At 36.4% G+C, this 72,089-nt stretch overlaps 2 protein-coding genes and 1 non-coding gene across 4 annotated transcripts; 1 reads left to right on the top strand and 2 right to left on the bottom strand.

The window, feature by feature from the left end:
* Positions 1-22,233: 22,233 nt before the first annotated feature.
* Positions 22,234-22,337, bottom strand: LOC112786961 (small nucleolar RNA R71). Its single transcript, XR_003194402.1, has one exon. It is a non-coding gene; the product is annotated as a small nucleolar RNA R71 (small nucleolar RNA).
* Positions 22,338-46,362: 24,025 nt separating this feature from the next.
* On the bottom strand, positions 46,363-49,341 carry LOC112784640 (jasmonate-induced oxygenase 2). The gene is made up of 3 exons (XM_025827926.3): positions 48,521-49,341; positions 47,494-47,827; positions 46,363-46,812 (listed from the first exon to the last, which is right to left on the bottom strand). The coding sequence occupies exons 1-3, from the start codon at positions 48,988-48,990 to the stop codon at positions 46,555-46,557; spliced, it is 1,062 nt and encodes a 353-aa protein (XP_025683711.1). The 5' UTR covers positions 48,991-49,341; the 3' UTR covers positions 46,363-46,554.
* Positions 49,342-51,312: 1,971 nt separating this feature from the next.
* On the top strand, positions 51,313-64,719 carry LOC112782247 (uncharacterized). Of its 2 annotated transcripts, none has more exons than XR_011878474.1 (4): positions 51,313-51,505; positions 51,597-51,658; positions 51,736-51,890; positions 58,943-59,620. XR_011878474.1 is itself a non-coding variant. In XM_072229697.1 (4 exons), exon 4 carries the CDS (start codon positions 62,930-62,932, stop codon positions 64,064-64,066), a length of 1,137 nt encoding a protein of 378 aa, XP_072085798.1. In that variant the 5' UTR covers positions 51,313-51,505; positions 51,597-51,658; positions 51,736-51,890; position 62,929; the 3' UTR covers positions 64,067-64,719. The 2 variants fall into 2 exon arrangements, 1 of the variants encoding a protein (XP_072085798.1); XM_072229697.1 differs by lacking the exon at positions 58,943-59,620 and adding an exon at positions 62,929-64,719.
* Positions 64,720-72,089: the final 7,370 nt, after the last annotated feature.

Here is a 72,089-nt window from a genome sequence, read left to right as displayed (position 1 = left end):
TTGGTATATGAAATGAGAACTGATGAACTGTTGAGTTCGGAACTGAAATGTGAATTGACAGTAGTTGAGATGAGTCAAAGACTCGGAATGGAAATGTTGATTGACAGTGGTTGAGATGAGTCGAGGAATCGAATGTGCAATGATGAATCACTAATGTATTGAAAATGTTTTCTGAAAAACCACTGAACTACTATTTTATATTGAGATTATGAGACGCTATGCACCCGGCAGGAACGGTAGTTAATCCCGCCTGTCGAGGTAGCGACGGCGACGTAAGGACAGTGGTTAATCCTGCTTACGTTGAGATGTGAGGTCTGTGGCAAGAGTTTTCCGCTCGCATCCCTTCGGATCAATAGAGTGTTGAGGCACAAAATCCTGGACAGTGATCCGAGCACCATATCTCAGGGGTTCCCAGTAATGGTTCCGAAGGGCGACATCTCCATGGAGATATGTTGGGTTGGCAGTTGAACTGACAATGTGATATCACAGCCAGTAGAACAGGCATTCATTATGTGCATCTTCTATCTGTTTGCTTGCTTTGCCTATTTGTAATTGTTTGCCTAACTGTATAACATACCTATTTACTTACTTGAATTACTTGCCTTATATGCTTCTACTTGTGTTTTACTTGCATTACTATTAATTGTGATTTCTACTGGGATTGAGGAGGTTCAGAAGGCGATGGCGATGGGATCGCATGGAGGATAGGTTGGTGAAGGCTGTGGGACAGCGGAGAGTTGTTAGTTAGAGAATCCACTAAGATAGATTACCCTTTTATTGTATTATGGTTTAAGCTATGCTTTACTATTTTAGTATGCTTTAAGATAAATCTTGTGATGGATATGAAGTCTAGGATTGCCTTTGGAATCCCGGGGTCTTATATCCTACATCACTGGGCACTGTTACCATACTGAGAACCTCCGGTTCTCATACCATATTTTTGTTATGTTTTTCAGATGCAGGTCACAACCCACCTCGGTGAGTTGCTTTGGATGGTGACAGTAGCGGAGGATCTGTTACTCTTGGAGTCTTTTTGATTTATTTTGTATATATATATATCTCACTTTTGTATTTTGTTTTTGGCCTAGAGGCTTGTATTTGAGAGAGAAAAACTTGTATAAGCTGATTTTACTGTCTGGTTATGTATATCTGTATATAGCTAGCCGGCTTAAACTCCGCGAGCTGTGGCTAGATTATCATGATGTTATACTATTATCTTTTGTTATATCCTATCTATTTCTTGTGCTTTAAGTTAGAAGCTTCGATAGTACATTTTGCGCTTTTTAAAAACCTGTTTTTGAGCTATACCTTTCATCAGGCTTCTAGATAATATTAATTCTTTCTATATATTATATGTATGAGCTTAGAATTATCGTAACCTTTGATTAACCTTTGCTTTACGGCGCGAGGTAAAGCTTAGGCTAATTAGGGTGTTACAAATGACATAATCCCTCGATAAAAATTTTGAACTTGTTTTGATATGATAAATCATTTCTAGTACTTTTTTCCGGAAGTTCTTATTTTGGAATCTTCTTTGAAGAGAGTTTTGCTTTGATTCTTTTTCTATCTGATTCTATCTGTTCACTTGAATCTTTTTGAGTGTTCATCCTTGATGTTTGGTGCACAAAATCACAATCACACTTTTGCAATTCCGCACAACTAACCAGCAAGTGCACTGGGTCGTCCAAGTAATACCTTACGTGAGTAAGGGTCGATCCCACGGAGATTGTCGGCTTGAAGTAAGCTATGGTTATCTTGTAACTCTTAGTCAGGATATCAATAATAATTCTCAATTTTAATTGGAATGAGTAATAGAACATGGATTAAATAATACTTGTTATGCAGTAATGGAGAACAGGTTGAGGTTTTGGAGATGCTCTGTCTTCTGAATCTCTGCTTTTCTACTGTCTTCTTCTTCACGCACGCAAGGCTCCTTCCATGGCAAGCTGTATGTTGGTGGATCACCGTTGTCAATGGCTACCATCCATCCTCTCAGTGAAAATGGTCCAGCTACGAGTTTTGTAGGGCTAATCATCTGTTGGTTCTCACTAGTGTTGGAATAGGATCCATTGATCCTTTTGCACACTGTCACTGCGCTCAACATTTGTGAGTTTGAAGCTCGTCACAGTCATCCCTTCCCGGATCCTACTCGAAATACCACAGATAAGGTTTAGACTTTTCGGATCTCAAGAATGCTGCCAATTGATTCTAGCTTATACCACGAAGACTCTGATCTCACAGATTTGAATGCTCTGTTGTCAGGAGAGGAAAACAAACTCGTGAACCAGAAACCAAAGAGATACACACTCAATCTAAGATAGAACGGAAGTGGTTGTCAGGCACGCGTTCATAGGTTGAGAATGGTGATGAGTGTCACGGATTATCGCATTCATCATGTTAAAGTGCGAGTGAATATCTTAGAATAGAAACAAGCATGATTGAATGGAAAACAGTAGTAATTGCATTAATCCATCGAGACGCAGCGGAGCACCTCACCCCCAACTATGGAGTTTAGAGACTCATGTCGTAGAAGATACAAAATTCAGATGTAAAAAATGTCATGAGGTACAAAATAAATCTCTAAAAGTAGTTTTTATACTCAACTAGTAACCTAGATTTATAGAAAATGAGTAAGCTAAGATAGATAATGCAGAAATCCACTTCTGGGGCCCACTTGGTGTGTGTTTGGGCTGAGCACTAAAACTTTCACGTGAATAGGCTATTCCTGGCGTTGAACTCCAGCTTTTGTGCCAGTTTGCGCTACCAAATCTCGGGCCAAGTATGAACTATTATATATTGATGGAAAGACCAGGATGTCTACTTTCTAACGCAATTGAGAACACGCCAATTGGGATTCTATAGCTCTAGAAAATCCATTTTGAGTGCAGGAGGGTCTGAATGCAACAGCATCAGTAGTCCTTTTTCAGCCTCTGAATCAGATTTTTGCTCAGGTCCCTCAATTTCAGCCAGAATTTACCTGAAATTATAGAAAAACACACAAACTCATAGTAAAGTCCAGAAATATAATTTTTGAATAAAAACTAATAAAAATATAACAAAAAGTGACTAAAACATACTAAAATCTATGTAAAAACAATGTAAAAAAGGGTATAAATTATCCGCTCATTACAAGACCAAACTTAAATTGTTGCTTGTCCCCAAGCAACTAAAAAAATAGGATAAAAAGAAGATAATATACAATGAATTTCAAATATCAATGAAGCTCAATTCCAATTAGATGAGTGGGACTTGTAGTCTTTTTGCTTCTGAACAGTTTTGGCATCTCACTTTATCCTTTGAAGTTCAGAATGATTGGCATCTAAAGGAACTCAGAATTCAGATAGTGTTATTAATTCTCCTAGTTCAGTGTGTTGATTCTTGAACACAGTTACTTTATGAGTCTTGGCCGTGACCATAAGCACTTTGTTTTCCAGTATTACCACCGGATACATAAATGCCACAGACACATAACTGGGTGAACCTTTTCAGATTGTGACTCAGCTTTGCTAGAGTCCCCAATTAGAGGTGCCCAGAGCTCTTAAGCACACTATTTTTGCTTTGGACTACGAATTTAACCACTCAGTCTCAAGCTCTTCACTTGGACCTTCATGCCACAAGCACATGGTTAGGGATAGCTTGGTTTAGCCGCTTAGACCAGGATTTTATTCCTGTGGGCCCTTGGTGCACGAATTGTGAATCACACTTTTCACAACTCGTACCACTAACCAGCAAGTGCACTGGGTCGTCCAAGTAATACCTTACGTGAGTAAGGGTCGAATCCCACGGAGATTGTTGGTTTGAAGCAATCTATGGTTATCTTGCAACTCTTAGTCAGGATACCAATTATAATTATCAGTTGAATTTGCAGATAAAAAAAAGAGCATGAAATAAATACTTGTTACGCAGTAATGAATAATATGTTGGACTTTTGGAGATGCTTTGTCCTCTTTATTTCAGCTTTTCTCTTGTACTCCTCTTCACACACGCAAGGCTCCTTCCATGGCAAGCTGTATGTAGGGTGTCACCATTGTCAATGGCTACTTCCCATCCTCTCAGTGAAAATGGCCCAAATGCTCTATCACAGTACGGCTAATCATCTGTTGGTTCTCGATCATGTCAGAATAGAATCCATTGATTCTTTTGCGTCTGTCTCTATGATCAACAATCGCAAGTTTGAAGCTCGTCACAGCCATTCAATCCTTGAATCCTACTCGAAATACCACAGACAAGGTTTAGACTTTTCAGATTCTCATGAATGCCGCCATCAATTCTAGCTTATACCACGAAGATTCTGATTACGAAATCTAAGAGATACTCATTCAATCTAATATAGAACGAAAATGGTTGTCAGGCACAGGTTCATGGATTGAGGAAGGTGATGAGTGTCACGGATCATCATCTTCTTCATAGTGAAGCGCGAATGAACATCTTAGATAGGAACAAGCGTGTTTGAATAGAAAACAGAGATAATTGCATTAATTCATCAGGATGCTGCAGAGCTCCTCACCCTCAACAATGGGGTTTAGAGACTCATGCCGTCAAAGAGTACAAAGTTCAGATCTAAAATGTCATGAGGTACAAAATAAGTCTCTAAAAGTTGTTTAAATACTAAACTAGTAACCTAGGTTTACAGAAAATGAGTAAACTAAGATGGATAGTGCAAAAATCCACTTCTGGGGCCCACTTGGTGTGTGCTGAGCCTGAGACATAAGCTTCTCACGTGCCTGGGCTGTTTCTGGAGTTGAACGCCAGGTTGTAACCTGTTTCTGGCGTTGAACTCCAACTTGTAACTTGTTTCTGGCGCTGAACGCCAGACTGCAACATGGAACTGGCGTTGAACGCCAGTTTACGTCATCTATCCTTGAGTAAAGTATGGACTATTATATATTGCTGGAAAGCCCTGGATGTCTACTTTCCAACCCAATTAGAAGCGTGCCAATTGGACTCCTGTAACTCCAGAAAATTCATTCCGAGTGCAGAGAGGTCAGAATCCAACAACATCAGCAGTCCTTTTTCAGCCGGAATCAGATTTTTGCTCAGCTCCCTCAATTTCAGCCAGAAAATACCTGAAATCACAGAAAAATACACAAACTCATTGTAAAGTCCAGAAATGTGATTTTTAATTAAAAACTAATAAAAATATACTAAAAACTAACTAAATCATACTAAAAAATAAGTAAAAACAATGCCAAAAAGCGTATAAATTATCCGCTCATCACAACACCAAACTTAAATTGTTGCTTGTCCCCAAGCAACTAAAAACAAAGTAGGATAAAAAGAAGAGAATATACAATGAATTCCAAAAACATCTATGAAGATCAGTGTTAATTAGATGAGCGGGGCTATTAGCTTTTTGCTTCTGAACAGTTTTGGCATCTCACTTTATCCTTTGAAGTTCAGAATGATTGGCATCTATAGGAACTCAGAATTTAGATAGTGTTATTGATTCTCCTAGTTCAGTATGTTGATTCTTGATCACAGCTACTTTATGAGTCTTGGCCGTGGCCCTAAGCACTTTATTTTCCAGTATTACCACCGGATACATAAATGCCACAGACATATAACTAGGTCAACCTTTTCAGATTGTGACTCAGCTTTGCTAGAGTCCCCAATTAGAGGTGTCCAGGGTTCTTAAGCACACTCTTCTTTTTGCTTTGGACCTCGACTTTAACCGCTCAGTCTCAAGTTTTCACTTGACACCTTCACGCCACAAGCACATGGTTAGTGACAACTTGGTTTAGCCGCTAAGGCCAGGATTTTATTCCTTTAGGCCTTCCTATCCACTGATGCTCAAAGCCTTGGATCCTTTTTATAACCCTTGCCTTTTGGTTTTAACGGCTATTGGCTTTTTGCTCTTGCCTTTTGGTTTAAAGAGCTTTTGGCTTTTTCTGCTTGCTTTTTCTTTTTCTTGCTCTCTTTTTTTCGCATTTTTTTTCTGTAAGCTTTGTTCTTCACTGCTTTTTCTTGCTTCAAGAATCATTTTCATGATTTTTTAGATTATCAAATAACATTTCTCCTTTTTCATCATTCTTTCAAAAGCCAACAATTTTAACATTCATAAACAACAAATTCAAAAGACATATGCACTGTTCAAGCATTCATTCAGAAAACAAAAAGTATTGCCACCACATCAAAATAATTAAACTATTTTAAAATTCAAAATTCATGTACTTCTTTTTCTTTTTCAGAAAACAATTTTCATTTAAGAAAGGTGATGGATTCATAGGACATTCATATCTTTAAGACATAGACACTTAGATACTAGTGATCATATAGTAAAGACACAAACATAATTAAACATGAAGCATAGTAAACGAAAAACAGGAAAATAAGAACAAGGAGATTAAGGAATGGGTCCACCTTAATGAGGGTGGCGTCTTCCTCTTCTTGAAGAACCAATGGTGCTCTTGAGCTCCTCTATGTCTCTTCCTTGCCTTTGCTGCTCTTTCCTCATAGCTCTTTGATCTGCAGTCAATTGCTCTACCACTGAATTATGGAAAAACAAAAGCAATGCTTTTACCACACCAAACTTAAAAGGTTTGCTTGTCCCCGAGCAAAAGAAGAAAGAAGTGGAGAAGATGGAGGAGATGGAAGTGTGTGAATGGGTGGGTTTGGGAGGGGAATGGTTTGAATTTGAATGGTGAGGTAGGTGGGGATCCTGTGGGATCCACAGATCCAGTGGGGTCAAGGATTTAGCATCCCTGCTCCAATTAGGTGTACAAAATGCCCTTACTGTGCAATCCTGACGTTTAACGCCAGACTACTGCCTGTTTCTGGTGTTAAACGCCCAAATGTAGCCTGTTTCTGGCATTTAACACCAGACTGATGCTTGTTTCTGGCGTTAAACGCCAGCTTGGTGCTTGTTTCTGGCGTTAAACGCCAGACAGATGCTTGTTTCTGGCGTTTAAACACCAGAATGATCTTCCTCTAGGGTGTGCTATTTTTCATGCTATTTTTCATTCTGTTTTTAATTTTACATTTGTTTTTGTGACTTCACATGATCATCAACCTAAAGAAAACATAAAATAGCAATGGAAAATAAATAGATATAATTAAATAACATTGGGTTGCCTCCCAATAAGCGCTTCTTTAATGTCAATAGCTTGACAGTGAGCTCTCATGGCGCCTCACAGATAATCAGAGCAAGGTTGGAACCTCCCAACACCAAACTTAGAGTTTGAATGTGGGGGTTCAACACCAAACTTAGAGTTTGACTGTGGGGGCTTTGGTTGACTTTGCAGTGAGAGAAGCTTTTCATGCTTCCTCTCCAAGATTACAGAAGGAGAACCTTGAGTCTTATAGTTTGTAATGTCTGCAAACCATGGAGCTTCCTGAATAGCAAACAATTGCTCATCTGGAAAGGTTTCAGAGATCTCAGTAGGAGGGAGGGATGCTCCTGCTACTGGTTCTATCCGGGACATGTGATCAGCTACTTGATTCTCTGTCCCTTTTCTGTCTCTTATTTCTATATCAAACTCTTGCAAAAGCAACACCCATCTTATGAGCCTGGGCTTTGAATCCTGCTTTGTAAGTAGATATTTAAGAGCAGCATGGTCAGTGTACACAATCACTTTTGATCCTACTAAGTATGATCTAAACTTGTCAATGGCATAAACCACTGCAAGTAATTCTTTTTTTGTGGTTGTGTAATTTTTCTGGGCATTATTTAAAACACTGCTAGCATAATAAATGACATGCAGAAGCTTGTTATGCCTCTGTCCCAATACCGCACCAATGGTATGGTCACTGGCATCACACATTAGTTTGAATGGTAATGTCCAGTCTGGTGCAGAAATAACTGGTGCTGTGACCAGCTTAGCTTTCAGGGTCTCAAACGCCTGCAGACACTCTGTGTCAAAGACAAATGGTGTGTCAGCAGCTAACAGATTGCTTAGAGGTTTTGTAATTTTTGAAAAATCCTTTATAAACCTCCTATAGAATTCTGCATGCCCCAGAAAGCTTCTGATTGCCTTAACATTGGCAGGTGGTGGTAATTTTTCAATTACTTCAACTTTAGCTTGATCCACCTCTATTCCCTTGTTTGAAATTTTATGCCCAAGGACAATCCCTTCAGTCACCATAAAGTGACATTTTTCCCAGTTTAAAACTAGGTTGGTCTCTTGGCATCTTTTCAGAACAAGTGCTAAATGGTTAAGGCAGGAGCTGAATGAGTCTCCAAATACTAAAAAGTCATCCATGAAGACTTCCAGAAACTTCTCTACCATATCAGAGAAGATAGAGAGCATGCACCTCTGAAAGGTTGTAGGTGCATTACACAGACCAAAAGGCATCCTTCTGTAGGCAAATACTCCAGAAGGACATATGAATACTGTTTTCTCTTGGTCCTGTGGATCTACTGAAATTTGGTTGTAACCTAAATAGCCATCCAAAAAGCAGTAGTATTCATGACCTGCTAGTCTTTCTAGCATATGGTCTATGAATGGTAAAGGAAAGTGATCCTTCCTGGTGGCTGTATTGAGCCTTCTGTAGTCAATACACATACGCCACCCTGTAACTGTTCTTGTAGGAACCAGTTCATTTTTTTCATTATGAACCATTGTCATACCTCCCTTCTTAGGGACAACATGGACAGGACTCACCCAGGGGCTATCAGAAATAGGATAAATAATCTCAGCCTCTAGTAACTTAGTGACCTCTTTCTGCACCACTTCCTTCATGGCTGGATTTAGCCGCCTCTGTGGTTGAACCACTGGCTTAGCATCATCCTCCAATAGGATCTTGTGCATGCATCTTGCTGGGCTGATGCCCTTAAAGTCACTTATGGACCACCCAAGAGCTGTCTTGTGTGTCCTTAGTACTTGAAGTAGCGCTTCCTCTTCCAGGGGATTTAAAGCAGAGCTTATGATCACCGAAAAAGTGTCACCTTCTCCCAGAAATGCATATTTCAGGGATGGTGGTAATGGTTTGAGCTCGGGTTTAGGAGGTTTTTCCTCTTCCTGAGGAAGTTTCAGAGGCTCTTTCAATTCCTCTGAATCCTCCAGATCAGGCTGAACATCTTTAAAAATGTCCTCTAGCTCTGATTCGAGACTCTCAGTCATATTGACCTCTTCCACTAGGGAGTCAATAATATCAATGCTCAGGCAGTCGTCTGATGTGTCCGGATGTTGCATAGCTTTGACAACATTCAACTTAAACTCATCCTCATTGACTCTCAGGGTTATCTCCCCTTTTTGGACGTCAATGAGGGTTCGTCCAGTTGCTAGGAATGGTCTTCCTAGAATGAGAGTTGCACTCTTGTGCTCCTCCATTTCCAGCACTACAAAGTCAGTAGGGAAGGCAAATGGCCCAACCTTGACAATCATGTCCTCAATTATGCCTAATGGGTATTTAATGGAGCCATCAGCAAGTTGAAGACAGATCCGGGTTAGTTTGACCTCTTCAGTCAAGCCAAGCTTTCTGATAGTGGATGCAGGGATTAGGTTGATGCTTGCCCTAAGATCACATAAAGCTGTCTTGGTGCAATTACCCTCTAATATGCATGGTATCATAAAGCTCCCGGGATCTTTAAGCTTTTCTGGGAAGCTTTTTAGAATGACTGCACTACATTCTTCAGTGAGGAGAACTCTTTCAGTTTCTCTCCAATCCTTCTTATGACTCAAGATATCTTTCATGAACTTGGCATAAGAGGGTATTTGCTCAAGTGCCTCTGCAAACAGAATCTTTATTTCAAGAGTCCTGAGATAGTTTGCAAAGCGAGAAAATTGCTTATCCTGCTCCTCTTGGCAGAGTTTTTGAGGATAAGGTATCTTGGCTTTGTACTCCTCATCCTTGGTTGCTGCAGGTTTATTTCCTACAGAAGTGGTTGGAAAAGAATTTTTAGAGGGGTTGTTATCAGTACTTGTGTGTGTCTTATCCCTCACTGGCGTTTGAATGCCAGGGTTGGAAGCTTGATTGGCATTGGACGCCAACTTCCTACCTGTTTCTGGCGTTAGAATGCCAGAACTGAGCTTCCATTGGGCGTTTGACGCCAGCTCCTTGCCTGTTCCTGGCGTTTGAATGCCAGAACTGTGCGTGGGTTGGGCGTTTAACGCCAACTCTGCACCCTTTTCTGGCTTTTGAACGCCAAAGTTATTCCTCTCTGGGCTCTTACTGTCCTCAGAGGGATTTTGGATAGTATTTTGCTCATCCTCTGTCAGTTGTTCTTTTCTTAGCTTTCTGCTGCTCTGAAGTGAGGTATTTAATGTTTTCCCACTTCTTAATTGAACTGCTTGGCACTCTTCTGTTATTTGTTTTGATAACTGCTGTTTTGCTTGCTTCAACTGTACTTCCATATTCATATTAGCCATTCTTGTGTCTTGTAGTATCTCCTTGAATTCGGTTAGCTGTTTTGTTAGAAAATCTAATTGCTGATTGAATTCAGTAACTTGTTCTGCAGGACTGAGTTCAGCAGTTACTGTTTTAGCCTCTTCTTTCATGGAAGACTCACTACTTAGGTACAGATGCTGATTTCTGGCAACTGTATCAATGAGCTCTTGAGCTTCTTCAATTGTCTTTCTCATGTGTATAGATCCACCAACTGAGTGGTCCAAAGACATCTGAGCTTTCTCTGTAAGCCCATAATAGAAGATGTCTAACTGCACCCACTCTGAAAACATTTCAGAGGGGCATTTTCTTAGCATCTCTCTGTATCTCTCCCAGGCATCATAAAGAGATTCATTATCTCCTTGTTTAAAGCCTTGGATGTTCAGCCTTAGCTGTGTCATCCGTTTTGGAGGGAATATTGATTCATGAATTTTTTCTGATAGCTGTTTCCATGTCCTTATGCTAGCCTTAGGTTGGTTATTTAACCACCTCTTAGCTTGGTCTTTTACAGCAAATGGAAACAGTAATAATCTGTAGACATCCTGATCTACTTCCTTATCATGTACTGTGTCAGTAATTTGTAAAAATTGTGCCAGAAACTCTGTAGGTTCTTCCTGTGGAAGACCGGAATACTGGCAACTTTGCTGCACCATGATAATGAGCTGAGGATTCAACTCAAAACTACTGACTCCGATGGAGGGTATACAGATACTACTCCCATATGAAGCAGTAGTGAGGTTAGCATATGACCCCAGAGTCCTTCTGGACTGCTCATTTCCACTTAGATCCATGATGGAGAAAGGGAGATGATGTGGATTGCAAATTTTTTTTTGTTGGAAACCGAAAATAAAATAAAATAAAATAAAATAAGTGAAAATTCGAATATAAGTTCAAAAATTAAAAGGAAATTGAAAACTAAAATAATTAATTAATTAAAACGATTTGAAAAATAAGGGGTTAGGATTTTCGAAAAATGAAGAGAGAGAAAGTAGTTAGGAAGTTTTGAAATTTAAATTTTAAATTTGAAAATTAAATTTTGAATTTTGAAATTTTGAAATTTGAAATTTGAAATTTGAATATTGAATTTTGAATTTGAAATAAGATAAGATAAGATTTTGAAAAAGATATGATTTTTGAAATTTTAAAACTAAGATAAGATGAAACAAAAAGTTTTAAAATAAAAATCTGAATTTTTAAAGGAAAATTTCGAAAATTACTTAAAATAAAGAGAAAAGATATTTTTGAATTTAATGATGAAAGAGAAAAACACACAAAAGACACAAGACTTAAAATTTTTAGATCTAATGCTCCTTATTTTCGAAAATTTTGGAGGAAAAACACCAAGGAACACCAAACTTAAAAATTTTAAGATCTAAACACAAAGAAGACTCAAGAACACTTTGAAGATTCACAAGAACAACAGAAAGAACACCAAACTTAAAATTTTAGAAAACTTCAATAAAATTTTCGAAAATTATAAAAAGATTAACAAGAAAACACCAAACTTAAAGTTTGGCACAAGATTCAATCAAAGAAAAATTATTTTTAAAAAAGATTTTAAAAAGAAGATACCCAATTACCAAGAACATAAACCAACGCTCTAGCCAATTGAGCAGTAAATGTAACACTTGTTTTAAAGAGGTATTTTTAATAACTAAAAATAAATTTTTTGAAAACTAATGTTTTGAGAAAGAACAAGTAAAACAAGAAAAGATAGAGAGCAAGAAAAACCAAAGATCAAACAAGAAAAATAAACAAGAACAACTTGAAGATCAAGGAAGAATAAAGAACACAAATTCGAAAATTTAAGAGAAAAAGATAAGAATGCAGTTGACACCAAACTTAAAACATGACACTAAACTCACGAAAAAAATTAAAAATTAATAAAGAAAAATAATATCTTTGAAGAATTTTTTTTTTGAAAATAAATTAAAGGACTCAGATTTAATGACTCTATAGCAACAAAATAAATTATTCCTAATCTAAGCAACAAAATAAACCTTTAGTTGTTCAAACTCGAACAATTCCCGGCAACGGCACCAAAAACTTAGTGCACGAATTGTGAATCACACTTTTCACAACTCGTACCACTAACCAGCAAGTGCACTGGGTCGTCTAAGTAATACCTTACGTGAGTAAGGGTCAAATCCCACGGAGATTGTTGGTTTGAAGCAATCTATGGTTATCTTGCAACTCTTAGTCAGGATACCAATTATAATTATCAGTTGAATTTGCAGATAAATAAAAGAGCATGAAATAAATACTTGTTACGCAGTAATGAATAATATGTTGGAGTTTTGGAGATGCTTTGTCCTCTTTATTTCAGCTTTTCTCTTGTACTCCTCTTCACACATGCAAGGCTCCTTCCATGGCAAGCTATATGTAGGGTGTCACCGTTGTCAACGGCTACTTCCCATCCTCTCAGTGAAAATGGTCCAAATGCTCTATCACAGCACGGCTAATCATCTGTTGGTTCTCGATCATGTCAGAATAGAATCCATTGATTCTTTTGCGTCTGTCACTACGCCCAACAATTGCGAGTTTGAAGCTCGTCACAGCCATTCAATCCTTGAATCCTACTCGGAATACCACAGACAAGGTTTAGACTTTCCGGATTCTCATGAATGCCGCCATCAATTCTAGCTTATACCACGAAGATTCTGATTACGAAATCTAAGAGATACTCATTCAATCTAATATAGAACGGAAGTGGTTGTCAGGCACACGTTCATGGATTGAGGAAGGTAATGAGTGTCACGGATCATCACCTTCTTCATAGTGAAGCGCGAATGAACATCTTAGACAGGAACAAGCGTGTTTGAATAGAAAACAGAGATAATTGCATTAATTCATCGGGACGCTACAGAGCTCCTCACCCCCAACAATGGGGTTTAGAGACTCATGCCATCAAAGAGTACAAAGTTCATATCTAAAATGTCATGACGTACAAAATAAGTCTCTAAAAGTTGTTTAAATACTAAACTAGTAACCTAGGTTTACAGAAAATGAGTAAACTAAGATGGATAGTGCAAAAATCCACTTCTGGGGCCCACTTGGTGTGTGCTGGGGCTGAGACTTAAGCTTCTCACGTGCCTGGGCTGTTTCTGGAGTTGAACGCCACGTTGTAACCTATTTCTGGCGTTGAACTCCAACTTGTAACTTGTTTCTGGCGCTGAACGCCAGACTGCAACATAGAACTGGCGTTGAACGCCAGTTTATGTCATCTATCCTTGAGCAAAGTATGGACTATTATATATTAATGGAAAGCCCTGGATGTCTACTTTCCAAACCAATTGGAAGCGCGCCAATTGGACTCCTATAACTCCAGAAAATCATTCCGAGTGCAGAGAGGTCAGAATCCAACAGCATCAGCAGTCCTTTTTCAGCCTGAATCAGATTTTTGCTCAGCTCCCTCAATTTTAGCCAGAAAATACCTGAAATCACAGAAAAATACACAAACTCATAGTAAAGTCCAGAAATGTGATTTTTAATTAAAAACTAATAAAAATATACTAAAAACCAACTAAATCATACTAAAAACTAAGTAAAAACAATGCCAAAAAGCGTATAAATTATCCGCTCATCAGCCCTCCTATCCATTAATTCTCAAAGCCTTGGATCCTTTTTACCCTTTCTTTTTGGTTTAAAGGGTTATTAGCTTTTTCTGCTTGCTTTTTCTTTTTCTTTCTTTTTTTTTCTTTTATTTTTCGCCAAAATTTTTTTTTCGCAAGCTTTATATTCACTGCTTTTTCTTGCTTCAAGAATCAATTTTATGATTTTTCAGATTATCAATAACATTTCTCCTTTTTTATTATTCTTTCAAGAGCCAACAGTTTTAACATTCATAAACAACAATATCAAAAATATGCACTGTTCAAGCATTCATCCAGAAAACAAAAAGTATTGCCACCACATCAAAATAATTAGATTATTTTCAAGATATAATTCAAAATTCATGTACTTCTTATTCTTTTGCAAATAAAAACATTTTTTTAAGAAAGGTGAGGGATTTATGGGATTATTCAAAGCTTTAAGACATATACTCTAAATTTTATTGATTATGGAATAGAAATAAGACATGAAATAAGCATAAAAGCAGACAGATAATAATAAAAAAAAGGAAATTAAAGACATAAAAATAAATGATTCTAATACTAATGCTCATGTAACTCTTAAAATAGATCTCTAATAACAAAAGTTATCAAAGAGTTAAGATTAGGACTCAACAACCTTTATTTTGGGAGAAGGATGCTCCTTCAATCTGTGGGGTGTCTGGTCCCTCAAGGGAGAGCCTCTGGCGCTTTAGCTCCTGTAGCTCACGCCCTTGCTTTTCTTGCTCCTTAAGCAGTTTGCAGAGCATGCTATTTTGATTTTGATGTTCTTCCTTAAGTTGATCCATAGCTTCTTGCAGCTTGGTGACAGATGCTTCAGGTGGGTCCAGTAGTCAATCTAAGGAATTTCTGGGAGGAACTCCTGTGCCCTCCTTTTGATGGAGTTATCTTGCACTTGTTGTCCTTCTATTGACTTCTTGGTGATTGGGTGCTCGACTGGGATGAATTCATCTACTCCCATCTTCACCCAGCATATTTACATAGCAGAGAGATTAAGCTTGGGTAATCCAATTTGGCTTCAGTGGAGTTTTTATTTGCAATTATGTAGATCTCACAAGAAATCAAATGATGAATCTCTACTTTGTTTCCCAGCATAATGCAATGAATCATCACTACTCTTTTGACAGTGACCTCAGAGCGGTTGCTAGTGGGTAGTATAGAATGCCCAATGAAGTCCAACCAGCCCCTAGCAACTGGTTTGAGATCTCCTCTCTTGAGTTGGTTTGGGACACCTTTTGAGTTGGTTATCCACTTAGTTCCAGGGAGGTATATGTCCTCTAGAACTTGCCCAAACGCTTATCTACTCTCACCATTCTCCTATTAAAGGATTCTGGATCATTTTGCAGTTGAGGCAGCTTGAAGACCTCTCTTATTTTGTCAAGGTGGAAGTAAATAATCTTCCCTCTGACTATAGTTCGAAACGTATGGAAGGCAGTTCCAGTCATTCTCTGCTTATCTGTTAGCCACAGATTTGAGTAGAATTCCTGAACCATATTTCTTCCCACCTTTGTCTCAGGATTAGCTAGAATTTTCCAGCCTCTATTTCAAATTTGCTCTTGGATCTCCGTATATTCGTCTTCTTTCATATCGAATTTAACTTCTGGGATCACTGACATTAGACCCATTATTTTGTGGTAATAGTCAGCATGTTCTTTGGTTAAGAACCTCTCTTGATTCCAAAGTGGCTTTGGAGTATTCTCTTTCTTGCCTCTTGAAGTGGTTTATTTTCCCTTAGGAGCCATGATCTTAATGAGTCTTAGCTCAGTGATCACGGAAAAATACACCAAACTTAGAGGTTTGCTTGTCCTCAAGCAAAAGAAAGGAAAGGAGAGGAATAGGAGGAGAGTCAAATTCGAGTTGTGGAGGAGAGGGGGTGGCCGAAGGTGAATTTAAAAGGGAGGGGTGGGGTTTCGAAAATTTTGAAAAAAGATATGATAGAAAGATATGATTGGTAAAAAAATGAATCATGATATGAAAAAGATGAGATTTTAAAATTCAAAAGATATGAAAAAGATATAAAGAAGTTAAGTCTGAAAATTTATTGTTGCATCTAAGAATTAAAAGAAGATATGATGAGTTGGAAAAGATTTGGAAAGGAATTGAAAAGATAAATGAATTTTTGAAAAAGATTTGAAAGGGATTTGAAATAAAATTGAAAAGGGATTTAGAAGATTATTAAATTTTTGAAAATTGAGTGTGAGTAATGAAAATTTGTAACATGTTTATGCAGAAAATTATGAATTAAAACATGAGAAAAAATTTGAAGTGGAAGCAAAATCTCCTCCCCCTGCCTTTTCTGGCGTTAAACGCCCAGAATGGTATCCATTTTGGTGTTTAACGCCCATATGTTGGCCATTGTGGGCGTTTAACGCCCAGCCAGGTACCCTGGCTGGCGTTAAATGCCAGAAATCTATTATCACTAGGCGTTTTTCTAAACGCCCAGGATGCTGCAACTCTGGTGTTAAACACCCAGAATGGTGCCCATTCTAGCGTTTAACACCCCGGAAGGTATCTTTACTGGCATTAAACGCCCAGAATGGTATCTTTCAGTTTTGAGCATTCTTGCTCAACATTTCTTTCAAGATAATGCTTTACTCTCTGTTCATTAACAATGAACTTTTTGTCATAGTCAATATCCTGAAGCTCTATATATCCATATGGTGACACACTTGTAATCACATATGGTCCCCTCCACCAGGATTTTTATTTCCCAGGGAATAATCTAAGCCTAGAGTTAAACAGCAGAACCTTCTGTCCTGGCTCAAAGACTCTGGATGACAGTTTCTTGTCATGCCACATTTTTGCTTTCTCCTTGTAAATTCTTGCATTTTTGAAAGCACTGAGTCTGAATTCCTCTAGTTCATTCAACTGGAGCAATCTTTTCTCTCCAGCTAACTTGGCATCAAGGTTTAGGAATCTGGTTGCCCAGTAGGCTTTGTGTTCTAGTTTCACTAGCAGGTGACAGGCTTTTCCATACACAAGCTGGTATGGAGAGGTCCCTATAGGAGTTTTGAATGCAGTTTTGTATGCCCATAGAGCATCATCCAGACTCCTTGCCCAATCCTTTCTACGGGTACTTACAGTCCATTCCAGGATTCATTTTAGTTCTCTATTTGAGACTTCAGCCTGCCCATTTGTCTGTGGATGATATGGAGTTGCCACTTTGTGGTTAATTCCATATCGGATCAGAGCAGAGTCAAGCTGTTTATTGCAGAAATGAGTCCCTCCATCACTGATTAGTATTCTAGGGACACCAAATCTGCTGAAGATATGCTTCTGGAGGAACTTCAGCACTGTCTTAGTATCATTAGTGGGTATGGCAATTGCCTCTACCCATTTAGATACATAGTCTACTGCCACCAGAATATAAGTGTTTGAGTATGATGGTGGGAAAGGCCCCATGAAGTCAATACCCCATACATCAAACAACTCAATCTCTAGGATCCCTTGCTGAGGCATGGCATAACCGTGAGGCAGATTACCAGCTCTCTGGCAACTGTCACAATTACGTACAAACTCTCGGGAGTCTCTATAGAGAGTAGGCCAGTAGAAACCACATTGGAGAACCTTTGTGACTGTTCGCTCACCTCCAAAGTGTCCTCCATATTGTGATCCATGGCAATGCCATAGGATCTTCTGTGCCTCTTCTCTAGGTACACATCTACGGATCATTCCATCTATGCACTTCTTAAAGAGATATGGTTCATCCCACAAGTAGTACTTTGCATCAGTGATTAACTTTTTTTGTTTGCTGCTTACTGTACTCCTTGGGTATGAATCTCACAGCTTTATAGTTTGCAATGTCTGCAAACCATGGTACTTCCTGAATGGCAAAGAGTTGCTCATCCGGAAAGGTTTCATAGATCTCAGTAGAGGGGAGGGACGCTCCTGCTACTGGTTCTATCTGGGACAGGTGATCTGCTACTTGGTTCTCTGTCCTTTTTTTGTCTCTTATTTCTATATCGAACTCTTGCAGAAGCAGCACCCATCTTATGAGTCTGGGTTTTGAATCCTGCTTTGTAAGGAGATATTTTAGAGCAGCATGGTCAGTGTACACAATCACTTTTGATCCTACTAAATAAGATCTGAACTTATCAATGGCATAGACCACTGCAAGTAACTCTTTTTCTGTAATTGTGTAATTTTTCTGTGCATCATTTAAAACACGGCTATTATTATGCAGAAGCTTATTATGCCTCTGTCCCAATACTGCACCGATGAAATGGTCACAGGCATCACACATTAGTTCAAATGGCAATGTCCAGTGTGGTGCAGAAATAACTGGTGCTGTGACCAGCTTAGTTTTCAGAGTTTCAAACGCCTGCAGACACTCCGTGTCAAAGACAAATGGTGTGTCAGCAGCTAACAGATTGCTTAGAGGTTTTGCAATTTTTGAAAAATCCTTTATAAACCTCCTATAGAATCATGCATGCCCCAGAAAGCTTCTGATTGCCTTAACATTGGCAGGTGGTGGTAATTTTTCAATTGCCTCTACCTTAGCTTGATCCACCTCTATTCCCTTGTTTGAAATTTTGTGCCCAAGGAAAATTCTTTCAGTCACCACAAAGTGACATTTTTCCCAGTTTAAAACCAAGTTAGTGATGAGCGGATAATTTATACGCTTTTTGGCATTATTTTTACATAGTTTTTAGTATGATTTAGTTAGTTTTTAGTATATTTTTATTAGTTTTTAATAGAAATCCACATTTCTAGACTTTACTATGAGTTTTTGTGTTTTTCTATGATTTCAGGTATTTTCTGGATGAAATTGAGGGACTTGAGCAAAAATCAGATTCAGAGGCTGAAGAAGGACTGCAGATGCTGCTGGATTTTGACCTCCCTGTACTCAAAGTGTATTTTCTGGAGATACAGAACTCCAAATGGCATGCTCTCAATTGCGTTGGAAAATAGACATCCAGGGATTTCCAGCAATATATAATAGTCCATACTTTGCCCAAGTTTAGATGATGCAAAATGGCGTTCAACGCCAGTTCCATGTTGCATTCTGGAGTTAAACGCCAGAAACAGGTTGCAAAGTGGAGTTAAACGCCAGAAACAGGTTACAAACTGGCGTTCAACTCCAAGAGAAGCCTCTACACGTGTAAAGCTCAATGCTCAGCCCAAGCACACACCAAGTGGGCCCCAAAAGTGGATTTTTGCATCATTTACTCATTTCTGTAAACCCTAGTAACTAGTCTGATATAAATAGGACCTTTTACTATTGTATTAGACATCTTTGATCAGTTTTATGCTATCTTAGACCTTTATGGGGGCTGGCCACTCGGCCATGCCTGGACCTTGTTCTTATGTATTTTCAATGGTAGAGTTTCTACACACCATAGATTAAGGTGTGGAGCTCTGCTGTTCCTCATGAATTAATACAAAGTACTATTATTTTTCTATTCAATGCAAGCTTATTCCGATTCTAAGATATTCATTCACACTTCAATATGAATGTGATGATCGTGACAGTCGTCATCATTCCCAACCTATGAACGCGTGCCTGACAACCACTTCCGTTCTACCTTAGATTGAATGAATATCTCTGGGATTCCTTAATCAGAGTCTTCGTGGTATAAGTTAGAATCCATGGACAGCCATTCTTGAGATCCAGAAAGTCTAAACCTTGTCTGTGGTATTCCAAGTAGGATCTGGGAAGGGATGGCTGCGACGAGCTTCAAACTCGCGAGTGCTGGGCGTAGTGATAGACGCAAAAGGATCAATGGATCCTATTCCAGTATGATCGAGAACCGACGGATGATTAGCCATGTAGTGACAGCGCATTGGACCATTTTCACTGAGAGGTCAGGATGTATCCATTGACAACGGTGACGCCTAACATACAGCTTGCCATAGAAAGGAGTATGAATGATTGGATGAAGACAATAGGAAAGAAGAGGTTCAGGAGGAACAAGCATCTTCATATGCTTATCTGAAACTCTCACCAATGAATTACATAAATATCTCTATCTTTAATTTACGTTTTAATTATATTTTAATTATATTTTAATTATCAAATATCCATTACCATATGAATCTGCCTGACTGAGATTTGCAAGATGACCATAGCTTGCTTCAAGCCGACAATCTCCATGGGATCGACCCTTACTCACGTAAGGTTTATTACTTGGACGACCCAGTGCACTTGCTGGTTAGTTGTGCGAAGTTGTGACAAAGAACTAAGATTATGAACGTGCATATTAAGTTTTTAGCGCCGTTACCAAGGAATGAACCGTCACGATTTCTGTGCACCAAGTATTTGACGCCGTTGCCGGGGATTGTTCGAGTTTGGACAACTGACGGTTCATCTTGTTTCTCATATTAGGTAATTTTATTTTATTTTTAAGCTTTTTACTTTATTTATTTTTGAAAAAAAAAACAATTTGATGTTTCTTGTTTGAGTCTAGTGTCAAATTTTAAGTTTGGTGTCAATTGCATGCTTTTATAATTTTCTTTAATTTTCGAAACTCATGCATGGTGTTCTTCATAATCTTCAAGTTGTTCTTGATGATTTGCTTTGTTTGATCTTTGCATTTTTATATTTTGTGTCTTTTGTTATTTTTCATATGCATTCTTGCATTCATAGTGTCTATACATGAAAATTTTCTAAGTTTGGTGTCTTGCATGTTTTTCTTTTCTTAAAAATTTTCGAAAATAAGTCTTGATGTTCATCTTGATCTTCAAAGTGTTCTTGGTGTTCATCTTGACATTCATACTATTCTTGTATGCATCATTTGTTTTGATCCAAAATTTTCATGCATTGAGTCTTTTTGATGTTTTTCTCTTCATTAAAAATTCAAAAATCAAAAAAATATCTTTCCCTTATTTCAGTCATAATTTTCAAAAGTTTGATTTGATCTAGTCAAAAGTTTTAAAAACTTAGTTGTTTCTTATGAGTCAAATCAAATTTTCAATTTAAAAAATTCTATCTTTTTCAAATCTTTTTCAAAATTCAAATCTTTTTCATTTTTCTTTCATAAATTTTGAAACTTTCAAAATTATTTTCAAAATCTTTTTCTTATTTTTATTTCATATTTTCGAAATTAATGCTAACAATTAATGTGATTGATTCAAAATTTTTAAGTTTGTTACTTGCCTAGTAAGAAAGGTTCAATCTTTAAACTCTAGACTCATATCTTTTTAGTTTCTTGTTAGTCAAGTAACCAACTTTGATTTCAAAACCAAATCTTTTTAAATTTCTTTTTCATATCTTTTTCAAAATAAGTTTCAATCACATCCTTTTAAGAATCAATTTCAAAATCTTTTCTAACTTCTTATCTTTTCAAAAACTGATTTTCAAATCTTTTTCAATTAACTACTTGAATTTTTGTTTGATTTTAAAAGTTTTCTATTTCAATTATATCTTTTTCAAAACCCCCTAACCACTTTTCTCTCTCCAATTTTTGAAAACTCCTTCCCCCTTTTTCAAAATTCTTTTTAATTAACTAATTGTTTTAAATTTTAATTTAATTTTATTTCTCTTTTTAATTTTCGAACTTTAATTTTTATTTTTTTATTTTTTTTAAATTCAATTTGAAAACAAAAATACTTTTATTTTAATTTATTTAATTTTCGAATTTCTCTTCTCCTCATCTCTTTCTAATTATTTATTCATCTACTAACACCCCTCTTTCACCCAAGAATTCGAACTCATTCCTCTCCCTTATGTTTGGATTCTTATCTTTTCCTTCCTCCATTATTCTCTTCTTATACTCACATAAGGAATCTCTATACTGTGACATAGAGGATTCCTTTTCTTTTCTGTTTTCTTCTTTTTCATATGAGCAGGAACAAGGATAAGAACATTCTTGTTGAAGCTGATCCTAAACCTGAAAGGACTCTGAAGAGGAAGCTAAAGGAAGCTAAAGCACAACTCTCTAGAGAAAATCTGACTGAAAATTTTGAAAAAGAAGGAGACATGGCCGAAAATAATAACAATGCAAGGAAGATGCTTGGTGACTTCACTGTACCAAATTCCAATTTACATGAAAGAAGCATCTCAATCCCTGCCATTGGAGCAAACTTTGAGCTGAAACCTCAATTAGTTTTTCTGATGCAACAGAACTGCAAGTTTTATGGACTTCCATCAGAAGATCCTTTTTAGTTCTTAACTGAATTCTTGTAGATCTGTGATACTGTTAAGACCAATGGGGTTGAGCCCGAGGTCTACAGGCTTATGCTTTTCTTGTTTGCTGTAAGAGACAGAGCTAGAATATGGTTGGACTCTCAACCTAAGGATAGCCTGAACTCTTGGGATAAGCTGGTCACGGCTTTCTTAGCCAAGTTCTTTCCTCCTCAAAAGCTTAGAGTGAATGTTCAAACCTTCAGACAGAAGGAAGGTGAATCCCTCTATGAAGCTTGGGAGAGATACAAGGAACTGACCAAAAAGTGTCATTCTGACATGCTTTCAGAATGGACCATCCTGGATATATTCTATGATGGTCTGTCTGAATTATCAAAGATGTCATTGGACCATTCTGCAGGTGGATCCATTCACCTAAAGAAAATGCCTGCAGAAGCTCAAGAACTCATTGACATGGTTGCAAATAACCAGTTCATGTACACTTCTGAAAGGAATCCTGTGAATAATGGGACGCCTCAAAGGAAGGCAGTTCTTGAGGTTGATACTCTGAATGCCATATTGGCTCAGAATAAAATATTGACTCAGCAAGTCAATATGATCTCTCAGAGTCTGAATGGATTGAAGGAATCATCCAACAGTACCAAAGAGGCCTCTTCTGAAGAAAAAGCTTATGATCATGAGAACCCTGCAATAGCAGAGGTGAATTACATGGGTGAACCCTATGGAAACACCTATAATCCCTCATGGAGAAATCATCCAAATTTCTCATGGAATGATCAACAAAAGCCTCAACAAGGCTTTAATAATGGTGGAAGAAACAGGTTTAGCAATAGCAAGCCTTTCCCATCATCCACTCAGCAACAGACAGAGAATTCTAAGCAGAATCCATCTAGCTTAGCAAATATAGTCTCTGATCTATCTAAGGCCACTGTAAGTTTCATGAATGAAACAAGGTCCTCCATTAGAAATTTGGAGGCACAAGTGGGCCAGCTGAGTAAAAGAGTCACTGAAACTCCTCCTAGTACTCTCCCAAGTAATACAGACAAAAATCCAAAGAGAGAGTGCAAGGCCATTGATTTAACCATCATGGCCGAACCTACAAGGGAGGAGGAGGATGTGAATCCTAGTGAGGAAGACCTCCTGGGACGTCCAGTGACCAATAAGGAGTTTCCCTTCGAGGAACCAAAGGAATCTGAGGCTCAATTAGAGACCATAGAGATTCCATTGAACCTCCTTCTGCCCTTCATGAGCTCTGATGAGTATTCGTCCTCTGAAGAGGATGAAGAAATTACTGAAGAGTAAGTTGCTAAGTACCTTGGTGCAATCATGAAGTTGAATGCCAAATTATTTGTTAATAAGACTTGGGAAGATGAACCTCCCTTGCTCACCAATGAACTGAATGCATTGGATAGGCAGAAATTACCTCAAAAGAAACAGGATCTTGGCAAATTTTTAATACCATGTATCATAGGCACCATGACCTTTGAGAAGGCTCTGTGTGACCTGGGGCCAAGAATAAACTTAATGCCACTCTCTGTAATAGAGAAACTTGGGATCTTTGAGGTGCAAGCTGCCAGAATCTCATTAGAAATGGTAGACAACTCAAGAAAACAGGCTTATGGACAAGTAGAGGACGTGTTAGTAAAGGTAGAAGGCCTTTACATCCCTGCTGATTTCATAATCCTAGACACTGGGAAGGAAGAGGATGAATCCATCATCCTTGGAAGACCTTTCCTAGCCACAGCAAGAGCTGTGATTGATGTGGACAGAGGAGAATTGGTCCTTCAACTGAATGAGGACAACCTTGTGTTTAAGACTCAAGGATCTCCTTCTGTAACCATGGAGAGGAAGCATGAAAAGCTTCTCTCACTGCAGAGTCAACCAAAGCCCCCACAATCAAACTTTAAGTTTGGTGTTGGGAGGTCATAACCAAACTCTAAGTTTGGTGTTGAACCCCCACAGTCAAACTCTAAGTTTGGTGTTGGGAGGTCCCAACAATGCTCTGAACATCTGTGAGGCTCCATGAGAGCTCACTGTCAAGCTATTGACGTTAAAGAAGCGCTTATTGGGAGGCAACCCAATGTTATTTAATTATATCTATTTTATTTTCCTTTTGTTATTTCGTGTTTTAGTAGGTTGATGATCATGTGGAGTCACAAAAACTACTGAAAAATCAAAAATAGAATGAAAAACAGCATTGAAAATAGCACACCCTGGAGGAGAGCAGTCTGGCATTTAAACGCCAGAAACAAGCATCTGTCTGGCGTTTAACACCAAAAACAGGCACCAAGCTGGCGTTTAACGCCAGAAACAAGCATCTGCCTGGCGTTAAACGCCAGAAACAGGCTACATTTGGGCGTTTAACGCCAGAAACAAGCAGCAATCTGGCGTTAAACGCCAGGATTACACAGCAAGGGCGTTTTACACGCCTAATTGGAGCAGGGATGTTAAGTCCTTGACCCCACAGGATCCCCACATCTTCTTCTCTCCTCTTCACACCTTTTCATAACTCTCTTCCCCAAATACCCTTCACCAATCACCTCAATCACTCTTTCCCATCACCTCTTCACCACTCACATCCATCCTCTCTTCCCCATAAACCCCACCTACCTCCGAAATTCAAACTCTTTTCCCTCCCAACCCCAACCCTAATGGCCGAACCCTAAATCCCATCCCACCCCTATATAAAACCCTCTTTCCTTCTTCATTTTCACACAACACAACCCTCTCTTCTTACCCTTGGCCGAATACACATTCTCCCTCCATCTCCTCCATTTTTTTTCTTCTTCTCCTTCTTTCTTTCTTCTTTTGCTCGGGGACGAGCAAACATTTTAAGTTTGGTATGGTAAAAGCATAGCTTTTTTGTTTTTCCATAACCATTTATGGCACCTAAGGCCAGAGAAACCTCTAGAAAGAGGAAAGAGATGGCAATTGCTTCCACCTCTGAGTCATGGGAGATGGAGAGATTCATCTCAAAGGTCTATCAAGACCACTTCTATGAAGTTGTGGCTAAGAAGAAAGTGATCTTTGAGGTTCCTTTCAAGCTCAAAAAGAATGAGTATCCGGAGATCTGACATGAGATCTAAAGAAGAGGTTGGGAAGTTCTCACCAACCCCATTCAACAAGTCGAGATCTTAATGGTCCAAGAGTTCTATGCAAACGCATGGATCACTAGGAACCATGATCAAAGTGTGAACCTGAATCCAAAGCATTGGCTCACCATGGTTTGGGGAAAATACTTAGACTTCAGTCCGGAAAATGTAAGGCTAGCGTTCAACTTGCCAATGATGGAAGAGAATGCACGCCCCTACACAAGAAGGGTCAACTTTGATCAAAGGTTGGACCAAGTCCTCATAGACATATGTGAGGAAGGAGCTCAATGGAAAATTGACTCAAGAGGACAAGCCCATCACTAAGAAAAGGATGGAGCAAATAAGAGATCATGGACCTCAACAAGAGCATGAGGAAATCCCCCACAATGAAATCCCTGAGATGCCTCAAGGGATGCACCTTCCTCCACAAAACTATTGGGAGCAAATCAACATCTCCCTAGGAGAATTAAGTTCCAACATGGGACAACTAAGGGTGGAGCATCAAGAGCACTCCATCATCCTTCATGAGATTAGAGAAGATCAAAGAGCTATGAGGGAGGAGCAACAAAGGTAAGGAAGAGACATAGAGGAGCTCAAAAGCACCATTAGTGCTTCAAGAAGAGGAAGACGCCACCCTTACTAAGGTGGACTCATTCCTTAATCTCCTTGTCTATTTATTTTACTGTTTTTCGTTTATTATGCTTTATGTTTATTTATGTTTGTGTCTTATTACATGATCACTAGTGTTTAAGTGTCTATGTCTTAAAGCTATGAATGTCCTATGAATCCATCACCTTTCTTAAATGAAAAATGCTTTAATTACAAAAGAACAAGAAGTACAGGGTTTCGAATTCATCCTTGAAACTAATTTAATTATTTTGATGTGGTGACAATACTTTTTGTTTTCTGAATGAATGCTTGAACAGTGCATATGTCTTTTGAAATTGTTGTTTATGAATGTTAAATATGTTGGCTCTTGAAAGAATGATGAAAAAGGAGACATGTTATTTGATAATCTGAAAAATCAAAAAAATGATTCTTGAAGCAAGAAAAAGTAGTGAATACAAAAGCTTGCAGAAAAAAAATGAAAGAAAAGAAAATGGCAAAAAAAAAGAAAAAGAAAAAGAAAAAGCAAGCAGAAAAAGCCAATAGCCCTTAAAACCAAAAGGCAAGGGTAAAAAGGATCCAAGGCTTTGAGCATCAGTGGATAGGAGGGCCTAAAGGAATAAAATACTGGCCTAAGCGGCTAAACCAAGCTGTCCCTAACCATGTGCTTGTGGCGTGAAAGTGTCAAGTGAAAACTTGAGACTGAGCGGTTAAAGTCGAGGTCCAAAGCAAAAAGAAGAGTGTGCTTAAGAACCCTGGACACCTCTAATTGGGGACTCTAGCAAAGCTGAGTCACAATCTGAAAAGGTTCACCCAGTTATGTGTCTGTGGCATTTATGTATCCGGTGGTAATACTGGAAAACAAAGTGCTTAGGGCCACGGCCAAGACTCATAAAGTAGCTGTGTTCAAGAATCAACATACTGAACTAAGAGAATCAATAACACTATCTGAATTCTAAGTTCCTATAGATGCCAATCATTCTGAACTTCAATGGATAAAGTGAGATGCCAAAACTATTCAAGAGGCAAAAAGCTACTAGTCCCGCTCATCTGATTGGAGCTAAGTTTCATTGATATTTTGGAATTCATAGTATATTCTTTTCTTTTTATCCTATTTGATTTTCAGTTGCTTGGGGACAAGCAACAATTTAAGTTTGGTGTTGTGATAAGCGGATAATTTATACGCTTTTTGGCATTATTTTTACATAGTTTTTAGTATGATTTAGTTAGTTTTTAGTATATTTTTATTAGTTTTTAATAAAAATTCACATTTCTGGACTTTACTTTGAGTTTGTGTGTTTTTCTGTGATTTCAGGTATTTTCTGGCTGAAATTGAGGGACTTGAGCAAAAATCAGATTCAGAGGCTGAAGAAGGACTGCAGCTGCTGCTGGATTCTGACCTCCCTGCACTCAAAGTGGATTTTTTGGAGCTACAGAACTTCAAATGGCATGCTCTCAATTGCGTTGGAAATTAGACATCTAGGGCTTTCCAGAAATATATAATATTCTATACTTTGCCCGAGTTTAGACGATGCAAACTGGCGTTCATCGCTAGTTCCATGTTGCATTCTGGAGCTAAACGCTAGAAACAGGTTGCAAAGTGGAGTTAAACGCCAGAAACAGGTTACAAACTGGCGTTCAACTCCAAGAGAAGCCTCTACATGTGTAAAGCTCAATGCTCAACCCAAGCACACACCAAGTGGGCCCCAGAAGTGGATTTCTGCATCATTTACTCATTTTTGTAAACCCTAGTAATTAGTCTGATATAAATAGGACCTTTTACTATTATATTAGACATCTTTGATCAGTTTTATGCTATCTTAGACCTTTATGGGGGCTGGCCACTCGGCCATGCTTGGACCTTGTTCTTATGTATTTTCAACGGTAGAGTTTCTACACACCATAGATTAAGGTGTGGAGCTCTGCTGTTCCTCATGAATTAATACAAAGTACTACTGTTTTCTATTCAATGCAAGCTTATTCCGATTCTAAGATATTCATTCGCACTTTAATATGAATGTGATGATCGTGACAGTCATCATCATTCCCAACCTATGAACGCGTGCCTGACAACCACTTCCGTTCTACCTTAGATTGAATGAATATCTCTGGGATTCCTTAATCAGAGTCTTCGTGGTATAAGTTAGAATCCATGGACGGCCATTCTTGAGATCCGGAAAGTCTAAACTTTGTATGTGGTATTCCGAGTAGGATCTGGGAAGGGATGGCTACGATGAGCTTCAAACTCGCGAGTGCTGGGCGTAGTGATAGACGCAAAAGGATCAATGGATCCTATTCCAGTATGATCGAGAACCGACGGATGATTAGCCATGTAGTGACAGCGTATTGGACCATTTTCACTGAGAGGTCAGGATGTATCCATTGACAACGGTGACGCCTAACATACAGCTTGCCATAGAAAGGAGTATGAATGATTGGATGAAGACAATAGGAAAGCAGAGGTTCAGGAGGAACAAGCATCTTCATACGCTTATCTGAAACTCTCACCAATGAATTACATAAGTATCTCTATCTTTAATTTACATTTTAGTTATATTTTAATTATATTTTAATTATCAAATATCCATTACCATATGAATCTGCCTGACTGAGATTTGCAAGATGACCATAGCTTGCTTCAAGCCGACAATCTCCGTGGGATCGACCCTTACTCACGTAAGGTTTATTACTTGGATGACCCAGTGCACTTGCTGGTTAGTTGTGCGAAGTTGTGACAAAGAACTAAGATTATGAATGTGCGTATTAAGTTTTTAGCGCCGTTACCAAGGAATGAACCGTCACGATTTCTGCGCACCAGTTAGTCTCTTGGCACCTTTTCAGAACAAGTGCTAAATGGTCAAGACAGAAGCTAAATGAGTCTCTAAATACTGAGAAGTCATCCATGAAGACTTCCAGAAATTTTTCTACCATATCAGAGAAGATAGAGTGCGTGCACCTCTGAAAGGTTGCAGGTGCATTGCACAGACCAAATGGCATCCTTCTGTAGGCAAATACTCCAAATGGACATGTGAATGTTGTTTTCTCTTGATCTTGAGGATCTACTGCAATTTGATTATAACCTGAATAGCCATCCAATAAGTAGTAATAGTCATGACCTGCTAGTCTTTCTAGCATCTAGTCTATAAATGGTAAAGGAAAATGATCCTTTCTAGTGGCTGTATTGAGCCTTCTGTAGTCAATACACATATGCCACCATGTAACTGTTCTTGTAGGAACCAGTTTATTTTTTTAATTATAAATCACTGTCATACCTCTCTTCTTTGGGATGACTTGGACAGGGCTCACCCAGGGGCTATCAGAAATAGGATAAATAATCCCAACCTCTAGTAATTTAGTAACCTCTTTCTGCACCACTTCCTTCATGGCCGGATTTAACCGCCTCTGTGGTTGAACCACTGGCTTAGCATCATCCTCCAATAGGATCTTGTGCATGCATATGGCAGGGCTAATGCCCTTAAGGTCACTTATGGACCACCCAAGAGCTGTCTTGTGTGTCCTTAGCACCTGAAGTAGTGCTTTCCCTTCCTGTGGCTTTAAGGCAGAGCTTATGATCACAGGGAAAGTGTCATCTTCTCATAGAAACGCATATTTCAAGGATGGTGGTAGTGGTCTGAGCTCGGGTTTAGGAGGCCTCTCCTCTTCCTGAGGAGTTTTTAGAGGTTCTTCCATTTTCTCTGGTTCCTCCAGATCAAGCTGAACATCTTTAAAGATGTCCTCTAGCTCTGATTTGAGACTTTCAGTCATATTGATCTCTTCCACCAAAGAGTCAATAATGTCAACGCTCATGCAGTCATTTGCTGTGTCTGAATGCTGCATAGCTTTGACAGCATTTAACTTGAACTCATCCTCATTGACTCTCAGGGTCACCTCCCCTTTTTGGACATCAATGAGAGTTTGTTCAGTTGCTATGAAGGATCTTCCTAGAAAGAGAGTTGCACTCTTGTGCTCCTTCATTTCCAGCACTACAAAGTCAGTGGGGAAGACAAATGGCCTAACCTTGACAATCATGTCCTCAATTATGCCTGATGGGTATTTAATGGAGCCATCAGCAAATTGGACGCATATTCGGGTTGGTTTGACTTCTTCAGTTAGGCCAAGCTTTCTGATAGTGGATGCAGGTATTAGGTTGATACTTGCCCCAAGATCACATAGAGCTGTCTTGGTACAAGTACCCTCTAATGTGCATGGTGTCATAAAGCTTTCGGGATCTTTAAGCTTCTCTGGTAAGGTTTTCAGAATGACTGCACTACATTCTTCAGTGAGAAAAACTTTTTCAGTTTCTCTCCAATCCTTCTTATGACTTAAGATCTCTTTCATGAACTTATCATAAGAGGGTATTTGCTCGAGTGCTTCTGCAAACAGGATCTTTATTTTTAGAGTCCTAAGATAGTCTGTAAAGCAGGCAAATTGTTTATCCTGTTCTGCTTGGCAGAGTTTCTGAGGATAAGATATTTTGGCTTTATATTCTTCAACATTAGTTACTGCAGGTTTGTTTCCTACAGAGGAAGGTTGAGAAGCCTTCTTGAGGGAGTTATTATCAGCACTTGCAGGTGTCTGATCCCTCATTGGCATTTGAACGCCAGGATAGGGAGATGGATGGGCGTTTAATGCCAGATTCCTACCCTTTTCTGGCGTTTGAACGCCAGAACTGGACATGGATTGGGCATTTAACGCCACTTTCTTACCCTTTTCCAGCGTTTGTACGCCAGAATCATTCCTCTCTGGGCTCTTACTGTCCTCAGAGGGATTTTGGGCAGTGGGTTAGTCATCCTCTGTCAGTTGTTCCTTTCTTGGCTTTCTGCTGCTTTGAGTTGAGACATTCAATGTCTTCCCACTCCTTAATTGAACAGCTTAGCATTCTTCTGTTATCTATTTAGATAGCTGCTGTCTTGTCTGATCCAATTGTGCTTTCATATTTTGATTAGCAATTTTAGTGTCTTGGAGCCTCTCTTTGAATTCTGCGAATTGTTTTGTTATAATAAGCAACTGCTGATTGAGTTCAGCAACTTGTTCCTGAGGACAAAGTCCAGTGGATATTGCTTTAGCCTCTTCTTTCAGGGAGGACTCATTACTCAAGTACAGATGCTGATTTCTAGCAACTGTATCAATGAGCTCTTGAGCCTCTTCAATTGTCTTTCTCATATGTATAGATCCACCAGTTGAGTGATCTAGAGATATTTGAGCTTTTTCTGTAAGCCCATAGTAAAAGATGTCTAACTGCACCCACTCTGAAAATATTTCAGAGGGGCATTTCCTTAGCATCCCTCTGTATCTCTCCCAGGCATTGTAAAGAGATTCATTATCCTCTTGTCTAAAGCCTTGGATGTCCAGCCTTAGCTGTGTCATCCTTTTTGGAGGGTAATATTGATTCAGAAATTTGTCTGATAACTATTTCTATGTTCTTATGCTTGCTGTGGGTTGGTTATTTAACCACCTCTTAGCTTGATCTTTTACAGCAAATGGAAACAGTAATAATCTGTAGACATCCTGATCCACTTCTTTATCACGTACTGTGTCAGCAATTTGTAAGAACTGTGTCAAAAATTCAGTAGGTTCTTCCTGTGGAAGACCGAAATACTGGCAATTTTGCTGCACCATGATAATGAGCTGAGGATTTAGCTCAAAATTGCTTGCTTTGATGGGAGGTACACAGATGCTACTCCCATATGCAGCCGTGATGAGGTTAGTATATGACCCCAGAGTCCTTCTGGACTGTTCATTTCCACTTAGGTCCATGATGGAGAAAATGGAATTGATGTGAATTGCAAATAAAATATATTTTTATTTTTATTTTATTTAATTATAAACAAACCAAATAAATAAAATAAAAAAGAAATAAGATAAAATAAAATAATTAGAAATTAAAATATAAATTTCGAAAACTAAAAGAAAAAGAAAAAATAAATTCGAAAACTAGAATAATTACTTAATTAAGAAGATTTGAAAAACTTTGGATATGATTTTTGAAAGGAATTTTGACTTTAATAAGGAAAGAGAAAAACAATAAAATGACACCAAACTTAGAATTTTTAGATCAAAACAAAGAAAACAAACAGGAAAACTTTGAATATTAAGATGAACACTCAGAGCAACTTTTGAAAATTTTTTTTTTAAAAAAATCGAAACACAAAGGATACCAAACTTAAAATTTTTTATACTCTGAGCACTAATAATTCAAAAAAATGAAAGAAAAATAAACTTATGCAATTGACACCAAACTTAAAATATGAAACTAAACTTAAACAGAAGACTAAATTATGAAGTTATTAGTTTTGAAAATTTTCGAAAATAATTTAGAAAAATAAAATAAAATAAGGATTTTAAAATTTTTAACCAAAAGCAATAATAGAAGACTCTAAACCAAAAATAAAAATTTTCCTAATCTAACCAACAAAATAAACTGTCAGTTGTCCAAACTCGAACAATCCCCGGCAACGGCGCCAAAAACTTGGTGCACGAAATCACAATCACACTTTTGCAATTTCGCACAACTAACCAGCAAGTGCACTGGGTCGTCCAAGTAATACCTTACGTGAGTAAGGGTCGATCCCACGGAGATTGTCGTCTTGAAGCAAGCTATGGTTATCTTGTAACTCTTAGTCAGGATATCAATAATAATTCTCAATTTTAATTGGAATGAGTAATAGAACATGGATTAAATAATACTTGTTATGCAGTAATGGAGAACAGGTTGAGGTTTTAGAGATGCTCTGTCTTCTGAATCTCTGCTTTTCTACTGTCTTCTTCTTCACGCACGCAAGGCTCCTTCCATGGCAAGCTATATGTTGGTGGATCACCGTTGTCAATGCCTACCATCCGTCCTCTCAGTGAAAATGGTCCAGCTATGGGATTCGTAGGGCTAATCATCTGTCGGTTCTCACTAGTGTTGGAATAAGATCCATTGATCCTTTTGCACACTGTCACTGCACCCAACATTTGTGAGTTTGAAGCTCGTCACAGTCATCCCTTCCCGGATCCTACTTGGAATACCACAGACAAGGTTTAGACTTTCCAGATCTCAGGAATGCTGCCAATTGATTCTAGCTTATACCACGAAGACTCTGATCTCACAGATTTGAATGCTCTGTTGTCAGGAGAGGCAAACAAACTCGTGAACTAGAAACCAAAGAGATACACACTCAATCTAAGGTAGAACGGAAGTGGTTGTCAAGCACGCGTTTATAGGTTGAGAATGGTGATGAGTGTCACGGATCATCACATTCATCATGTTGAAGTGCGAGTGAATATCTTAAAATAGAAACAAGCGTGATTGAATGGAAAACAGTAGTAATTGCATTAATCCATCGAGACACAGCAGAGCTCCTCACCCCCAACTATGGAGTTTAGAGACTCATGCCATAGAAGATACAAAATTCAGATGTAAAAAATGTCATGAGGTACAAAATAAATCTCTAAAAGTAGTTTTTTTACTCAACTAGTAACCTAGGTTTAAAGAAAATGAGTAAGCTAAGATAGATAGTGCAGAAATCCACTTCTGGGGCCCACTTGTTGTGTGTTTGGACTGAGCACTGAAGCTTTCACGTGCATAGGCTATTCCTAGCATTGAACTCCAGCTTTTGTGCCAGTTTGTGCTACCAAATCTCGGGCCAAGTATGGACTATTATATATTTCTGGAAAGCCCAGGATGTCTACTTTCCAACGCAATTGAGAACGTGCCAATTGAGCTTCTGTAGCTCCAGAAAATTCATTTCGAGCTTCTGTGCCAATTGAGCTTCTGCAGTCCTTTTTCAGCCTCTGAATCAGATTTTTGCTCAGGTCCCTCAATTTCAGCTAGAATTTACCTGAAATTACAGAAAAACACACAAACTCATAGTAAAGTCCAGAAATATGATTTTTGAATAAAAACTAATAAAAATATAATAAAAAGTGACTAAAACATACTAAAAACTATGTAAAAACAATGTCAAAAAGGGTATAAATTATCCGCTCATCAATGTTGCTTGTATTTTTTTTCATGAATCTAGTTTCTTTTTCTAAAGTTCGAACTTATTTTATTGTATCAATTTTTGAAGGCGAAATTTTTTGTAAGGTGGGTAGAATGTAACGACCCACAATTTTAAAAATATAAATATAAATAAGTTAAAATTTATTTTTATAAATTGGAGTCCTTTATTTTTAGAAATTAATTTATCATCAGTAATTAAATTAATTTTGTAGCTATTTAAATTTAATCAAATTCATATTCTTATATATATTTTTTTTATGATGAAATATTTTACTTAATTAAAACTATAATTCTAGTAATTTCTAAGTAATAAAAATTATATGTATATTTTAACTTGAGTAATTGATATTTTTAATTTAAAAATAGCTTTTAGTTAATAATATTATTATTGAGTTCGATATTTGCTGATATGAGCAAATATCGGTACTCTTCGGTGAGCTTAACTTTACTAATGTTTCATCGTATATCTTTCATCCTTAAGTTACTAATGTCATTTATACTAATAATGTAAACTTATATCATGTAAACTTATTTTAGCGGAAGCATTAACTAGGATCTTAAAAGTTGTGATTTTCATACCTGGATTGGTTGCCATAGTAAGTTTTGGTTACGGTAGAGTTGAACTTTAAGACTGGTTTTTCTCCCTTTCTTTTCTTGCAGACGTTCATCAGGATGGCAGTTTCTCAGTATTTTCAGGGAGTGGAAACTGTAAAGACGTCGTGTATAGAGGCAGAGAGAGGACCACCTTTTATGTGTTATTATCTTTAAATCTAATGCATCCATCAAACATTAGAATTAACGGATGAGATTAAATCATTAATAGTTTATAGATAATTACAATTAGGCAACAACAAAAGTTTAAATTACAATAAACTTCCAACATTCTCCCACTTACCCTAAGTGTAATCATATTTTCACACATTACATAATTGCTTTAATATGGTAAAATACTTTGTGTGAGTTATGGCAGTCATGCATTTAATATGAAACACATTTCCTTCCATATACTACAACCACTAGCATCTTACTATACAAGCTATATAAATAACACAATTTTATATCGGTCCCATAAAGTTTCTAGATCATTATGTTATAACTCATAAAATAATATTACTTTAATTAGAAACAACAAACTATCAATGTTCAGAAAACACATAAATAAACATATTGAGCTCAGAGTGTTAGCATCATTTGTAAGACCCGGTTAATTAACGGCTAATTAACCCATATATGAGAATTTATTCTAGAAAGCCAAAAATGATATTTTTATGGCTTAATATGATAGAGGAAATTGAGACGAGAATTTCGGTACCAATTTTATGGAAATCGGACCAAGATTGGACCGAATGGACCAAACCGGTCCAACCGGACCCAAAGTGGGCCCTTGGCCCAACATAACTAAACCAAAACCCTAGTTTTCAGCACTCTCTCTCCTCACACAACACCAAAACACGCTGAAAATTGAGATGGAAGGGGGAAGAACACTCTCTCAACTTCCTTCTCTCACTTGATCTTCAAACCACCATAACTTTTGATCTAGAGCTCCGATTGCCGCTCCGTTTGCGGCCACGCGTTCACCGCGGAGAGCTCTACAAAACTCATACAACTAATCTTGAGGTAAGCCACGTGTTTCTGTTCGAAATTCCAGCCCTTATTTTCGAGTTTCATGGGTAAAATGTTGAGATTTTGGGTTCTTTGATGTTATAGGACCCAACTCTCTTGAAGGAGAAGGTTAATGTTGTCTCCTTGGACCTTGGGTGTGGTAAGACTCTCAACCCTAGTGTGATTTTGTTGTTCTATGATGTTTGGGTTTTGAGATGTTGTGTATGGGTATGATGGTTGTGGCTTAGGTTGTGTATATGTGAATATTGGAGCTTGATTGGTGACTTTGAAAAGCTTGGAAAGGGTTTGGTGGTGAAAAATCTGTTCTTGGAGGTGTTGAGGCCTTGAGAGCTTGTGGATAAGTGGTTTGGAAGTGCTCCGGGGGAGCTTGGGAAAATCGGCTAAGGTATGGTTTCGGTTTCCCGTATCTAATATGTAATATGGTAGGAAATACTTAGGCTAGAGGCCCTAAGATAGGCATTGAATTGATGATGTTGTGGAATGGTTGAGATATATGATGTGATCATATGTGTGATTATGAATATTGATGCCTTGATTGTGTGATATGTGAGAAAATGCATGTTGTGATATATGCTTGATGAATGATTGAGGTTGAATTGATGGGTGGTGCCATATTGTTGGTGAGTATGATGATTATGTATAATGATGGTTGATTAAAAATTGATATTGTTAGAAATTGGGATGAGAAGGATGTATGACATAATATTGTGTTTATCCTTTGGCCTTTTGATTGAGAAGTGTTAAAATGGTTGGAGGTAGTTTTGAGAATTTTGGTAAAATGTCAATGCGTGAGTTGAGGATGGCTTGTTGTTGAATTTGGTACACTTTGATTGATTTCAAAGAAAAGGGATGAAATTGGCATGTTTTAATTGATTTTGAAAAGAGTTGAAAGTGGCTTGTTTTGAAAATGGCACTTTGTGGTTTTGAATGAAAATATGGTTTTTAGGCATACTTTGACGGGACATAACTTGGACTACGAATCTTTGATTTGTGCCAAATCTGTTTAGAAATGAAATTGGATCCGGGATGTCCATGCCGTTCGAAGAACGGGTGAAAAATGATTTAAAATGAGAGAGTTATGACCGTCGGAAGATTGGGGGTTGAATCTGTGAATTCTGCAGCTTTTAACTTAGAAAATTTTTAGCAGAATGACCCCTCGCGCGTAGGCGCACTTGGCGTGCGCGTGGAGTGCGCGTACGCGTGGCCCTGTTTTCATCCCAAAGTTGATTTTTGAGTTTTAAAAGCCAAACTTCATACTTCTAAGCCTCCGATCTCACTACTTATGTCTTAAATCATTATGATATGCCTAGCATGAGGAAAAGGGCTAGTGAATGTGGTAACTTGCGAGTGAAGCAAGGGAAAAATGAATGATCAATGAGGATCAAGATGATTATGTGAGATGCGGAGAATGGTGGTGGAAGTGCTTGTTAAGCCATGGGCCGAAAGGCTATAATTGCTAATGAAACGGCTGGTTATGGATTTAACCGTGAGCCGGAAAGGCTGTGTATAATATGAATATTGGCTGGTTCTGGACTGAACCGTGAGCCGGATGGCTGATATGGATGTTGATCCATGGATGAGAATTCATGCATGCTTATGCTGAATTATTGATAATTGAGATTTGCACTTCCACTATCAGAGGCACGAGATCCCTGGGAGGAAGCAGTGGCTAGCCACCACGTGCTCCAGGTGGAGGCTCGAGACTCTGTTGACCCTATGTCGTAAGTGTGGCCGGGCACTGTGAAAGACCCGGATGAGCTCGCCCCCGAAATATTCACCAGTGAGGGTGATGGATATGGATCATGTTTATGATCAAGTTTATAACGAGTATAACTCGAGTTGGGGATGCGCGACAGAGGGACAGTCCAATGGTTAGCTACCAGGACTTGTCGGGTTGGCTCTATAACCGACAGATGATATCATCAGCCACTAGGGACAGGCATTCATCATATGCATACTATGTGAATTGTTTGAGATTGCCTATTTGACTGCATATTACTTGCTAATTGTCTAAATGTCTTAACTGCTCCTATTTGTATATTCTTTGTCTGATATAACTGTGTTTGCTATAATATACTCCTGCTGGTGGTTGGGAGGTTTGAAGGAATTGGAAAGGGAAGTATTAGTTAGACTGAAGAATCTTTAGTCAGATACCCTTATATGGTTTAGCTTGTTTATAAGCTTTGATATTATCTGGAGGAAGTTCTAGGATTGCCTTTGGCTTTCCTCTATTATTATGTATTATATATGTGGAAGCTGTTACCGTGCTGGGGACCTCTGGTTCTCACCCATGCGGATTTTGTGGTTTTCAGATGCAGGACGCGAGGCTTCTCGTTGAGGCATGCTGGAGACTTCTGGATTAGCGAAGATCCTTTGTTCTTGGGACTCTGTTTTGGTTTATATATCTTGTTTAGATACTTTTATCTCCATTAAATAATACAAACTGTGATGACTCCTTCTAGAGGGGATTTTGGAGAATAGGTTGTATGTATTTGTGTCCCTTTGGGTTTCCTTTGGGGTTTCCTTATTTTATTATATGTATATATTATTATGCTCGGACCGGTTATCTTCGCAGCCGGATTTTGAGTCTTGATATTCCCGTTTTTGACACTCTTTATATATATGATCTTGCGTTAGCTTATCCTTTGCTCGTTACGTTATCGATCGGAGTGTTGCGCGTTCGAGTTACGGTTTTTGTTTACCCCTTTTTCTACAAAGGCTCCTAGTTATAATCAATTATTCATACTACTATACGTACTAAATTTTTGTTTTAGAGGTCGTAATATCTTGCCATCTCTGAATTATGACTTAAGCATAAGACTCTGTATGGTAGGGTGTTACATCATTCAGAAGAACCAAGACCCATTCTATGTACATGTTCCTTAAATGTCTTTGGTTGCAATCCTTTAGTCAATGGATCAGCAATCATAAGTTCTGTTCTAACATGTTCTATGGACACTCTTTGTTTTCGAACTTCCTCCTTAACGCCAAAGTACTTTATTTTCATATGCTTGGCACCTTTAGAATATCTATCATTTTTTGAGAAAAATACTGCTGCAGAATTATCACAATAAATTTTCAATGGCCTAACAATTGAGTCAACAATGCCAAGTCCTAAAATAAAATTTTGCAGCCATAAAACTTGATTTGTAGCTTCAAAACATGCTACAAATTCTGCCTCCATAGTAGATGTTGCCACAACGCTTTGCTTGGAACTTTTTCATGATATGGCAGCTTTTCCAAATAAGAATAAGTAGCCAAATGTAGACTTTCTTGTGTCAGCACATCCACCAAAATCTGAATCTGAGTAACTAATTACTTCTAATTAGCTAGACCTTTTGTACATGAGCATATAATTCTTTGTACCTTGAAGATATCTTAAAACCTTCTTTGCAGCTTTCTAATAATCTATTACAGGATTACTTTGATACCTTCCAAGAATTCCTACTGCAAAGCTAATGTCTGGTCTTGTGCAAGTTTGCACATACATAAGACTTTCCACTATAGAACTATATGAAATTCCATCCATTCGCTTCCATTCTATGTCAACTTTTGGGCATTGCATAAGACTAAATTTGTCCCCTTTTTGAATTGGTGCAATTACTGCGGAACACTTTTTCATGTTGAACCTCTCTAGAACTTTATTTATATAGGCCTTCTGAGACAATCGTAACAATCCTTGTGATTTATCACAAAAAATTTCAATTTCTATCACATAGGATGCCTCTCTCGTATCTTTCATTTCAAAGTTTCTAGAAAGATATTCTTTAGTCTCACGCAACATTCCCAAATTATTTGTTGCAAGCAAAATATCATCAACATATAAGACTAGAACGATAAACTTACTCCCACTGACCTTTCGGTACATGCATACATCAATAATATTTTCTTCAAAACCGAAAGAAAGAATGGTATTATTAAACTTAATATACCATTGTCGTGAGGCTTGTTTTAGTCCATATATTGATTTCTTAAGTTTACACACCATACGACCTTTTCTTTCAGTTGGAAAACCTTCAGGTTGATCCATATAAACTTCTTCATCAAGATTACCATTCAGAAAGGCAGTTTTTACATCCATTTGATGTAACTCTAAGTCATAATGAGCCACAAGTGCCATAATGATATGCAATGAATCTTTCTTAGAAACAGGTGAAAATATTTCTTTATAATCAACACCATTCTTTTGAGTAAATCCCTTAGAAACAAGTCTAGCTTTATATCGTTCAACATTGCCTTTTGAGTCTCGCTTAACTTTGAAGACCCACCCATTTACAACCAATACATTTAGCACCTTCTGGCAATGCAAAAATATCCCAAACTTTGTTATCTTCCATGGATTTTAACTCTTCTTTCATGGCATCAATCTATTTTTCTGAATCATCACTATTTATGGCTTGTGTAAATGAAACTGGATCTTTAGATATTTCAATATCTTCTTCTTGTAAATAAGTCTCATAATAGCTTGGAATAGCTGACTTTCTTTCCCTTTGAGATCTTCTCAATGGTATTTCTTGAGACTCATTTCTTTCTAATATTTGTGAGTTAGTTTCTTCATTGGGAGCATTATCATTCAAATCTTGTTCATCACTATTAATGTGTTCAACAATAGTTGGAATAACTCTTTGAGTAGGTGTAGATAAAGGAACACTAACATGTATAGGAACATTAACTTTAATTTCCTTTATTTCTACATTTTGATGATTTTCACTCCCACTAACTTCACCATTTTCAAAGAATTTTACATTACCAGTTTCTACAATTCTTGGACTATGGTTTGGACAATAAAAAATATACCCTTTAGACTTCTCTAGATAGCCAATAAAATAGTCACTCACTGTTCGAGAATCTAATTTCTTTTCTTGTGGATTAAATATTCTTGCTTCTACTGGGCAACCTCAAACATATAAATGCCATAAACTGGGTTTCCTATTAGTCCATAGCTCAAAAGGAGTCTTTAGAACAGCTTTACTAGGAATTCTATTTAGCAAATACATGGCAGTTTTAATGCATACATCCACAAGAATTTGGGTAAAGAAGAATTGCTCATCATACTTCTAACCATATCCATTAACGTTCGATTACGCCTTTCTGCCACACCATTTTGTTGCAGTGTGTATGGCATTGTGTATTGTGCACATATGCCATGTCTTTCTAGAAGTTTTACAAATGGACTAGGACATTGTCCTGTTTCATTATGTTTTCCATAATATTCACCACCTCTATCTGACCTAACAACTTTCACCTTTTTGTCAAATTGCCTTTCAACTTCTTTAATATAAATCTCAATAGCATCAACTGTTTGAGACTTTTCTTTAAGCAAATAGACATATCCATAACGTGAAAAGTTATCAATAAAAGTGATGAAATATTTTTTTCACCAATAGATGGAGCATCAAAAGGTCCGCATACATCGGTGTGTATAATTTCAAGAAGCTGACTACTTCTTATGGCACCTTTCTTGTTTTGTTTGGTTTGTTTTCCCTTAATACAATCCACACATAAACCAAGATCAATAAATTTAAATTTTATAAAATCTCATTCTTTACTAATCTTTCTATTCTTTCCTTGGATATATGACCCAAGCATTTATGCCACAAAAATGCAGAATTTTCTTTAGGCGTATTTGGCCTAACTACATCATTCTGGTACTCAATAAGCAAGGATTCAGAAAATTGATCAAGAAGTTTTAATCTATATAAGCCATCAATTAAAACACCATAACCAACAATATTAGAATTTTTAAATAAATTAAAACAATCATGTCCACCATTAAAAGAAAAATCACAATTGTCCAACTTTAAAACAGAAATTAAATTCCTAGACATTGAAGGTACATAAAGAGTCTTAGGTAAATCTAAATGAAAGCTTGCATCCAACACCAAACGATAAGTTCCTATTCCTTCAATTGGTGCTTTCACACGGTTTTCCATGTAGAGGAATATCTTACTTTGGCTTGTGGTTTGGATCATAAGGAATCCCTGCATTACATTAGATACATGAATTGTAGCACCAGAATCAAGCCACCAAGAATTATGAGGAATATCAATCAAATTTGATTCATAAGTACATACATATGTTTCAAATATACCTTTTTTTCGAACCATGCCTTACGTTTAGGACAATCCTTTTGGAAATGTCCTTCCTTCTTACAGAAATGACACTGTTTTGCATTGGCATGTCCTTTCTTCTTAAAATTTTTGGGCTTTGTCTTTAATTTCTTTTCTGATTTGCTAGCTCCTTGAACCAAGTTGACAGAATGACCACCACAATTTTTAAGTCTATTTTCTTTCTGTATGAGATTTCCAATCAATTCATTAACGTCCCAATTTTCCTTCATGACATTATAATTAATTTGAAAAGCTCCGTAGTCAGAAGGTAGTGAGTTCAAAATGAACTGCATCATAAAGGAGTCATCAACTGTCATACCCAGTGACTTTAATTTTGCAGCAATATTAGTCATCTCAATAGTATGCTCTTGCATGCTCTTAGACCCATCAAACTTCATGGTCGTGAGCTGTGACATTAATGTACTAGCAAGTGACTTATCAGTAGAACGGAAGCGGTCTTCCACAAACGCAAGATATTCTTTAGCACTTTCTGTTTGTGGAAGGTAGTCTTAATATTACTTGCCGTAGTCATTCGCATAAACATAAGGCTTAATCTGTTAGAACGTTTCCATGTCTTAAGTGCATACTTTTCATCCTCATCATTATCATCAGTGACAATGGGTTTCTCTTGCAAAAGTGATAAGTCAAGATCCAAAAGACCTAAATGAAACTTCACTTGTTCACTCCATTCAAAAAAGTTTAAACCATTAAACATGGTAACAGACGAAGCTTACGAATGAATTGAAATACCTGTCATTTAATCATACAATGCTCATATTAATTTTAATTTTATCATCTACTCAGATTACAGAACATAACAAAGCATATTATAGTTCACCTTTGGGTAAAATTCTATAATATACTAACATACAAAATAAATGTCATACTTATCATACTTGAAGATTAAAATTCTCTGCCAAATACATATACCATCTTTGGACAATACATATATCTGACTCAGGAATAATAAATTTTCTCGTTCAAGTCTATTAATAATAGAAGAGATTTCCTTTGGGTAAATCTAATTCTAAAATTAATTAACACATTATTAACTATACTGGCATTTTACGTTATAACTTGGTAACTTTGGTGTACACAAGCAGTAAATAGTCGAAATAAATTTAATACTATAAATAAAATATTTATAAACTTTTCATAAAATTAAAGTATATTACGTACTCAAAATAATTTTGTAATTCTCATCAACACTAAACATAAACTCAAAATTAAATTCATACATGAGTATAATTTATGATCAAATTAAAATATTCAAAAGAAAACATATAGAATATATACAACCATAAATATGTATTTTTGATGGCATGAAATTAAAACTCACTTAATTAAAATCTAATTATAAATAATTAATCAGAAACATGGTGAACATCATAATTAGATCAGAGAAAATCATATACTTTCAAAACACATGCTCTAATACCACATGTAAACTTATATCATGTAAACTTATTTTAGCGGAAGCATTAACTAGGATCTTAAAAGTTGTGATTTTCATATCTGAATTGGTTGCCATAGTAAGTTTTGGTTACGGTAGAGTTGAACTTTAAGACTGGTTTCTTTCCCTTTCTATTCTTGCAGACGTTCATCAGGATGACAGTTTCTCAGTATTTTCAGTGAGTGAAAACGGTAAAGACGTCATGTATAGAGGCAGAGAGAGGACCACCTTTTATGTGTTATTATCTTTAAATCTAATACGTCCATTAAATATTAGAATTAACGGATGAGATTAAATCATTAATAGTTTATAGATAATTACAATTAAGCCACAACAGAAGTTTAAATTACAATAAACTTCCAACAAATAACTCATATATATTTAATCCTAAAATAATTTAAAACAAAAAAAATTACTTATAAATTACTAGTTGTCAATTTATCATCATCATCATCATCATCATCATCATCATCATCATCATCATCATCATCATCATCATCATCATCATCATCATCATCATCATCATCATCATCATCATCATCATCATCATCATCTAGTTGCATTTAACAAAACGTAAAGGGAGAAAAAGAAATAAAGCCAAGGTGGCATGTGTCTTTATTTTCATTAATCATCACTATGCTTCATTTATGGATTCCTTCACCATCGAACAATAAAGAGAAACGAGTGACCGAAAGAGAAGAAAAAAACCGTGAAAATCCTCGAGTTTCTGGTCTTGATTTTTTGCGATTCGTAACTCCAATCGGAAATCTAATTCAGTAAAAGTGTTCGTATTCTTCTCCTCTACGTGTTAGTGTCATTTTTTTTTATAAAATTTGACTATGATGTAGCTCCTCTTCCCCTTGAGTTCGACCAATTTGAATTCTAGGAGACAGAGACGATTTCAGACATTTTCTTCTTCAGCAGTTCGGTTAAAAAGTTTTTCTGAAACTTCCGTCGTTTTGATTTCGTACGGAAGTAGGGTTTGATAACTTTATAATAATTAAATATAAATTTGATAAGTGAATGTTGATTTGATTGATTATTGTTTGAATTTGAATGAGTTTATGTTGAATTACTGTTGTTGCTTGCGATTTGTTAGTTTGGCTATGAGGAACTGCTCAGCTGTGGTTATTTTAATGGTTTTGAGACTATTGTAAAGTGGTATTTTGAGGAAATTGGTGAGATTCGGTGGTTAAAAGATTAAATTAAAAGCTAAAAAAAATCGGTAACCGTAAGACTCAAAAACGAATTAATATTTTGAAAGGAAAGGAATAAGGGTTTCGATTTTTGTATAAGAGAAAGATTAATATTTAAACTTTAATTTTGAAGGGTAACGTTGTATTTATATATAAAAACCGAGATACAATTTGTAATTATATAAGTATTCGGATATTTTGGATAACAAATAAAATACGGGAGTAAAAATGGGTATTTTATAAAAGTTCAGGTTATTTTTAAAAATATGAAAATAAGTGAGAGTTCAAATATAATTTTATAAAATATTAAGGTTAAAAATAGAATATTAAAAAGTTCGTGGTTTAAAAAGTAATTAAAAAGAGTTTAAAAACTAAGATTTTATAAACTAAGTTTTAAGAAAAGATATATATTATTTATTTACTATTTAAAATATCTTATTATTATTATTATTATTATTATTATTATTATTATTATTATTATTATTATTATTTTATTAAGAATATTATCGAGTAAGGATATTATTAATATTATTATATGTTAGAGAAAAGTAAATAGAGTGATCTTAAGAGCTTTAGAGAACGCAGACTTAGTTGAAGCACTTTATAATTCTTTTCTATAAGATATTTAAGGAAAAGTGAGGGAAGAATGTGAAGTTGAGTTATAATAAAAAATTAAAGGATTGAAGAAAAGAAGAGAGAAAGAAAATAAATAAGAAAATAAAAGAGAAAGATGAGAAAGAAAAGATTAAAAGAATCTAAAGAACTTCTGCCATAGAAGAGCAGAGAGTATGAATAAAAGAACGTATTAACGAAAGAGATTCCTGCCACAGGAGGGCAGAGCATAGAAAAGAAAAGAAAGAAAGAACAAAAAGAAAAGAAGATAAGCAGAGATATTATTTGGCATTGAGAATGAACTAAGATGATTGCTTACCTGCCGAAAGCGAGCAGAGATATAGTGGTGAGTCCACTGAGATTTGCTTCCAGAGATAGCTCATCCAATCCAGGGATGGTCGCACCTATAAGATAGAGGTTGCTTATAGAGGTTATCGATACATACATTGGCCAGAGAGAGCCTCACCTCTAAGACCAAGGTTGCTTACAGAGGTTATGTTTGCATACATCGGCTCAAGAGAGTCGCACCTGTAAGACAAAGGTTGCTTACAAAAGTTATGGCACTGGAAACCAAACTCAGACAAAGGTCGCTGAGTTACGTCGTGAGCGGGTCGAAACCGACAGATGAGCTCATTACCTGCACTAGGGATAGACATACATCATACTTGTTTGCGCATATTTGTTTGTGAGTGTATTTTCTGTGATTGTAGGAATGCTAAATAATTGTTTGAATTCTGTGTTCTATAATTATTGAATTGAATTGTACTTTGTTGACTATTGTTGCTAACCAAGTATATATGAAATGAATATAACTATACACCCCGACCCTACTAAGAACTCCCCAGTTCTTACCCCTATTTCCACTCCTTTCAGCTACAAGTGCGAAGGCTTAGTGCGGAGCTACAAAAGCATAGAAGATTCTGTTTACAAGTTGAGTCGTTAGATTTTATTTTTCTATCGTCATTTATTATTTTAGTTTTTAGAGGGGTAGGAATTGTATTTGAGGATCTTTGAGTAAGTCTATGTATATAATGCTACGTGGATATATATAATTTTGTGATTAAATGATTTAAAGTACCGACTCTTTGTTTTCTTGGTGAAAGTTTTGGTTTGTATTTGCAAAGGTTCAATATTAAATAAAAATAGTATAGAATAAAGAGGTGCTAAAAGTTAGGATGTTACAACAAGCTTTCATAGTTTCTCAAGATCTGTATTTAAATGAAATACATATAAAACCTAGCAGTGAGAATATTCAGCTAGACCATCAAGACATGTTGGCAGAACACGAGTGGCATTAAAAACCAAACAGGCTCTAGCAATTCCCATCCTCTACTTTTTCATCATCATGATGTTCTTCTTCTTTTTTTTGTTCATCTTTTTGTTCTTGTTTACTTTTTCATAATTCTTTTTGTTTTATCCTCTTAACAAGAATAAAAATAAGAAAAAATCAAACAAAAAAGAAGAAGAAACATATAATACTGTAAAATCATCAAGAAAAAGAGAAAGAAAAGAAAAAAAATGAAGGAATAATAACACCACCAATAAAAGAATGCGAAGAAGAATATGAAGAGGTTGAGAAGTTGGAGTATGTAGACACGCTCTTGTTAAGAAAATTGATTTTTGTTAAATTTGGACCAACTTGATTGGACTTAGTTGCAAAAAAAAATTTTAATATATAACATGATTGACTAATAAATTATTCACTCCAGCAAATTCAATGATTGCAAATGACTCATAATAACATGGACAAGAATATTTTGCCCAACACATTATGTCTTATTTAAGTGCAGAGCCATATATACATTCAAACATACATACGTACATATATGTGTGGGCACTTCAATTCTATTCAATTTATTTAAGCTATCTTAAAGTGATGAATTTGGATATTTTCCACATTTTGTTTCTGAAAATTGCTGTCCTTTCTGTGGATAAGAAACTTGCCCCACTTGTATGGCCTATATTTTGGAGGGTTGTTCTCATTTGTTAGCTCCTCCAATGGCTTCACTTCAGTGTCATGTGCAGGGAACAAGAAGTACGGAATTGAAAACCTTTCTTTTTCTGAATTAACCATCACTCTGTGCTCCACACTCTCATATGCATCGTTGCTCCAAACCTGCACCAAACAATAGCAATCCTAAAGTATAACCACCTCATCTTAACTAATCACAGCATTAAATAATTCATAAATACGTTTTTTTCCCCTTTTCTTTGTAATTTTTTTAAGAACGTTATTGAAAAAAATAATATTTAAAAAAATGAATCACAAAATAAGTCATTGAGATAAAAATAATTAAATAATCTTTAAAGAAATAAATTATAAAATAAGACTTTAAAAGATTTTAAACTTTGACAAAAATAATTATTTTTTTTAAATAAATAACAAACAACTTTTGTATTTGATAAATAAATTTTGCATTTGATCTAATTAAGAATGTTTAGATAACTATTTAAAAGATACTTACCAAAAATAGAATAAAATTTAATTTCTAAACCTCTTTTTCATTTTTCTTAAAAGATTTGTCATTTAAAAAAAAAGAGAATATTTACCTGCCATAGAATTATCAAACTTAAAATATATATTCAGCTATTTTAATTATATTTTAATTACGTTTAAAAAAATTATATCTAATATTCAGCTATTTTTATTACGTTTTAAATTTTGAAAAAAAAGTAAAATTATTCTTTTTTAAGTGATATAAATTTAAATTTTCCACAGTACGTGTAGCAGCATATCCTACAAAAAATTTCCACAATATAGTGTATAAACTATAGTTATAGTGGCACTAATTAGTACCTGCATAATATCACCAACATTGATGATATAAGTATTGGGGGTTGGTTCCACTCTGACCCACTCTTGGTCCGTCTTGTGTTTGAGTTTGACTTCAAGCCCTCCAACATCATCTTGGGCAAGAATGGTTAAGGGACCAGGGTCCTTGTGTCGACCCACACCAAGAGCTAGGTGAGGGTAAGGGCATGGAGGATAGTGATTCAATCTAATAAAGCTGGTTTGTTCTTTAAAGAATTCTTCAAATCTCTTAACTTCGAGGCCTAAGCTCATGGCTATAAGCTCCATCAACTTGCGTGCTAGCTTTTCCATCTCTTCAATATACTCTTTAATTATATCTCTAAACATCATTTTGTAAAGAGAAAGTGTCACGTTATTTGAATATCTAGAAATTAATGTTAAATAATTGACATATAAAATTGTATTTGGATTCTATCTCTCACGCAAAAAATACAAAACTAAGATATTATGGGAAATTAAACTTTTGGAACTTTTGCAACTAATATATTCAGTCAACCTTTTCATTACGCGGAATTTTTTAATATAGAGAATATATCAAATTTGAATTTTGGTTTTTTTTTTTTTTCACAATCAAACAACGTCTGCGTTCACTATATATCTTTATAAAGAATATTCTGTCAATTTTATTATTTTTGACAAAAAAAAATATAATTACAAAATTAAAAATAATCTATAAATCTAATATAAAAAAATATAAAAATTTAATTATAAATTTAATAAAATTATAGAAAATAACAAGTAATTAAACTTTTTTAAAATAATATGTTTAAAAACCTTTATTTTCTTTAATTGTTACATATATTTGACCGTTATATTTAGTCATGTTAACAAAAATAATTATATTTATAATAAATATATGAATAGTAATTATCTAAAATAATGAACGTAATTAATTAGATAATTATGTAAAATATTTTATATTAACGTGTGAAATGTATCAAAATTAATCTATATTTTTAAAAGAAATAAAAAAGTAAATTAAATATGTTTAATTTTATGGCGATGAAAATACCTGAAACCTGGAGGATAGTGAGGAGATTTATTAGTCCAGTGAACGAGTCTGTCATCAGATTCATGAGAAGTGAGAGGAACAAGGGTTGGATCTTTTGTAAGAAAATCAAAGACTTCCTTCCAATCCCTAACATTCTTTGTATGCTCAGTGTCATAGTAACCGCTTGGAGACGTTTCATCTCTGCTAACCTTCTTCTTATCTTCCAAGCTTTGTGCAAAGAACTTCTTGGAAGCTTCCTGAAGCTTCTCCCTCAGAGGGATGGAAACACCGTGGTTTATAACTTGGAAGAATCCCCATTCCTTGCACGCGCTTCCGATCTCCTTCACCAGCGCGTCCATGGAAGAAGGACAAGGGTTGGTTGTTGTTACTGGGGAGAGGTCGATCAATGGAATTCCTTGAGCTTGGGTTATGGAGAGACCCGGTCTGTGTTGTGGGTCTTGGACGAAAGCTTGGTCGATGTCTACTCCCATGGCTGTGTGCTATGCTATACTATGATGATGATGATGATGATGATGATGAATTGTGATGATATATTACTTTCAAGTGTGAGTGTGTAAGTAGGAATGAGTTTTTGTGCTAGGTGACTCACTTTCTTTCATTTCTCCAATTATTGATTTCTTAAACGAAAAGTTCATTCATTCTTTCTAGAAGAAAAAAGTTATACAAAATCACAAGACTTTTTACCACAAATTCATATGAAATTATATTGATTTTTAAAAATATTATTTGTAGAATAAAATTATTTACTAAAATTAGTTATTATGTATTTATTTAAAAATATGTGTATAATTTAATTAATTTTAATATGTATTTTATATTTTAACTAAAATTTTAGTAATTGATTTTGATGTATATTTAGTATATGTCGTATATATTATTATATTTTTCTTCCTTATTTTTATTTTTTGTGTGATTAATATTAACGTGGAAAAAGAAAAAAATATATTTATACATGTGAAGTGGTTCTTGAGAATTTTTTAAAGAGGAACTAATTTATCAGTTTTTAAAACATATATTAACAACGAATTATGTAAGACAACTCAGCTACTAATTAATGGTGTAAACTAACAAAGAGATTTATACATTTACTTGCCAAAATACATATTAATAATAAAAAATTAACAAATTAATAATTAAATGTCCGAAGCCAAAAAAAAAAGATCTTTGAGATTCCATTTTGGATACTACTTATTGTATTTGATGTAAAATGAGTTAATAGTTAAATTGTCTTTAAAAGATAAATTATTTTTTAAATTCATCTCTGAAATATTTTTTTAATTAAATTATTCTTTTAAAAATTACGAATTAATTATATCTATCCTTCAATTATTCCACTCATAATTTTTGTCAATAATTGATGATGTGAAATATTAATTGATAACATACATGACATATAATATGTTTAATTAGAGTTGGCTAAATATATTTACGAAAATCTATCAATTTAGTCGTTAAGTCATATTAGAAATCGAATTTTCGTAATTGAAAAAAAATGACTAAATTAATAAATTTTCATAAATATATTTTGTCAATATCCAATTAGACATTCAGGTATTATATATATTATCAATTAACGTTTTACAACATTAATTTTTAAAGAAAATTGTTAATAGTGACTGGAGGACAAATATTATTAATTCGCAATTTTTAAAAGATCAATTTAATCAAAAAAATCTTTTAGTAATAAATTTAAAAAATACCTTATCTTTTTTTAGGAACTAATTTAATTATTAACCCAAACTAAAATATATGTGGGAAAGCCATCATTCTATTTCATAAATGTATTTGACGCACGTTAAATATTTTTTCAAAAGATTAATAAGAGTAGCTACTAAAAATACTGAATATTAAAAATTAGTTATCAAATAAATTATTAGATATTTATTTATATTTATATATGTTGGTTTATATATTTTTTTAATAAAGTAATTAACTACTAAAAAATTGAAATCTATCTGTCATAATAAAATAATTAAATTTATTATATATAGAAAAATAATCAAATATTCTATAATAACATAATTAAATTTTTTTATAAACACTAAATATGTATTTTTTTTTATATAGTAGAAAGTATTATTGCCAAGATATTTTTCACATAGTTTTTATTTTGGAAATATATTGGGGAGATTTTAAGGAATTCATTTCTATGATTATTGCTGCTTCAAGTAGATTCATTGAATGAGGACTAGATTTCGAATTTTATGTCTTTTTCATTTGTTTTCAGAATAGATACTTATACTATCACTAGATCAGTGGTGGAGCCACTTAGTGGAGAAGGGACAATGACTTCTTCTTAAATTTTAATTTTTTACATGTAAATTTTAGTTTTAGTCTTTTTTTAATTTTATTTTAATTTTATTTTATTGTGTAAATATTTTTGGTCTTCTTTTAATATTTTATCTAATTCTGTTCCTGCACTACATTTTTTTAATTAACATCAATACATCCTAATTAGTTCTTGTATATATGTGTAGGAAAGGAATAAATAAGTTTTTAGAAATGTATTATTTTCCACATATAAATCATTTTTCACTACAAGTCTATACAAATTATTTATATTCACGCGTGTACGTTTTTTTTCGTACCGTTACTACATGTTGTAAGAATAATAGCCAATAAATTGATTATTAATCCAAAAATTTAGAAAATGAAATTTTATAGTTTAATGAGATAGAACTAATTAAAATAAGAATTTTAACACTAATTTTAAAGAATTTGACCCAAAATTAAACCGAACCAGGCCCAAAATGGGGCCAAGCTAAGGACCCATCCAACCCACTTAATTGAATGAGCTCGCTTCTTCCTCATGCATGCTGAAACGCTAAAGCTCAGCCAAGGAAAGGGAAGAACACCTTCCAAACACACAAACCCTCACTTAGATATTCAAATCCAAATAACTTTTGATCCAGAGCTCCGATCGCCGTACCGTTTGCGGCCACGCGACCGCAGCGTCGAGTTCTACAAAGCACAATCCTTAATTAGGTATGAAATCCACTTTTCAGTTCCATTCTTCTCCTCCCCTAAATTTTGAAAATTCAATGTGTGATTATGTTGAATTTTTGCTTGATTTCAGTGTTTAGGTTCGAATTAACTTGCAAATATTGTCGGATTTAGCCCACTTGAGCTGTGGACAAGGTAAGCACCCTCAACCTCTTTGTGTACTATTGAATTAGTGAATTATATATTGATTATAGTGGTAATTATGATGTTAGATTGAAAATTGGTTGTGAATTGGAGTCAATTTGATAAATTGGGAGCTTGAGATCAAGTTTTGGAGGCTAGGTCCTTTAGGGAGGGGCTGAGGTTGAGAAGCTTGTGGTGCGGTGAACGCTTGAGGTGTTCCGGGTTTATCGAAAAATCGGCCAAGGTATGGTTTCGGTTTCTCGTAGCTAAAATATAATGTTTCATGAAAACTTAGGTTAGTGACCGTAAGATAGGAATTGAATTGTTAATGTTGTTGTTGGTTAGGATTGCGTAATATGTATGTTAGTTAGTGATTTGGAGGTTGTGTTTGAGGCTCTTATAAATTGTGTGTGTGACTTTGTATATGATATTGGTTGGTATGTATAAGGATTAGTGAATTTGAAGTTGTTATTGGTGTCATATTTAGTGTGTTGTTGAGATTACACTTGATAGAGCTAATTGATGAGGCATATTGAAATATTGTTGTGAACTTGAATTATTGAACTGAAATTGATGGAAGTGGTGAATCGATGGGTTGTGGGAGGAATAAAGAGGATTGAAATATGATTGAGAAAGGTTTGATGCTGTTATGGTAAGGTTTGGTTTGGTTTTGAAAGGTTTGAGATTGGTATGTTTTGAAAGTTAATGGTTTGTAAACTTAATGAAATCTCTTATTTTTGATCAACTTTGACAGAGCATAACTTAGCCTCCGGACCTCCGAATCTTATTAAACTTGTCTTGAAATAAAATTTGGTTTGAGAGGTTTACATCCTTTGAAAAACGGATGAAAAATATTTTAAAACAAGAAAGATATGTGCATTGGAAGTTTGGTGTGAAAAGCTGAAATTCTGCAATATTTGAACATTTTGGCCACCCTGCGTAACTCGTGTACGTGAGCCTCGCACGTGACGTGACCATTCTCGTCGGTTTTGGTGTCTCGTGTACCCGAGCAGGTGTACGCGTATGTGAGAGGTCGAATTTTTGTAGGGGCACATACGCGAAGATTGACACGCGACGCGAGCTTTCATTTCGGGTTGCACACCCCACGTACGCGGGCAAGGGGTCGCGTATGCGAGCCCTTGTTTTTTCAAAACATTGATTTTACTTCTAAATACATTCCTCTAGTTTTTAAAATCCTTTTTACTCTTGTTTAAAGCCTGATAGGTGGAATTTGGGTAGTGGAGTATAACTAAGGCTGTGAGGAAGGTAACTTGTTGGTGAAGAAAGAGGTAAAGCTAATGATGAAACATGGTTGTTAATGATTATATGAATTCACTGATGATAATGGCGGAAGTGATGCTTATGTATTGAGTCAGATGGATGTATTAATAAATGAATTATGGCTGAAAATGATTATATGATTATTGAATGATTATGTGGTTTGTTATACTTCCAAATATCTGAGATACGAGTTTTCCTGGGTAAAAACAGTGGCTTGCCACCACATGTTCCATGTTGAGACTCGATATTCTGCTGACCCTATATCGTAAGTGTGGTCGGACACTTCCAGATGAGCTCGCCCCCGTGGATATACATCGGTGTGTGTTATATGATTATGATTTGAGATTTTTGGGGATGCACGACAGAGGGAGAGTCCAATGGTTAGCTACCAGGACTTGTTAGGTTGGCTATATAGTCGACAGATGAAACTCATGAACCATAGGACAGGCATGCATCATATACATTTATGTGTTTGTTTGGAATGCCTAACTGATCGCATAAACTACTTGCTACCTGTTTATCTGTTGTATCTGAATTCTATGATTTCCTTGAATGTAATATCTGTATTTCAAACAAATGGTTCCAGTGGCGGTAGGGAGGTTCGGAGGAGATGGAAAGAGGAGTGTTAGATAGAATGAAGATCCTTAGTTAGTCACCTAATCTATTTTTGGTTTAGTTATGTTTTATAAGATTGATTCAATTGTCGGAAGTTTTAGGATTGCCTTTGGCTTTTCCGAGACCTTATATGTTAGTTATGCAGGAACTTTACTATGCTGAGAACCTCTGGTTCTCACCCCATACATATTCTGTGATTTTTAGATGCAAGACATTGATAAACCATAATTTTATGGGTTATTTTGAATTAAATTGAGTGGATTTTGTCAATTCTTTTCACACTTATTCATGTAAATTGCATGTTTTGATGATTCCTTCCTAATTATGCTTCATAGTTTAAAACATACTTCTTAGACCTTAAAATGCTAATTCTCAAATCCTCTCTTGTTACCATTCGATGCCGTGATTGGTTTGTTAAGTGATTTCAGAGTATATAGGGAAGGAATGGCTTGGAGGATGAAAAAGAGGCATGCAAAAGTGGAAGGAACGCAAGAAATTGAAGAATTGAGAAGCTGGTACCGATGCGCATGCGTACCTGACGCGTACGCGTGGATAAGTGTATTAGTTAGTTATCGCACGCTAGTAGCTTACGCGCATGCGGGATAAGCAAAGTTCAATTGACGCGCACGCGTGGCATGTGAAGAGTCCAGCTGACACGTATGCGTGGCCGATGCGTAGCGTGACAAGCATCACATGCCTCACTTAAGGGAATACGCTGGGGGCGATTTTAGAGCCTTCTAATGGCCCAGTTTCAAGCCCATTCTGCAGATTAGAGGCTGGGAGTGAAGGAAGAAGGAGAGAACATTCCATTGGCATAGTTTTAGATAGTTTTTAATTTCTAGAGAGAGAACTTCTCACTTCTCTCTAGGTTTTAGGGTTTCTTGCTCTTTTTCTTTTAAATCCTTGGCTTAGATCCTTTCTAATTTCAGTTATTGTTATTTTAATTGTGGTTTCTACTTTGCAATTTACTAAGCATTCTTGCAATTTTATTTGTTTTGGATCTTGCTTTTGGATCTTGTTGGATTTTGATTTTATTAATGCATTGAAGTTTTTCATGTCCCAATTGTGCTAGTTGAATTGTTATTATTGATTATTGCTAGTAGGTACCTTTGATTTTGATTTATTTTCCAATTTTATGATGTCTTCTTTTAGTGCACATAAGGTGTTTGTGAAAATGCATTTTATGATTATGGAGTAGATTTTTACTCTTGGCTTTGGGATTGAGTATTGGAAACTCTTGAATTGTCAAAGCCTATGGTTGATTGAATATTGGAGGTTGCTAGTTAGTTTGAACTTCACTAAAACTAGTCTTTCACTATGATTTTAGTAGAACATGTGAACTCAAGTTAATTGTATTCAGTTGACCTTCCTTCATTTGTTAGAGGATAACTAAGTGGAAGCAATGGACAATTTCCATCACAAGTGATAATGACAATAAGGATAGGAACTCCAATTCTCCCCCTAGCCAAGACCTTTATATTGATTGATTGTTATTCACCTCTACTAGCTTTCGATTCCTAATTTTCTCACTTTAATTTCATAGCTCTTGTTCTTATATGTTTTAGTTGTAGTTATTTTGATACATGCTTGTTAGCTATTTGTTGATTTTATATAATTGTCATTTTACTTCTTCCGTAAGCAATCCAAAAATCCCAAAAAATTTTAACCAACAATGTGAATTCTAGTGTAAGTCTTTGGAAGAACGACTCGGGATTCTACTCCCAGTTATTTATTTCATTGTTGTGACATTGAAAAACGAAACTCTTGCGCGATCTAGAATTTTCGCAAATAAATTTCCATTGTAAGTATAGCTTCTAGACCGACAAAAATTCCTTTCTTACAAAAGTTTTGGTTGTCACAAGTAACAAACCCCTTTGAAATTGATAATCGAAGTATTTAACCTCGTGTCATCTTCTCAAGGAATTACAGGGAGGTGTTCTTATTATTGGTTGTGAATCTTGTAAATTGGGGTTTTTTTTAAATAAGGAACAAGTAATGTAAAATAACAAGTCGTTAAAATAATAACTAATAAAGCTCTTGGCAAGGTATGAGAATTGGAAGTCCTATCATAGTTATCCTTATCGATGGTGATGAGAATTGAGTTTTAATCCCACTTAGTTAACCTTTACTAAAGCAAAGAAAAGTCAAGTGGACTAATTAGTTTGATCCTCAAGTCCTAGTTAATCCCTGTGGGAAGACTAGCTTTAGAGCGATCTAGATCAATTAGTAATCTGCTAATTTCAACCACTGCTGAGTTTGATAACTCAAGTGTTACCAATTAATCAACCAAAGCCAAAAGGGAAAAATCTAAATTAAATTAAAAGCATTCATATAAATAAAGCAAAGCAAAGTCAAATCTGAAATACCTCAATTTATATTAAATAAAACATTCAAATCTAAATGCGAAGAATTCATAAGCCAAATTGGTAACATGAGTCAGATACGAATAAAAGCATTAGAATAAATAAAAATATAAAAGGAATATTGAACCTGAGAAGAAGTTGAAATAATAAGTTGAAATAATAAGAAATCCTAATTCCTTTAAGAGGAATCCTAATCCTAAATCCTAAGAGAGAGGAGATAACCTCTCTCTCTAAAAACTACATCTAAATTATGAAAAGTGAATAATAGAGGACTCGTTCCAATGAATGGATGCATTCCCCCACTTTATAGCCTCTAATCTATATTTTTTGGGCCGAAAACTGGGTCAAAAATAGCCCAAAAATCACCACCAGCGTATTCTGGTACGTACAGGTCGCAGAAAAGTGACGCAAAAGCGTCGTTCATGCGTTTGCGTGGATTGCGTTTCTGCCAGGTCACGCGTCCGCGTGATCCACGCGTTCGCGTCACCTGGATTCGGGGCAGCTATGGCAAATTATATATCATTGCGAAGCCCCGGATGTTAGATTTCCAACGCAACTGAAACCGCATCATTTGGATCTCTGTAGCTCAAGTTATGGTCGATTTAGTACCAAGAGGTCAGGCTGGACAGCTTTAGCAGTTCCTTTAGTTTCTTGTATTCCTTCCAGTTTTACATGCTTCATTTCCATCCTCTAAGCCATTCCTGTCTCGTAATCTCTGAAAACACTTAACACACATATCAAGGCATCGAATGATAATGAGAGAAGATTAAACATATCAAAATTAAGACCAAAGAAGCATGTTTTCAATCATAGCACAAAATTAGGAAGGAAAACGTAAACTCATGCAAATCATATGAATAAGTGTATGAATGATTGATAAAATCCACTCAATTGAGCACAAGATAAATCATAAAATAGTGGTTTATCAACCTCTCCACACTTAAACATTAGCATGTCCTCATGCTAAGCTCAAGAGAAGCTATAAAGAAGTGAAGAGGAATGACAGAGACACCAGCAGCCCATCCTTCCGGTGATGACACTTCTTCACACCCAGCTTGAGTGAGCATCGAGGACGATGCTATATTTTAAGTGTAGGGAGGTCACCATCCCTGGCTTATCTTTTTGGTGAACCTCTACAGACTCTTCTATCTTATTTTGCTTATTTTTCTGTATTTTTATATTTATTTTTATTCTTCAGTACTTGCACATTGTTCTTTTGCTGTATTTTTTTTTTTACCTTATTTTTGCATTTTGCACTTTAGTTTATATCTTAGATATTTAGTTTAGTTTGCAATTCTAAACTTATTAGTTATAGAATATGTGGATTCATTAGTATAGTTTACCCTTTTAGCATATATTAGTTTGGCTCAATTGAAAATAAAAAGGAGTAAACTAGAAACTTTAGTAAATTAAAACAATCCACACACCTTGTATATATAGCATTACATGTTAGTTAGTTAACAACATTTCATCAAGGAGGAACACTAAGATTTTAAAAGCCACCCTAATATTTACATTGAGAATAATGGGAACTCTTGATTTCTACTTGCATGACATACATAACTGATATATAATTTTTTGAGCTGGAGAACACACAGCCTGTGAGTTTTGAGCTTAATTGTATGGTTACATTCAAACCATAAATTTCATTCCTGTGTGTTTTGCCTTTCTTTTTCATTCTGATGTTCTTTACTTTGTTTTAATCTATATGTCCAATATAGAATATAGATACATACCAAGAGATGATTGAGGCCATCATTTGATTTTCCCCTCACTTACCCCAAATTTAGCCTACCTTTTACATCACCCTTGTTAGCCCCCTTGAGATTTTTAATTCCCTCTTGTTCTATAACCACATTACTAGCCGTAAGCAGAAAAATAAAATAAAAATCCCAAGTTGAATCCTTGGTTAGCTTAAGATAGATATTGTGTACAATTTAAGTGTGGGGAATTTTATGGGAACATGGGATGATAGAAACAAAGTAGGGATTTAAAATGAATAAGTTATTTCAGAAATTTGGGAAGCATGCTCATGTGAAATCAAAATAACTAAATTACCATGTGCATAGATTTAAAAAAAATTATTTTCAGTATTTAAATAAGGGGATACAAAAATTCCCCAAATGCAAAATAAAAATCAATGCATATGGGACAAAATTTCAAAATTAAATTGAATGCATGAGCTTGTAATGCAAAGTGAGAAAATTTGGGAAAATAGGTAAAGGAACTTTAAAATTATGTAAAGTATGTATGTTAGGTGAGATCTTAGACTAATCAAGGATTCACTTTGTTAGCTCACTTAGCCTTATACATATACCCTTACCCTTACTTTGGCCCCATTACAACCTTGAAAAAGACCTCATGATTTTTGTATGTCTATATTCCATAGTTGTTGATTGATTAGATGAAAAACAAAGTTTTACAAAGCAAGGATAGAAAGAAGAATAGAGTGATTAACCCAATAAACACTGAGTGACTAGAGAGTAAACACAAAATCCAGTGAGAGCTCAATAGCTCATCACCATATATCTCTGCTTAATTGTTAATTGTCTTGCAAGTTTGAGAAATACTTTTACCCATCTCAATTGTAAAAGTGCTTTAACATTATCTAGGGTTTGGCTATGTATATATGATTCCTTGAGGATATGAATTAATTTAACTAAATGTAAGCTTTATATACAAGTGAATAATAACTAGAATTGCATGACTCATTTAGGTAGTTGGATTTAGAATAGAATGCATTGCATGAGATTCCACCACTCTAACTTTACCCTTTCTCTTGGATTTAGCATGAGGACATGCTATTGTTTAAGTGTGGGGAGGTTGATAAACCCATATTTTATGATGTATTTTGTGCCCAATTCAAGTGATTTATTCAATCCCTCACCCACTTATTCATGTAAATTGCATGGTTTTACTTTCCCTTCCTTATTATGTGATATATGTGAAAAACATGTTTCCTATGCTTTAAAAATACTAATTTTAATTACCCTTTATTACCATTTGATGCCGTGATTTGTGTGTTAAGTATTTTCAGATCTCCTAAGGCAGGAATGACTTAGAGGACAGAAAGGAAACATACAAAATTAGAAAGAAAGCACAAAAATGGAGTTTTGAAGAAAAGGGCAGCGACGCGAACGCATGGACGACGCGGCCACGTGCCTAGCGCGAAAAGACAGCAACGCAAACGCGTGACTGACGCGGATGCGTGCCTTGAGCAGAACGCAAATGACGCGTACGCGTGACCGACGTGATCGCATGGAAGAGCAGAACTCCAGATGACGCGACTGCGTGACCCACGGGAACGCGTGACAGACGCCACGTGCAGAAACTGCAGAAAACGCCCCCAGCGAATTCTGAAACTCTTTTGGCCGAGATCCAAGTCCAGAAAACACATATTAGAGGTTATAAAGTGGGGGAATGCATCCATTTAGGGAATTCCTCCATTATTCACTTTTCATAATTTAGATGTAGTTTTTAGAGAGAGAGGTTCTCTCCTCTCTCTTAGGATTTAGGATTAGGATTCCTCTTAAAGGAATTAGGATTTCTTATTATTTCAACTTATTATTTCAACTTCTTCTGAGGTTCAATATTCCTTTTATATTTTTATTTATTCTAATGCTTTTATTCGTATCTGACTCATGTTACCAATTTGGCTTATGAATTCTTCGCATTTAGATTTGAATGTTTTATTTAATATAAATTGAGGTATTTTAGATTTGACTTTGCTTTCCTTTATTTATATGAATGCTTTTAATTTAATTTAGATTTTTTCCTTTTGGCTTTGGTTGATTAATTGGTAACTCTTGAGTTATCAAACTCATCGTGATTGATAATTGTTATTTTTGCTAATTGAATTGAATCCCACTAACTCTAGTCCTTTCTTAGGAATTGACTAGGACTTGAGGATCTAACTAATTAGACCACTTGACTTTCCCTTGCTTTAGTAAAGGTTAACTAAGTGGGATCAAAACTCAATTCTCATCACCATTGATAAGGATAACTAGGATAGGACTTCCAATTTTCATACCTTGCCAAGAGTTTTATTGATTATTAATCTATTTTCCCTGCCATTTAAATTACTTGTTATTTATTTTAAAAAACCCAAAATTCTACCTTTTCCATAGCTAATAATAAGAACACCTCCCTACAATTCCTTGAGAAGACGACCTGACGTTTGAATACTTTGGTTTATAAATTTTATTGGGTTTGTTACTTGTAACAACCAAAACATTTGCACGAAAAGATTTTCTGTTGGTTTAGAAGCTATACTTGCAACGCGATAACATATTTGTGAATTTCTTTATCGATAGGAAATCTGGTTCGTCAAAATTTGAAGAATTTTGCAAAGAAGTGGAGGAATTCACAGAAGAATACAAGGGAGTAAAGCTTACAGAACCACTGGAAACACCTATCCCAAGGCCATTACCACCTAATACAAGCTTCAAGTGGGTACAATCCTTAACCTTTATCTTTACTTTTCCACTTGAATATGGTTTGCTTGAAACAGATGGTCAGCTTAGAGCTCTCTGCGACTTTAAGAGTAAGAAGGAAATGGCTCGTACTCAGAGCTGGTGTGCAAGATTCAATAAGGTTCCACGCTTCAATTCGAAGTACAAGGATTGGTATCAAGTTCAATTGAATGGGTCTTGGAAGGCACTTGGTCATCTTGGTGAGAATACAATTTCTAAACCGCCCAGATGGAAGAATATAGATCAAAACAAAGACGGATTTAAAAGCAAAGTTTGGGATCCTGGAATCTATTCTGACATTCATCACCCCGAGAGCCTAAGAATCTGTTTGAAGCTGCTCACAGGCTTTACGTGCCTTATTTGGGACCCCGGAGGCTGTTGGCATTCCAAACATTGGTGGAGATTTCTGGATGAATTTAAGCACAAGCCACCATAACAGGAAGCTCATCAAATATCCAACTTAAGGACTTTAAGTAAAAGTGCTAGGTGGGAGACAACCCACCATGGTATGATCGTTTCTTTTTCAATTTTATTTCGTGTTGTTTGTTTTTATTCTATTTTATTTTCATTGAACCTAGAAGTATTCATAGCATCTACATTAGCACTGCATATTGCATACTGCATAATTGTATATAAAAAAAATATCTCACCCCACGCGAGCGCGCAGGCCACGCGTGGGCGTGAGAAGGAAATCGGCGTAAAGATCCAATGCCTAGAAAGTTAGGCTGGAATCATGCGGCTGGTGTGCGTTTAGCACAAAACAGCCCACGCGTTCGCGTCCCTAACGCGAACGCGTCACTTGCAAAACACTCATCCCACGCGAAAGTGTGAGCGACGCGTCCGCGTCGCGTGGATATTATGGCCCCCTAAATGGAGACAGAGAGTTGCGCTGAAACGACGCTAGAAGTGTGCGTCTGGCACAATTTTTAGCGACGCGGTCGCGTGCCTCACGCGTCCGTGTCACCCATCTTTTACCCAACCTACGCGATTGCGTCAATCACACAACCGCGTCGAACCCATTTCACACTAGTCACGCGATCGCGTGCTCCACGCGTTCGTGTGGATTCAAAAATACTAACCCCCTTCATGCGAAACCCTACCCGTCGTGCCCCCATACCCCCCTTCTCCTTCTCTTCTCTGCAACCCCTCCCTCCTCCGCCAGCCAACCACCAACACTTCCAGCCACCACCGCCGACCACCGCGCCATCCCCACCACCGCACCCCATCACCAAAAACCACCCCTTCCCCCTCTCTTCTTTCTTCCCTCCCCTCTCTTCCACCCCTCTCAACCACCACTGCCCCTCCCCCACTACGGCCAGCCCCGACCACCCCGCCACCAATGCCGCCTCCCACCACCACAACCCTCACCCCCTCCTTCCTTCCCCCTACCTCCTCCAACCCAAACCCCAACCTCTACCCCGCCCCTGCTCCACCACCGCACCGCCGTGCTCCCTCCCAGTGCCGCCGTGTCACCACCACCATCTCTCTGCCCTCATCTCTATTCGATACATTTTTACTTCTACACACCAGGTTCTGCCATACTGCGATTCCTCTTTTCGATACCTTAGTTAGTCTTTCAATTTTTGTTCAGAATAGGATAGTTAGAGATGCATGTTTGTAGTGGATTTTAGGTGGTTAGGCAGCTAGGATGTGGTTAGTGGATTTAGGCCTGATAATTGCACCGTTCTTGCTACTTGTTTAATCTATTTCGCAATTTTGATTTTGCTGTGATGATCATATTCTTCATATATTGTTCTTCCATGTTTCTTGCTGCTGTTACACTGCTCTTTCATGTTCATGTTATTTGTGTCTATTTGCAGCTTTATTTAAATTTATATGAACTAATTTTCCTACTGTTTATTACCCGGGAACATCCAATTTTAGCCGGAATGCTGCCCAATTTTCTGCAAATTGTTTCATTTTCATTCATGTATTGGTTTTGGCAATTTTGCATTTTGCATTACTTAGCTATAACCAAACCAATTCATGAATGCACGGGCTCGCATTCTTATTCCTTTCCATTCCCTGGTTAATAACTTGCATTATTGATGATTTCATTTTAGCTTTAGATACTCCTGTCTCTATATGAATTATCATCAATAAACTGATATCCTTGCTTGAATATGAGTTGACTGTTCTTTAAATTTCTGAATCTCTTGTTACAATGGAAACCATCAATCATGCCACTTACTTTAACTTTCTTTCTACTAACTCACTGCTTTCACTTTCTAACTTCCTTTTCACATATTAACCACTTTTAACTTTCTAACTTCTCTTTTGCTTTTAACCTAACTACTTCAACTTTCTAACTCAGGGCATGATCATAGTTTTTCCTATTTAACTTGAATTCCGCTTATCACTCCTTTTGAATTGTATTTTTTCTTTTCAAACTTTTTCACTCGATTACAATCCAAATTGCACATATATTCAACTCATTTCATGCTTCTCTTGCTCTTTTACCACTATGTGCTTATATTGCAATTATTCTAATTGCCTACTTATTTTCCTATTTTTGTTCTTCAATTATATCCTGAAATTTCTACTTTTTCAGGATGTCCGACCCTCAGCACAAAGGAAAGGGCAAAGCAACCACTGGTAAAAGGAAAAGAGGCGAATCCTCTATGTCCATCCTGGACATTTTGCATGATGACTCCTGGCGGGAAAAGCACTTTACCCCGCAGGAGAAGGCTGACCAGCTCCTCACTGCCACAGACCCAATTAAATTTGCAAACATATACTGTGAGCTTAAGTGTCCAGTGTTTGCCACTTCCAGGAACCTGTACCTGAAAAAAACTCTAAAAATTCCAGAAGAACTACAGCAGTACACCTTCAAACAGATAAAACAGAGAGGCTGGTTCTTCTTGGAAAGAAACTTGACAGAGGTCAATGCTTCCTGGGTCAGAGAGTTTTACTGCAACTATTTCAAGACTTCCCTGGATGCAGTGCACCTCAGAGGGAAATATATTTTGGTCACTGAGAAAGCTATTGAGGACATCCTCCACCTTCAGCCTAAAGAGGATATGCAATTTATGAGATTTGACTGGGATGCTGTCAAGCAGAGAATAGCTCTTGATCTTACTGTCCCCTGGGTCATGGGAAATAACACAGCAATGCCTAAAGGAATCAAGCTGATTTACCTGAATGATGAGGCTCGGCTATGGCACCAGATTCTGAGCAACTATGTGATGCCGAGCACTCATGAGACAGAGCTGCCCGCTGCTATGATCACCCTCATCTGGTGTGTGCTGGAGGGTAAGGACCTGTATCTTCCACGTTTCATCCGGCATTACATGACCAGGGCCCATATCAGAGGCACCCTTCCTTTCCCTTATCTGATCACCCAGCTAGGCTGCCGAGCTGACGTGCCTTGGGAGCTGGCTGATGCAAAGCCGACTGCTGCAGACTGCAAGAAGATCATTCTTCACAGTAGGAAGTTCCAAGCTTTAGGTTATAGACCCCCATTCCTCACCGCTTCTGATGAGACAGCCACACCTTCAGCTGCCCCTTCTTCATCTACTGCTGCACCAGCTACCACCACTACACCCCCGCCTGCCTCAGAGCCCATCTACCACTTTGTGCACCGCCTATTTCAGCAGCTAGACCAGATGGAGTGCCGCAACCAGCGGCGATATGAGAGATCTGAGCGCCGCAACAAGCGACGCTATGAGCACCTTAAGTTGATAATCTGATTCGGCAGCGACATCCCCTCTGAGCCTGACACACCATCAGAGCCATCTGAGGAGGAGGCAGACGAGCATGAGGAGGAGACACATGCACAGAGAGAGGCTGAGCAGGCAGGACAAGAGCAGGCTGCGTCGCATCATGAGGAGCACCACCAGCTACAGGCCGCAGACTCGGAGATTCCGATACAGTCAGAGCCTCCACTACAGCAGACAGATCCTCCTACACTTATCCAGTCTGCAGACCCTCAGACCACCACAGAGATACCAGCAGCCCATCCTTCCGGTGATGACACTTCTTCACACCCAGCTTGAGTGAGCATCGAGGACGATGCTATATTTTAAGTGTGGGGAGGTCGCCATCCCTGGCTTATCTTTTTAGTGAACCACTACAGACTCTTCTATCTTATTTTGCTTATTTTTCTGTATTTTTATATTTATTTTTATTTTTCAGTACTTGCACATTGTTCTTTTGCTATATTTTTTTTTACCTTATTTCCGCATTTTGCACTTTAGTTTATATCTTAGATATTTAGTTTAGTTTGCAATTCTAAACTTATTAGTTATAGAATATGTGGATTAATTAGTATAGTTTACCCTTTTAGCATATATTAGTTTGGTTTAATTGAAAATAAAAAGAGTAAACTAGAAACTTTAGTAAATTAAAACAATCCACACACCTTGTATATATAGCATTACATGTTAGTTAATTAACAACATTTCATCAAGGAGGAACACTAAGATTTTAAAAGCCACCCTAATATTTACATTGAGAATAATGAGAACTCTTGATTTCTACTTGCAAGACATACATAACTGATATATGATTTTTTGAGCTAGAGAACACACAGCCTGTGAGTTTTGAGCTTAATTGTATGGTTACATTCAAACCATAAATTTCATTCCTGTGTGTTTCGACCTTCTTTTTCATTCTGATGTTCTTTACTTTGTTTTAATCTATATGTCCAATATAGAATATAGATACATACCAAGAGATGATTGAGGCCATCATTTGATTTTTCCCTCACTTACCCCAAATTTAGCCTACCTTTTACATCACCTTTGTTAGCCCCCTTGAGCTTTTTAATCCCCTCTTGTTCTATAACCACATTACTAGCCTTAAGCAGAAAAACAAAATAAAAATCTCAAGTTGAATCCTTGGTTAGCTTAAGATAGATATTGTGTACAATTTAAGTGTGGGGAATTTTATGGGAAGGGTTGTCATAAAATTAGAATTAAAATACTGGGAGTATGAATCCTAGGTCGTCTCCCAACGAGTTACAGAAATATGTGCTATTTTATTAATCAGATGTTTTCGAAAATGGTTTTGAGTTTGATAAACAGGAAACTAAATCAGAGAATTTATGTAACTTAAATAAAAATCTTGACTGGGAGTAGATTAGTTGAAAAATCTATCCTTGTTGGAGTTCTCCCAAGATTAATTTATAATTGAAGGTTGTTCTGCTCAGTTATCGTTTACCAGATAGAGGAAAGTCAAGCAAGTTGGAAGTCTGTTTCTATTCACAAGTTCTAATCCTCTCCCTTGGGAAGGATTAGTGTTAGTGGCTAGAGGGCGATCCAACAATAAACCCAATTACAATCTTACTCTTGAGCATTCCAACTCAAGGTTCTCCTTTCAATCAACTCCCAGTCAAGCAATGGAACTACTCGCTCATTATGAATGTAAACTTCACGAAATAAGAAAGGGAAATAAAGGAAGACATGATAAATAATAATAATCAAAGAGACCAATTAAAAATAAAAATAGTTCTTGTATTAATAAATTCTAAAAATAATCCAATAGTAACTCTAAACAAATTAAGGATATGAAAGAGTAAGTGACAAGTAAGGAAAACAAACTAGAATAATGACGTCTTGGCGGAGGTAATAACTCTTCCCAATATCCCAATCCAAAAAGCAATAAAAACAAAATTCTAAGAACTATGAATGTGTAGAGAGAAAACCTAGATGAGGAGTAAAATCAGATCTAAAACTAAAAATCTTGCAGAATGAATGTCTCTCTTGGTCTCTGCATATTCCCTGGCTCTAATCTGCTTTTCTGGGCCGAAAACTGGGTCAAAACATGGCCCAAAATTGCCCACAGCGAATTCTGTAAATTATGCAGATCGCGCACGTCACGCGATTGCGTCATCCACGCGTTCGCGTCATCCAGCATTTTTCCTTGCCACGCGTGCGCGTCGTCCACGCATTTGCGTCACTTGTGCAGTTTCCAATCCATGCGTTCGCGTCAGGCACGCGAGTGAGTCACTGCAATTTCCTCTGTTTCGCGTGGTCGCGTGAGCCATGCGTCCGCGTTGCTTCTCGCTGGTCATCTCCTTAATTTCTTGTCTTCCTTCCATTTTCGCAAGCCTCCTCTCCAATTTCCAAGTCATTCATGCCCTATAAAGCCTGAAACACTTAACACACAGGTCACGGCATCGAATAGAATAAAGGAGAATTAAAATACATAATTAAAAGTCTCTAGGAAGCAAGTTTTCAATCATAGAACAATTTTAGGAAGGAATTGTGAATACATGCAAATCATATGAATAAGTGGGTAAAGATTTGATAAAACCACACAGTTAAACACAATATAAACCATAAAATAATGGTTTATCAACCTCCCCACACTTAAACATTAGCATGTCCTCATGCATAGTTGAAGGAGATAAAATAAATGAGTAGGAACATGTAAAACTCATGCAATGCAATGCAACCTATATATGTGAATGCAACTATATGGTTCTTGTCCACTTGGTTAAAAGTAAATAAGCTCTTCAAGACAATCATAAATCAAATTTCACTAACTCAATTCTTATACAGTAAGAACAGATAAAAATGCAAGAAGGTAGCTCATGAAAGCAGGGAACATAGAATTTAAGCATTGAACCCTCACTGATGATGTATGTACACTCTAATCTCTCTAGTGTATAGGGCAATCACTCTATCCTTCTCTAATCATGCTTTCTAATTTTTGTTCTTCACCTAACCAATCGACAATATTTAATGTACCAATGCAAACATCATGAGGTCTTTTCGAGGTTGTAATGGGGCTAAGGTAAAGGTAAGGGTATATATGGCTAAGTAAGCTTATAAATTGAATCTTTAATTAACATAAGCTTTCACTTAATACATATATGTATATTCTATATAACTTTAAATTTCATACCTAGCTACCCAAAATTTCCTTTTCACATTCCATACTCATGTATAAACTTTATTTCAATTTTATCATATATGCATTGATCTTTGAATTTTAACTTAGCATTGGGGTAATTTTGTCCCCTTATTTATTTATTGAATATTTTTTTTAAAACATGAAAATAAACATAGCTTATCAATGCACATGGATTTTTAATTTTTATAAGTTCTCATGAGTAGGTACCCAAATTCCCATTATATTATCATGACACATTCCCTTATTATCGTTTGTTCCCACAATCTTCCCATACTTAATTAACAAACAATTCTATCTTAAGCTAACCAAAGATTCAATATATAATTGTTTTTTCGCTTAAGGCTAGTGATGTGGTAAAATACAGAACAAATGGGATTTAAAGGCTCAAAGTGGCTAACAAAGGTAACTTAAGGGGTAGGCTTAATTTGGATAAGTGAGCTAAATAAATAATGGCCTCAATCATATGCAAGCATATAAATATATTAAACATTGGACATATAGGGTAAAACAAAATATAGATTACAATCATAGAGAAGTAAACACACAAGAATAAAATATTTATGGTTAAATAAGGTAACCATGTAACTAAGCTCAAAGTCTCACAGGTTGTGTGTTCTTTAGCTCAAAAACCATGTTCCAATTACAACTTCAAACAAATTTAACATAAAAGTTTTGATTAAAATTAGTGAAATTTTGTTCTAACAAAAATAGGGTCTTAGAAGAAACTTATTATCTTTTCAATCAAGTAGAACATGCATGCAACTAACCTATTACTATGCAATTTATCCTATTCTACAAAAAAAAAACTAACTAAATATCCTATTTTATTGGTGTTAAGGAAGGGAAATTACCTCCAGAAGTTAGGTACTGACCGACCTCCCCACACTTAAGGCTTTGCAACGTCCTCGGTGCCATCTGTCAGGAATAAAGGTAGACTGGTAGCAGTATCTCCACAGTCGGGACCGTCATGGCTCCCTGTGCTAGTAAAGGAAGTGGAGTCCGGGGTGTCCGGGTCTTTGTATTTTCCCATAAGTAGCTCCTTGAGGTATGTGAATCGGCGTTTGTAACGGCGCTCTCTTAGCTTTGCTTTGTGTTCCTGCCGATCCAACCTTTCAAGTATCTGATGGAGCAGTTGGTTAGTTGTAGGTGCTTGTGGTGTTGAAGGAGGAATGTCTTTAGCCGGTTCAGTAGGTTGGCTTGTAGTGGCTGCTGGAGGTCTGATATATTTCCCGTTAGGGACGTATTGATCACCCCGTGGAAGCATGGCTTTGGTGTCCCTAGCTCTGTAGGAGACTCCGAATGCTAAGACGAGATCTGAAACCAAGACGGGAAAAGGTAAGTTGCCCGCAATTTGTACGTGTCCCATTGCATTCCGGATGTGTCTTGGTAATATAATGGGAATTTGGATACCTACTCATGAGAACTTATAAAAATTAAAAATCCATGTGCATTGATAAGCTATGTTTATTTTCATGTTTAAAATAAAATCCTAAGAACTATGAATGTGTAGAGAGAAAACCTAGAGGAGGAGTAAAATCAGATCTAAAACTAAAAATCTTGCGGAATGAATGTCTCTCTTGGTCTCTGCATGTTCTCTGGCTCCATCCATCCTTGATTGCTCTGACCTTGATGCATATTCCTGCTATAGCTTTTATTCCTTTCAATATTATTAGAACCAAACTCAAAGCGAGAGGGGTGAGAATTCATAATAGCTAATAGAAATAAAAGGGAAAAAAAAAACAAATAAACAAGTAAAAAAAATTTACAATAACCAATAATAAGGCACACGTTTACAATTCCCCGGCAACGGCGCCAAAAATTGACGTGGCGGAAATTGGCGGTTTAAGAAATTATTATAAGAGATACGTTGCAAGTACAGTTCTTAACCAACAAAAATCCGCTTATCAATTTAGAAGGGTTGTCACAAAATTAGAATTAAAATACTGGGACTATGAATCCCAGGTCGTCTCCTAACGAGTTGTAGAAAGATGTACTATTTTATTAATCAGATGTTTTTGAAAATGATTTTGAGTTTGATAAACAGGAAACTAAATCAGAGAATTTATGTAATTTAAATAAAAATCTTGACCGGGAGTAGATTAGTCAGAAAATCTATCCTTGTTGGAGTTCTCCCAAGATTAATTTATAATTGAAGGTTGTTCTGCTCAGTTATCCTTTACCAGATAGAGGAAAGTCAAGCAAGTTGGAAGTCTGTTTCTATTCACAAGTTCTAATCCTCTCCCTTGGGAAGGATTAGTGTTAGTGGCTAGAGGGCTATCCAACAATAAACCCAATTACAATCTTACTCTTGAGCATTCCAACTCAAGGTTCTCCTTTCAATCAACTCCCAATCAAGCAATGGAACTACTCGCTCATTATGAATATAAACTTCACGAAATAAGAAAGGGAAATAAAGGAAGACATGATAAATAATAATAATCAAAGAGACCAATTAAAAATAAAAATAGTTCTTGTATTAATAAATTCTAAAAATAATCCAATAGTAACTCTGAACAAATTAAGGATATGAATGAGTAAGTGACAAGTAAGGAAAACAAACTAGAATGACGACGTCTTGGCGGAGGTAATAACTCTTCTCAATATCCCAATCCAAAAAGCAATAAAAACAAAATCCTAAGAACTATGAATGTGTAGAGAGAAAACCTAGAGGAGGAGTAAAATCAGATCTAAAACTAAAAATCTTGCGGAATGAATGTCTCTCTTGGTCTCTGCATGTTCTTTAGCTCTAATCTGCTTTTCTGGGCCGAAAACTAGGTCAAAACATGGCCCAAAATTACCCACAGCGAATTCTGTAAATTCTGCAGATCGCGCACGTCACGTGATCGCGTCTTCCACGCGTTCGCGTCATCCAGCGTTTTGCCTTGCCACGCATGCGCGTCGTCCACGCATTCGCGTCACTTGTGCAGTTTCCAATCCATGCGTTCGCGTCAGGCACGCGAGCGCGTCACTACAATTTCCTTTGTTTCGTACGGTCGCATGAGCCACACATCCGCGTCGCTTCTCGCTGGTCATCTCCTTAATTTCTTGTGTTCCTTCTATTTTTGCAAGCCTCCTCTCCAATTTCCAAGTCATTCATGCCCTATAAATCCTGAAACACTTAACACACATATCACGGTATCGAATGGAATAAAGGAGAATTAAAATACATAATTAAAAGTCTCTAGGAAGCAAGTTTTCAATCATAGAACAATTTTAGGAAGGAATTGTGAATACATGCAAATCATATGAATAAATGGGTAAAGATTTGATAAAACCACACAATTAAACACAATATAAACCATAAAATAATGGTTTATCAGACATCTACTTATTAAACTTTGATTAGCTATAGGGATATCTCGTCGGTTAGGACAATACTTTGCGACATTGAATTGAGAAAAATCCTTTGATGAATTCCTTACCGGCATTTATCCTTCATAAAGTATTTAGTGCTGTTGCCGGGGACTTGCAATGGTGTTATATTGTTGGCTAGTATGAATATGTCTTATATTGTTGGCTAGTGTTATATTGTTGGCTAGTCTAGTCTTTAGTTAGAATTTATAGTAGTAGTAATTAATAGTTTCTTTGCTCTAGTATAGTTAATTATCATGAGTTCTATGACGCGTTCACTACCAGATCCGAGCTTAGCCCCTTTTAATCCAGAAATTGAAAGAACTTTATTACATCTTAAGCAAGCTCGGCGTCGGATAGTTTTTGAGGGTGGTGAAGCAGCTTTCGCTAATTCACCAACCTTATCCGAAGCGTCATTTGAAAGTGAAACTATTTACTCTTCTATTGGTTCTATTGACGTCTCTTCTATTGACTTAGGCACCGACACCATGGCCACCCCAAGAAGAATCATTCTTAAGGAGGAGGGGCTCCAGACTTCACTCTTCAACCACTTCAAAAGTGTCATCCGAACTTAAATGCCAATTTTGAGCTAAAGACCACCTTGATTAATCTACTTCCCAAGTTCCATGGTTTATTCGCTCAAGACCCTATTACACATCTTAGGGACTTTCAAGGTGTATGCTCAACTACTAGGAGAGAGGGCTCCGATGAAGTTGCTATATGGGTGTTTGCCTTCCCATTTTCTCTTGAGAGAAGGGCAAATGAGTGGTTCTACACTCTACCCGATGATGTTGTCACCAATTGAGATTTCCTTCGAAGGGAATTTCTAGACAAATTCTTTCCTCCGGAGGTGACCGATAGGTTGAGAAAAGAGATCTTATGCATCATTCAAGGTGATTTGGAAACTCTTTATGAGTATTGGGAGCGTTTTAGGAAGTTCCTTGATTCATGTTCACATCACATGATTGACAATTTGGTGTTAATTAGTTACTTTTGCCAAGGCATGAAGCCTCAAGATAAGATTCTTTTGGATGCTTCGAGTAATGGCTCTTTGACAAAGTACAAAACGGCGGAGGAAGCATGGCAACTTATCGCCGATTTAGCTGAATCTACCCAACATGCGAAGCAAAGAAACAATCACCCAAGGACCATCAATGAGGTTTCTTCTAGTGAGTCCGGCCTAACCAAGACCTTAGGGGAAATGACCACCATTCTTAGAAAAATCCATCAAAATCAATAACATCCTCCTCCACCATAACAACAATACCAAATGGTAGCTCCACAAAGAGTATGTAGAATTTGTGCTTGCAACTCTCATTATACCGATGAATGTCCACAACTCCAAGAGAACAATACCTTGGCGGCCACCAATGCTTACTTCAACCATTCCACTCAAGGGCCTTATCAACAGGGGGCAATTATAAACAAGGTTGGCAAAACTAAGGTTGTCAAGACAATTCCAACCAAGGGTAGAGAGATGGTTCAAATCAAAGAAGGAACAAC

This window comes from Arachis hypogaea, chromosome 20 (genome assembly GCF_003086295.3).
Source record: "Arachis hypogaea cultivar Tifrunner chromosome 20, arahy.Tifrunner.gnm2.J5K5, whole genome shotgun sequence".
Classification (NCBI taxonomy): Eukaryota; Viridiplantae; Streptophyta; class Magnoliopsida; order Fabales; family Fabaceae; genus Arachis; species Arachis hypogaea.
This window is presented reverse-complemented; position numbering and strand designations above follow the sequence as displayed.

Bases quoted from the DNA above. Each gene is read 5' to 3' on its own strand.
- LOC112782247 (XM_072229697.1), top strand. From the start codon at position 62,930: ATGTCCGACCCTCAGCACAAAGGAAAGGGCAAAGCAACCACTGGTAAA.
- LOC112784640 (XM_025827926.3), bottom strand. From the start codon at position 48,990: ATGGGAGTAGACATCGACCAAGCTTTCGTCCAAGACCCACAACACAGA. The intron at 47,828-48,520 runs GTATTTTCATCG...AATGATGTTTAG, and splicing joins CACTATCCTCCAGGTTTCAG to AGATATAATTAAAGAGTATA. The intron at 46,813-47,493 runs GTACTAATTAGT...TGTTTGGTGCAG, and splicing joins ATGTTGGTGATATTATGCAG to GTTTGGAGCAACGATGCATA.